At 47.6% G+C, this 70,910-nt stretch overlaps 1 protein-coding gene across 2 annotated transcripts; it reads left to right on the forward strand.

Moving 5' to 3' along the window:
* The first annotated feature begins 26,436 nt into the window (after positions 1 to 26,436).
* On the forward strand, positions 26,437 to 44,774 carry LOC135508555 (ribose-5-phosphate isomerase-like). 2 transcript variants are annotated; one of them, XM_064928824.1, is made up of 9 exons: positions 26,451 to 26,792; positions 36,954 to 37,014; positions 37,123 to 37,178; positions 37,284 to 37,343; positions 37,512 to 37,576; positions 37,921 to 37,989; positions 40,442 to 40,583; positions 42,441 to 42,540; positions 42,844 to 44,774. In XM_064928824.1, the coding sequence occupies exons 1-9, from the start codon at positions 26,589 to 26,591 to the stop codon at positions 42,939 to 42,941; spliced, it is 855 nt and encodes a 284-aa protein (XP_064784896.1). In that variant the 5' UTR covers positions 26,451 to 26,588; the 3' UTR covers positions 42,942 to 44,774. The 2 variants fall into 2 exon arrangements, with proteins under 2 accessions (XP_064784897.1, XP_064784896.1); XM_064928825.1 differs by lacking the exons at positions 40,442 to 40,583; positions 42,441 to 42,540; positions 42,844 to 44,774 and adding an exon at positions 39,707 to 40,433 and having other exon boundaries at positions 26,437 to 26,792.
* Positions 44,775 to 70,910: the final 26,136 nt, after the last annotated feature.

The raw sequence follows: 70,910 nt of genomic DNA on the forward strand, positions 1-70,910 counted from the left end.
CCAAAAGGCGCTGGAGGACGCGTCGCACGTGCTGAACATGAATCGAGAGAGACGGTGAAAAAATCAGGATATCGTCCATGTAAACGAAAACAAAAATGTTCAGCATGTCTCTCAGGACGTCGTTAACTAGTGCCTGAAAGACCGCTGGAGCGTTAACGAGGCCGAAAGGAAGAACCCGGTATTCAAAGTGCCCTAACGGAGTGTTAAACGCCGTCTTCCACTCGTCCCCCTCCCTGATGCGCACGAGATGGTAGGCGTTACGAAGGTCCAATTTGGTGAAAAACCTGGCTCCCTGCAGGATCTCGAAGGCTGAAGACATAAGAGGAAGCGGATAACGATTCTTAACTGTTATGTCATTCAGCCCTCGATAATCCACGCATGGGCGCAGGGACCCGTCCTTCTTCTGAACAAAAAAAAACCCCGCTCCGGCGGGAGAGGAGGAGGAGTCTATGGTACCGGCGTCGAGCGAAACCGACAAATAATCCTCGAGAGCCTTACGTTCGGGAGCCGATAGAGAGTATAATCTACCCCGGGGGAGTAGTTCCCGGAAGGAGATCAATACTACAGTCATACGACCGGTGTGGAGGGAGAGAAGTGGCCTTGGAACGACTGAACACCGTGCGCAGATCGTGATACTCCTCCGGCACCCCTGTCAAATCGCCAGGCTCCTCCTGTGAAGAAGAGACAGAGGAAACAGGAGGGATAGCAGACATTAAACAGGTTACATGACAAGAAACATTCCAGGATAGGATAGTATTACTAGACCAATTAATAGAAGGGTTATGGCGCACTAGCCAGGGATGACCCAAAACAACAGGTGTAAAAGGTGAACGAAAAATTAAAAAAGAAATGGTTTCGCTATGATTACCAGAGACAGTGAGGGTTAAAGGCAGCGTCTCACGCTGAATCTTGGGGAGAGAACTACCATCTAAAGCGAACAAGGCCGTGGGCTCCCCTAACTGTCTGAGAGGAATGTCATGTTCCCGAGCCCAGGTCTCGTCCATAAAACAGCCCTCCGCCCCAGAGTCTATCAAGGCACTGCAGGAAGCAGATGAACCGGGCCAGCGGAGATGGACCGGAAAGGTAGTGCGTGATCCAGAAGGAGAGGCCTGAGTAGTTGCGCTCACCAGTAGCCCTCCTCTTACTGATGAGCTCTGGCTTTTACTGGACATGAGGTGACAAAATGACCAGCGGAGCCGCAGTAGAGACAGAGGCGATTGGTGATTCTCCGTTCCCTCTCCTTGGCCGAGATGCGGATACCCCCCAGCTGCATAGGCTCAGCATCCGAGCCGGCGGAGGAGGGTGGCAGTGATGCGGCAGGTGGCAGTGATGTGGAGAGGGAGCAACGGAGAACGCGAGCTCCTTTCCACGAGCTCGGCGACGAAAAGATCAAACCGTCGCTCTATGCGAATAGCGAGAGCTATTAAGGAGTCCAGACTGGAAGGAACCTCCCGGGAGAGGATCTCATCCTTAACCTCGACGAGGAGACCCTCCAGAAAACGAGCGAGCAAAGCCGGCTCGTTCCAGTCACTAGAGGCAGCGAGAGTGCGAAACTCAATAGAATAATCCGTTATGGATCGATTCCCCTGACATAGGGAAGACAGGGCCCTGGAAGCCTCCTCGCCAAAAACAGAACGGTCAAAAACCCGTATCATCTCCTCCTTAAAGTCCTGATACTGGTTAATACACTCAGCCCTCGCCTCCCAGACTGCCGTGCCCCACTCACGCGCCCGTCCGGTAAGGAGAGAAATGACGTAGGCGATGCGGGCTGCGCTCCTGGAGTAAGTGTTGGGCTGGAGAGAGAACACCACATCACACTGAGTGAGGAATGAGCGGCACTCAGTGGGCTCCCCAGAGTAACACGGCGGGTTGTTGATCCTGGGCTCCGGAGACTCGGAAACCCTGGAAGTGGGCGGTGGATCGAGGTGGAGTTGGTGAACCTGTCTTGTGAGGTCGGAGACTTGGACGGCCAGGGTCTCAACGGCATGTTGAGCAGCAGACAATTCCTCCTCGTGTCTGCCTAGCATCGCTCCCTGGATCTCGACGGCGGAGTGAAAAGGGTCCGGAGCCGCTGGGTCCATTCTTGGTCTGATTCTTCTGTTATGAACTTGAGTGAAGACCCAAAAGCGGTTTTAACAGAAAACAGAGTTCTTTAATGAAAAACAGGAATGGCATAAATCCTCTTCCAACGTTGTCAGCGGAACAAAAAGAACGTTAGTATAGTGCAGGATGCACCTGCCAGGCAGACTCCGACAGGACAGGACAAGGTGGAAGCAAACGAGACGACAGCTTGCTTCTGGCATCAAAAACACAAACAAGAATCAGACACTGAAAGTAGCAGGAACAGAGAGAGAAATAGAGACCTAATCAGAGGGGGAAGAGAGAACAGGTGGGGAAAGGGTGAATGAGCTAGTTAGGGGAGATGTAGAACAGCTGAAGAATGAGAGACAGAGAAGGTAACCTAAAAAGACCAGCAGAGAGAGACAGAGTGAAGAGAAAGGACAGGAACAGACATAACAAGACATGACAAGCCAACAGCGAGTTGCAGTAATCCAGACGGGAGATGACAAGTGCCTGGATTAGGACCTGCGCCGCTTCCTGTGTGAGGCAGGGTCGTACTCTGCGGATGTTGTAGAGCATGAACCTACAGGAACGGGCCACCGCCATGATGTTGGTTGAGAACGACAGGGTGTTGTCCAGGATCACGCCAAGGTTCTTAGCGCTCTGGGAGGAGGACACAATGGAGTTGTCAACCGTGATGGCGAGATCATGGAACGGGCAGTCCTTCCCCGGGAGGAAGAGCAGCTCCGACCAATCAACCTTCACATGTCCTCTATTGTATGTTTATTGTTATTGTTCAATGTATGGTTATTTTGACCCTTGGTTATTGTTGTTACTGTTGTCCTGTTGACAATTTGGATTCTTATTATCTGAATATTGTAAATATCCAAAGTAAGCTTTGGCAATATGTACATTGTTACATCATGTCAATAAATCAAATAGACTTGAATTTAATTGAATTGAGAGAGTGAGAGAGAGAGAGAGAGAGAGAGAGAGAGAAACATTTCAAGCAGACAACTTAAGAAAATTAACAACAATGACAAATGGTTTGATGAAGAATGCAAAAACCTAAGAAAGAAATTGAGAAACCTATCCAACCAGAAACCCAGAAACCCTGAGTCTACACCTTCACTATGGTGAATCATTAAAACAACATAGAAATACACTACAGAAAAAGAAGGAACAGCACGTCAGAAACCAGCTCAATGTAACTGAAGAATCCATAAAATCTAACCACTTCTGGGAAAATTGGAAAACACTAAACAAACAACAACACGAAGCGTTATCTATCCAAAATGGAGATGTATGGGTAAACCACTGGTCCAATCTTTTTGGCTCTATAACAAAGAACAATCCGCAAAAACATATACATGATCAAATACAAATCATATAATCAACTATTAAAGACTACCAGAACCCACAGCATTCTCCAATTACCTTGAATAAACTACAGGACAAAATACAAACCCTCCAACCCAAAAAGGCCTGTGATGTTGATGCTATACTCAATGAAAAAATATACAGACCACAAATTCCAATTGGATATACATAAACTCCTTAACATCATCATTACCTGCAGACTTGTGCATTTCCTCAGCGAAAATGTATAGCGAAATGTACTGAACAAATGTCAAATTGGCTTTTTATAATGAATTATGCATCTTGTTTATTTATTTATTGTCCTATCATGGTGGAAGAATGTTTTAAAATAAATTATACATTTAATTATTTATTGTCCTATCATGGGGAACTACATTTTTTAAATAAATTACTGTATATATCTAATTTATTTATTTATGATCCTATATTGACAGAACTGTCCACAACCCTAAACCCTAGACACCCACCTGAATGACCCAGATACTAAGGTGAAGTCCCTGTTTTATGGGTCTGTTGTAAGCGGTCTGTATGCAGCCATAATGATGACCAAGAGCAGCACTGCCCCCTCAAGATTCTGAGCCTGCTTGGAAGGGTTGGTCCTGCAAAGCCATAGCCCCCTAAAGGGAGAGCATACTATACAAGGACATTCTCAAAGCTGCTAATGAGAACCTTGATGACCTTGTACCTAGCCGGTGAGGATTCCAGTGGGGTGCCCCAACCCAGGCAGTGGCAGTGCTGGCAACACTAGCTGCAGTAACCCATGGAGAGGGGGTCACACTCGGACATTCAGAGAGGTGGTATATTATTGTGGCCCTGGTGGCACAAAATCAAATGTCTGACTGCATGGAGATGATTGGGAATATGGTCAATAAAGGGGGACCGTGTTGTGGGTGTTTCAGGGAAATATGTACATTTGACCATTTGACACACACATTCACACTAACATACACACACACATTCACACTAACATGCACACACACATTCACACTAACATACACACACACATTCACACTAACATACACACACACATTCACACTAACATGCACACACACATTCACACTAACATACACACACACACATTCACACTAACATACGCACACACATTCACACTAACATACACACACACATTCACACTAACATACACACACACATTCACACTAACATACACACATTCACACTAACATACACACACACATTCACACTAACATACGCACACACATTCACACTAACATACACACATTCACACTAGCATACACACATTCACACTAACATACTCACACATTCACACTAACATACACACACACATTCACACTAACATACACACACACATTCACACTAACATACACACACATTCACACTAACATACACACACACATTCACACTAACATACACACACACATTCACACTAACATACGCACACACATTCACACTAACATGCACACATTCACACTAACATACGCACACACATTCACACTAACATACACACATTCACACTAACATACACACACACATTCACACTAACATACTCACACATTCACACTAACATACACACACACATTCACACCAACATACACACATTCACACTAACATACACACATTCACACTAACATACACACACACATTCACACTAACATACACACACACATTCACACTAACATACGCACACACATTCACACGAACATACACACACACACATTCACACTAACATACACACACACATTCACACTAACATACTCACACATTCACACTAACATACACACACACATTCACACCAACATACACACATTCACACTAACATACACACACACATTCACACCAGCATACTCACACATTCACACTAACATACACACACACACATTCACACTAACATACACACACACATTCACACTAACATACACACACACATTCACACTAACATACACACACACATTCACACTAACATACACACACACATTCACACCAGCATACTCACACACATTCACACTAACATACACACACATTCACACCAAAATACTCACACATTCACACCAACATACACACATTCACACTAACATACACACACACATTCACACCAGCATACTCACACATTCACACTAACATACCCACACATTCACACTAACATACACACACACATTCACACTAACATACACACACACATTCACACTAACATGCACACACACATTCACACTAACATACACACACACATTCACACTAACATACACACACACATTCACACTAACATACACACACACATTCACACTAACATACACACACATTCACACTACCATACACACACATTCACACTAACATACGCACACACATTCACACTAACATACACACACATTCACACTAACATAAATCAAAATCAAATCAAATGAATTTATATAGCCCTTCGTACAACATTTACATTACATTTACATTTAAATCATTTAGCAGACGACAAACAGCTGAAATCTCAAAGTGCTGCTAAAACCCAAACAGCAAGCAATGCAGGTGTAGAAGCACGGTGGTTTGGAAAAACTCGCTAGAAAGGCCAAAACCTAGGAAGAAACCTAGAGAGGAACCAGGCTATGTGGGGTGGCCAGTCCTCTTCTGGCTGTGCCGGGTAGAGATTATAACAGAACATGGCCAAGATGTTCAAATGTTCATAAATGACCAGCATGGTCGAATAATAATAAGGCAGAACAGTTGAAACTGGAGCAGCAGCACGGCCAGGTGGACTGGGGACAGCAAGGAGTCATCATGTCAGGTAGTCCTGGGTCATGGTCCTCCGAGAGAGAGAAGGAGAGAATTAGAGAACGCACACTTAGATTCACACAGGACACCGAATTGGACAGGAGAAGTACTCCAGATATAACAAACTGACCCCAGCCCCCGACACATAAACTACTGCAGCATAAATACTGGAGGCTGAGACAGGAGGGGTCAGGAGACACTGTGTCAGGAGATACACACACACATTCACACTAACATACTCACACATTCACACTAACATACTCACACATTCACACTAACATACTCACACATTCACACTAACATACTCACACACATTCACACTAACATACTCACACACATTCACACTAACATACTCACACATTCACACTAACATACTCACACATTCACACTAACATACTCACACATTCACACTAACATACTCACACACATTCACACTAACATACTCACACACATTCACACTAACATACTCACACACATTCACACTAACATACACACACACATTCACACTAACATACTCACACACATTCACACTAACATACACACACATTCACACTAACATACTCACACACATTCACACCAACATACTCACACACATTCACACTAACATACACACACATTCACACTAACATACTCACACACATTCACACTAATATACACACACACATTCACACTAACATACTCACACACATTCACACTAACATACACACACATTCACACTAACATACTCACACATTCACACTAACATACTCACACACATTCACACTAACATACACACACACATTCACACTTACATACGCACACACATTCACACTAACATACTCACACACATTCACACTAACATACACACACACATTCACACTAACATACTCACACACATTCACACCAACATACGCACACACATTCACACTAACATACACACACACATTCACACTAACATACACACACACATTCACACTAACATACACACACACACATTCACACCAACATACTCACACATTCACACTAACATACACACACACACATTCACACTAACATACACACACACATTCACACTAACATACACACACATTCACACTAACATACACACACATTCACACTAACATACACACACTTTCACACTAACATTAGCAGACACATTCACACTAACATACACACACATTCACACTAACATACTCACACAATGTCTTGCTACCCAGCCGACAAAGATTAGGGACCGTGAGAATCATTCCCTGTCCTTTCCCAAATCTCTCAGTGGCCCCTAGCCAAGGTCGGCACCGAATTCTGGCGCTCCTCTGTTTTTAAGACACTATGAAGACATAAACATTAACTATATTGTTTTACCCTAATTCTGACTAGAACTACACATCTATTGATTATAATTTTATACATTATAATCAATTCCATATGGTTTCAGGGTGGAATATTGTAATCATTCAATAAACATATAAATCCCATTAACAATCCACCCTTAATGACTAAATAATACACACTGATACATCAATTGCATACAAGAATAATCCAGACCAATACATTGCTTATCATATCCTGCCATATGTTACACAATTTATTGCACGCCTAACGGTTTTTCCCCTCTCTGGGTCGGGAGACCTCCTTCCCTGTTATCAGATTCACAGTGGTCATAAGTTGTCTGCCACAGTTCCTTGTGTGCTATGATTCAAACCCATTTCCATATGTTATACAGTGACAGGGTGAAATACTGTTAATTATTGCCTAAACATTAATTACAAAAAATTACACATCTATTTTTATTAATATTGTCAATGTCACTCAAAATCAACCTCACAAAACCAATATATGTATTTTCATTCCTTATCCATCAATGACTGTTATGGGTCTACTTCAGGTATCCTAACACTTCCTGTTAGGGTTTTTATTACAATCTTCATAAAAAACAGTCTTAAAGATCAAACATGGCTCCTTGTAGTTAAAAGAAACGGAGCCATCTCCTAGGCCTGGAGGCCGGTATTCGTCATCCCACTGGCCGGAGCTTGGAATCGGTCCGTACCTCACCATCTGCTGCGTTATTGACCTCTCCAGAGTCCTGGTAATCAAACCTCTCTCACAGGGGACCGAACAACATCCACACAGAACCAAAACACTCATACAGGTGAAAGTTGCCCACAACACAGTGATTATGACATTTTTCCATTTCCCAAACATACTATCAAACCAATTTGTTAGAGCATTATCCACCCTAGAGTTCTCTGCTAATTAGTGAGCTAATGTGGTTAAACAAGCCAGGGCCTTGGTCAACCAATCAGTCTGGAGCTGTGTTATCGGGGATGAAAGTACAACATTCTGCCCCGAATATCACACACACACACACCACCTGTTTCAGCCAGTAACATATCCAAGGCTATTCTATTCTGCCGTACCAGCAAACTAGTTGCAGCTGTTTGTTCTGCTAAACCTTTTATCGCTTCTCTCGTATAGTTGATGAAACGCTGTTGGTTAAAGTAGATATAATTGATCCAATCGACAATTTAATTGAGAGTTGACCACCAGAAGATGCTTGATTCCCCTCCAGCCCATATCTGATTCCTGTCTTTGAACTCATCAGGCACCCCCTTGGAACTCCAATGCTATCAATGTTCGGTTGTAACATTCTCTGTCCTATTACATGTTCTTACTTCCCCTACGTCCCATCCGTGTGTGATGTATCGAGCCATACATTAATCATTTCCTCCATTAACTGTGAAAGGGGGAAGCCTGGATGTAATGGGCACATGGGGATACAGATAATGCAGATCAATGCAACTGTCATTGTCTGGCTTCCCTGCCTTCATGAACAGCTTTTCCATACAGGCTATTCCCCTGGATGCACCAATTCCAACCAATGGAAAGGGAATGGTTGTCAACTGAGGTTTTGCTGTGGCGCAGGCATATCATTCTCCTTTCGCTACTGATCTGGCTGTATACTGAATCCATTCTAACCACAGGTTAGAATCCCCATAACCCGTTTCCACCTCAATCACTTCCTTTAGATCTTTCATCTGAACTATTCACACTGGCCCTTGGCTCTGGACGACTCCACGGTCAGTATCTGTTTCGTCAGGGCCTCTGCTTGTATTCTGGCTGGCTGTAGAACTATCACCGGCTCTAACCTCTTCTACCCGGAATGGTACTATGGTGTCAACTGAAACCTGGTCAAAACCAACATACCATAACCCGAGATCCTCTTTCTTTACATGTTTTATGGTCATTCGTACCTTTATGCAATACTTCTCTCGCTCCGGATTACAGTCAAAAACCCTCACCTTCACTACATCTTCTTCCTTACTGGGTATGTGGATTTATATAGCCCTCTCTCTGTGTGTGAGCTATGACCTGTTTCCATGAACCACACGGGGACCTACTCAGATATCTTCCATAATGGCTCATAGTTCTAGACTGCCAAGGGGTCAGAGACCCCATTTTGGCCTACATAGAACTCAACTGAAACATCCTTACAGATCCCCACTCTCACTTCCTGTTTACCCAGATCAAGTGATGTGTTATGCTTGGTTAATACAAAATCCTCACCGTCTACATAATGGGTCAAGGTACCACCTTCTGCATTATCGGATGGGTCCTGGTGTTTTAGGAATATGGCTCCCACAATAAGACATCTCAGACCAATCGGCAATCCTGTAAAGCCCACCCTTTCCTGGAGAACATATCATCAGCTAGAGGCCAGCCAACACTTTCACTTCTATGAACGCACACAGGGAGGACAGGGCGGGGTCAGGGAATCATGTATTTCTATGATCCATGTATGTGCTCTTTTTCTCGTTATCCAATTACTATAGTTGCTCTCCTGCATAATCTATACGTGTGTCTCTTTAATCTCTTACTCAATTGCTATCTTCATTTACTATTGTGTGTGCTTTTAAAATTCTGATTAAATTACTCCTATGTGTCTAATATTGATGTGTTTGTCACTACTCCCTATGTGTGGGCTCACATGAGTATTTTGCTATCTATGTGTGCTTTTCCTTTCTTGAAACTTTATCTATAGAGGTGAACACTAGGTCTCACCGTTTACAACCTATAAGCTATTTTCCAGGGGTCGTAAATCCCTAGTCTGCAGCCTATTCTTCTGTTGTTCCTTGTTCTTTTGACATTAATATCTCGTATCTTACTCTGCCGCTATGTTAGGTTTCACGTGGGCGAGGATATTGGAAACTTAATCAAAGCCTTTAATCAAAGCCTACTAGATGATACATTGTTTAGAACTAGGACAGAATAATTTATAACTGACGACAGCAGATCCAGGTACATGTCACGCCCTGGTCAAAGTATATTGTGTTTGTCTTCATTTATTTGGTCAGGCCAGGGTGTGACATGGGGTTTTTGTATGTGGTGTGTTTGTATTGGGATTGTAGCTTAGTGGGGTGTGCTAGTTAAGTCTATGGCTGTCTGAAGTGGTTCTCAATCAGAGGCAGGTCGTTGTCTCTGATTGGGAACCATATTTAGGCAGCCATATTCTTTGAGTGTTTCGTGGGTGATTGTTCCTGTCTCAGTGTTTGTTGTCACCAGATAGGCTGTTTAGGTTTTCACGTTACGTTTGTTGTTTTGTATTGTTCGTGTTTATTCGTTCATTAAACATGTATGAAAATTACCACGCCGCATTTTGGTCCGATCCTTGCTACACTTCTTCGTCAGAGGAGGAGTTAGAAGAAAACCGTAACAGTACAGCAGATCCCCTTATTGTATGGGACACTTTAAATATGCCTTTGGAGGCCATGCAATTCAGTGCTCATCTATTAAACAAAAGCAATTTAGATCAAAAGAGTCCATATTAACAAAGGAAATTGAAGGACTAACAGTACAGTTAGATAGCAATAACAAAGGTACCATAGAGGCACAGAATAAGTTAGAGGAAAAAAAAAGAAATGGAGGAACTTATTCAAGAAAGATCCAGTGAAATATATTATAAAAATAAAGTGAACTGGATGGAATATGGGAAAAAATGCACCAAATAATTGTTCAATCTTCAATATCGAAATGCTGCCAAAAAAATGTATTGAATGTTGTTACAAATGATGGAGTCACGCATGATTCACAAATTGATATTATGAAAGAGGAAGTAAAGTACTTTAAGAATATGTTTTTGTTTCAGGCTCCTCCATCTCCTCTAACTGAAACTAATTGTATGGATTATTTTCCAAATAATATTGTAAAATTAACATCTGTACAGAAAGACTCATGTGAAGGCTAAATTACAGAAAGACTCATGTGAAGGCCAAATTACAGAAAGACTCATGTGAAGGCCAAATTACAGAAAGACACGTGAAGGCCAAATTACAGAAAGACTCATGAGAAGGCCAAATTACAGAAAGACTCATGTGAAGGCCAAATTACAGAAAGACTCATGTGAAGGCCAAATTACAGAAAGACTCATGTGAAGGCCAAATTACAGAAAGACTCATGTGAAGGCAAAATTACAGAAAGACTCATGTGAAGGCCAAATTACGGAAAGACTCATGTGAAGGCAAAATTGCAGAAAGACACATGTGAAGGCCAAATTACATAAAGACTCATGTGAAGGCTAAATTACAGAAAGACTCATGTGAACGCTAAATTACAGAAAGACTCATGTGAAGGCTAAATTACATAAAGACTCATGTGAAGGCTAAATTACAGAAAGACTCATGTGAACGCTAAATTACAGAAAGACTCATGTGAAGGCTAAATTACAGAAAGACTCATGTGAACGCTAAATTACAGAAAGACTCATGTGAAGGCTAAATTACAGAAAGACTCATGTGAAGGCTAAATTACAGAAAGACTCATGTGAAGGTTAAATTACAGAAAGACTCATGTGAAGTCTAAATTACAGAAAGACTCATGTGAAGGTTAAATTACAGAAAGACTCATGTGAAGGTTAAATTACAGAAAGACTCATGTGAAGGTTAAATTACAGAAAGACTCATGTGAAGGCCAAATTACAGAAAGACTCATGTGAAGGCTAAATTACAGAAAGACTCGTGTGAAGTCTAAGTTACAGAAAGACTCATGTGAAGGCCAAATTACAGAGGAGAAACGTCTTGATGCAATTAAAGCCTTTAAGGATGGGAACACTCCAGGGCTGGATGGCATACCAGTGGAAGTTTACAAACTTTTTTGATATACTCAGAGGACCATTATTAGCATGTTTTAACCACTCCTATATAAACTGTAGATTATCAGATACTCAACAAGGTCTGATATAATTATTACTGAAACAGGACCCAAGTGTTATATATAAAGATCCAGTCCATTTAAAAAATTGTAGACCTCTTACACTTCAGTGTAAAAGTAAAGTAAAAAGTATTGTCAGATATTATTCATCCTCATCAGACAGGTCTTTTACATGGACGATACATTGGAGATAATATACGACAAGTACTGGAAACAATAGAACACTATGAAATATCAGGGACACCAGGCCTGGTTTTCATAGCTGATTTAGAAAAGGCTTTTGATAAAGTACGACTGGAGTTTATATATAAATCCCTGGAATATTTCAATTTTGGGGAATCTCTTATAAAATGGGTTAAAGTTATGTACAATAACCCTAGGTGTAAAATAATAAATAATGGCTACATCTCAGAAAGGTTGAAACTATCTAGAGGTGTAGAACATGGTTATCCACTATCGGCATATCTATTTATTATTGCCATCGAAATGTTAGCTGTTAAGATTAGATCAAAGAATAATATTAAGGGGTTAGAAATCCGTGGCTTACAAACAAAGGTGTCATTGTACGCTGATTATTCATGTTTTCTTTTAAAACCACAATTAGAATATCTCCACGGCCTCATAGAGGATCTAGATACTTTTGCTATCCTCTCTGGATTGAAAACAAATTATGAAAAGTGCACTATATTAAGTATTGGAACACTAAAGAAATACACATTTTACATTACCATGTAGTTTACCAATTAAATGGTCTGACGGTAACACAGCCCTGGGAGGGAAGTAACACAGCCCTGAGACGGAAGTAACACAGCCCTGGGAAGGGAGTAACACAGCCCTGGGAAGGGAGTAACACAGCCCTGAGAGGGAAGTAACACAGCCCTGAGAGGGAAGTAACACAGCCCTGGGAGGGAAGTAACACAGCCCTGGGAGGGAAGTAACACAGCCCTGAGACGGAAGTAACACAGCCCTGGGAAGGGAGTAACACAGCCCTGGGAAGGGAGTAACACAGCCCTGGGAAGGAAGTAACACAGCCCTGGGAGGGAAGTAACACAGCCCTGGGAGGGAGTAACACAGCTCTGGGAAGGAAGTAACACAGCCCTGGGAGGGAGTAACACAGCCCTGGGAAGGGAGTAACACAGCCCTGGGAAGGAAGTCACACAGCCCTGGGAGGGAAGTAACACAGCCCTGGGAGGGGAGTAACACAGCCCTGGGAGGGAAGTAACAAAGCCCTGGGAGGGGAGTAACACAGCCCTGGGAGGGAAGTAACACAGCCCTGGGAAGGGAGTAACACAGCCCTGGGAAGGGAGTAACACAGCCCTGGGAAGGAAGTCACACAGCCCTGGGAGGGAAGTAACACAGCCCTGGGAGGGGAGTAACACAGCCCTGGGAGGGAAGTAACACAGCCCTGGGAGGGGAGTAACACAGCCCTGGGAGGGAAGTAACACAGCCCTGGGAGGGAAGTAACACAGCCCTGGGAAGGACGTAACACAGCCCTGGGAGGGAGTAACACAGCCCTGGGAAGGGAGTAACACAGCCCTGGGAGGGAAGTAACACAGCCCTGGGGAAGGGAGTAACACAGCCCTGGGGAAGGGAGTAACACAGCCCTGGGGGGGAAGTAACACAGCCCTGGGAGGGAAGTAACACAGCCCTGGGAGGGAGTAACACAGCTCTGGGAGGGAAGTAACACAGCCCTGGGAGGGAAGTAACACAGCCCTGGGAGGGAAGTAACACAGCCCTGGGAGGGAGTAACACAGCCCTGGGAGGGAAGTAACACAGCCCTGGGAGGGAAGTAACACAGCCCTGGGAGGGAAGTAACACAGCCCTGAGACGGAAGTAACACAGCCCTGGGAAGGGAGTAACACAGCCCTGGGAGGGAAGTAACACAGCCCTGGGGAAGGGAGTAACACAGCCCTGGGGAAGGGAGTAACACAGCCCTGGGGGGAAGTAACACAGCCCTAGGAGGGAAGTAACACAGCCCTGGGAGGGAGTAACACAGCCCTGGGAAGGAAGTAACACAGCCCTGGGAGGGAGTAACACAGCCCTGGAAAGGAAGTAACACAGCCCTGGGGAAGGAAGTAACACAGCCCTGGGAGGGAGTAACACAGCCCTGGGAAGGAAGTCACACAGCCCTGGGAGGGAAGTAACACAGCCCTGGGAGGGGAGTAACACAGCCCTGGGAGGGAAGTAACACAGCCCTGGGAGGGGAGTAACACAGCCCTGGGAGGGAAGTAACACAGCCCTGGGAAGGGAGTAACACAGCCCTGGGAAGGGAGTAACACAGCCCTGGGAGGGAAGTCACACAGCCCTGGGAGGGAAGTAACACAGCCCTGGGAGGGGAGTAACACAGCCCTGGGAGGGAAGTAACACAGCCCTGGGAGGGGAGTAACACAGCCCTGGGAGGGAAGTAACACAGCCCTGGGAGGGAGTAACACAGCTCTGGGAGGGAAGTAACACAGCCCTGGGAGGGAAGTAACACAGCCCTGGGAGGGAAGTAACACAGCCCTGGGAGGGAGTAACACAGCCCTGGGAGGGAAGTAACACAGCCCTGGGAGGGAAGTAACACAGCCCTGGGAGGGAAGTAACACAGCCCTGAGACGGAAGTAACACAGCCCTGGGAAGGGAGTAACACAGCCCTGGGAGGGAAGTAACACAGCCCTGGGGAAGGGAGTAACACAGCCCTGGGGAAGGGAGTAACACAGCCCTGGGGGGGAAGTAACACAGCCCTAGGAGGGAAGTAACACAGCCCTGGGAGGGAGTAACACAGCCCTGGGAAGGAAGTAACACAGCCCTGGGAGGGAGTAACACAGCCCTGGAAAGGAAGTAACACAGCCCTGGGGAAGGGAGTAACACAGCCTTGGGAAGGGAGTAACACAGCCCTGGGAAGGGAGTAACACAGCCCTGGGAATGAAGTAACACAGCCCTGGGAAGTTAGTAACACAGCCCTGGGGAAGGGTGTAACACAGCCCTGGGGAAGGGAGTAACACTGCCCTGGGAAGTGAGTAACACAGCCCTGGGGGGAAGTAACACAGCCCTAGGAGGGAAGTAACACAGCCCTGGGAGGGAAGTAACACAGCCCTGGGAGGGGAGTAACACAGCCCTGGGAGGGAAGTAACACAGCCCTGGGAAGGAAGTAACACAGCCCTGGGAAGGGAGTAACACAGCCCTGGGAAGGGAGTAACACAGCCCTGGGAGGGAAGTAACACAGCCCTGGGAAGGAAGTAACACAGCCTTGGGACGGAGTAACACAGCCTTGGGACGGAGTAACACAGCCTTGGGAAGGAAGTAACACAGCCCTGGGAGGGAAGTAACACAGCCCTGGGAGGGAAGTAACACAGCCCTGCGAAGGGAGTAACACAGCCCTGGGAGGGAAGTAACACAGCCCTGGGAGTGAAGGAACACAGCCCTGGGAGGGAAGTAGCACAGCCCTTGGAGGGAAGTTCAGACGACACAACAGTGGTAGGCTTGATTACCAATATTTACATTTACATTTAAGTCATTTGGCAGACGCTCTTATCCAGAGCGACTTACAAATTGGTGAATTCACCTTATGACATCAACAACGACGAGACGGCCTACAGGGAGGAGGTGAGGGCCCTCGGAGTGTGGTGTCAGGAAAATAACCTCACACTCAACGTCAACAAAACTAAGGAGATGATTGTGGACTTCAGGAAACAGCAGAGGGAACACCCCCCTATTCACATCGATGGAACAGTAGTGGAGAGAGTAGCAAGTTTTAAGTTCCTCGGCATACACATCACAGACAAACTGAATTGGTCCACCCACACAGACAGCATCGTGAAGAAGGCCCAGCAGCGCCTCTTCAACCTCAGGAGGCTGAAGAAATTCGGCTTGTCACCAAAAGCACTCACAAACTTCTACAGATGCACAATCGAGAGCATCCTGGCGGGCTGTATCACCGCCTGGTACGGCAACTGCTCCGCCCTCAACCGTAAGGCTCTCCAGAGGGTAGTGAGGTCTGCACAACGCATCACCGGGGGCAAACTACCTGCCCTCCAGGACACCTACACCACCCGATGTTACAGGAAGGCCATAAAGATCATCAAGGACATCAACCACCCGAGCCACTGCCTGTTCACCCCGCTATCATCCAGAAGGCGAGGTCAGTACAGGTGCATCAAAGCTGGGACCGAGAGACTGAAAAACAGCTTCTATCTCAAGGCCATGAGACTGTTAAACAGCCACCACTAACATTGAATGGCTGCTGCCAACACACTGACACTGACTCAACTCCAGCCACTTTAATAATGGGAATTGATGGGAAATGATGTAAATATATCACTAGCCACTTTAAACAATGCTACCTTATATAATGTTACTTACCCTACATTATTCATCTCATATGCATACGTATATACTGTACTCTATATCATCGACTGTATCCTTATGTAATACATGTATCACTAGCCACTTTAACTATGCCACTTTGTTTACATACTCATCTCATATGTATATACTGTACTCGATACCATCTACTGTATCTTGCCTATGCTGCTCTGTACCATCACTCATTCATATATCCTTATGTACATATTCTTTATCCCCTTACACTGTGTATAAGACAGTAGTTTAGGAATTGTTAGTTAGATTACTTGTTGGTTATTACTGCATTGTCGGATCTAGAAGCACAAGCAATTCGCTACACTCGCATTAACATCTGCTAACCATGTGTATGTGACAAATAAAATTTGATTTGATTTGATTTGATTTAACACAGCCCTGGGAAGGGAGTAACACAGCCCTGGGAGGGAAGTAACACAGCCCTGGGAAGGGAGTAACACAGCCCTGGGAGGGAAGTAACACAGCCCTGGGAGGGAAGTAACACAGCCCTGGGAAGGAAGTAACACAGCCCTGGGAGGTAAGTAACACAGCCCTGGGAAGGGAGTAACACAGCCCTGGGAAGGAAGTAACACAGCCCTGGGAGGTAAGTAACACAGCCCTGGGAAGGGAGTAACACAGCCCTGGGAGGGGAGTAACACAGCCTTGGGACGGAGTAACACAGCCTTGGGACGGAGTAACACAGCCCTGGGAGGGAAGTAACACAGCCCTGGGAAGGGAGTAACACAGCCTTGGGACGGAGTAACACAGCCCTGGGAGGGAAGTAACAGCTGGCGAGAAGTTTACAATATCGGTCTTATCTCCATGTTTCTGGTTTGTAACGCTCATTACTTTCAACAAATGTCAGACATCATTTCATGTTTGTGTCGATGTGAATAGTTAATGCTATAGGTTTGAAATGTATGAAAATGAACCATGCCTCAACATCACAATGCTGCGTAACCACTGCATTTTGCCTTACAATCATAATGTGACTACAGTGGATGACATAATAGCTGTATTGACCATCATTTTCCATCTCTCTTTAATGAGAATGTTGTGGGATATCTTTCAAACCATTTTTAATGACTATTCATGCTTAGCCAACCAGGTGCTCCAGCTGTCCTTTTTATTTATATATTCCACCTTTATTTAACCAGGTAGGCTAGTTGAGAACAAGTTCTCATTTAAAACTGCGACCTGGCCAAGATAAAGCAAAGCAGTGCAACACATACAACAGAGTTACACATGGAGTAAACAAACATACATTCAATAATACAGTAGAAAATATATATACAGCATGTGCAAATGAGGTAGGATAAGAGAGGTAAGGCAATAAATAGGCCATGGTGGCAAAGTAATTACAATATAGCAATTAAACACTGGAATAGTAGATGTGCAGAAGATGAATGTGCAAGTAGAGATACTGGGGTACAAAGGAGCAAGATAAATAAATAAATACAGTATGGGATTAGCTAGTTGGATGGGCTGTTTACAGATGGGCTATGTACAGATGCAGTGATCTGTGAGCTGCTCTGACAGCTGGTGCTTAAAGTTAGTGAGGGAGATATGAGTCTCCAGCTTCAGTGATTTTTTGCAGTTCGTTCCAGTCATTGGCAGCAGAGAATTGGAAGGAAAGGCGGCCAAAGGAGGAATTGGCTTTGGGGGTGACCAGTGAGATATACCTGCTGGAGTGCGTGCTACGGGTGGGTGCTGCTATGGTGACCAGTGAGCTGAGATAAGGCAACGAGAGCGTACAGGTCGCAGTGGTGGGTAGTATATGGGGCTGTGGTGACAAAACGCATGGCACTGTGATAGACTCCATCCAGTTTGCTGAGTAGAGTGTTGGAGGCTATTTTGTAAAGGAGCTCGCTGAAGTCCAGGATCGGCAGGATAGTCAGTTTTAAAAGGGTATGTTTGGCAGCATGAGTGAAGGATGCTTTGTTGCGAAATAGGAGCCGATTCTAGATTTAATTTTGGATTGGAGATGCTTAATGTGAGTCTGGAAGGAGAGTTTACAGTCTAACCAGACACAGAGGTATTTGTAGTCTACATATTCTAAGTTAGAACCGTCCCAAGTAGTGATGCTGGACAGGCGGGCAGTTGCAGGCAGCGATCGGTTGAAGAGCATGCATTTAGTTTTACTTGCATTGAAGAATCAATCAAAGAAAGCATCTGGAGGTTAGTTAACACAGTGTCCAAAGAAAACAGAATGGTGTCGTCTGCGTAGAGGTGGATCAGAGAATCACCAGCAGCAAGAGCAACATCATTGATGTATACAGAGAAGAGAGTCGACCCGAGAATTGAACCCTGTGGCACCCCCATAGAGACTGCCAGAGGACCGGACAACATGCCCTCCGATTTGACACACTGAACTCTGTCTAAGTAGTTGGTGAACCAGGCGAGGCAGTCATTTGAGAAACCAAGGCTGTTGAGTAATGCACAGTGATGTCTCTTATCGATGGCGGTTATGATATCATTTAGGACCTTGAGCGTGGCTGAGGTGCACCCATGACCAGCTCTGAATCCAGATTGCATAGCGGAGAAAGTCCGGTAAGATTCGAAATGGTCGGTAATCTGTTTGTTAACTTGACTTTCGAAGATCTTAGAAAGGCAGGGTAGGATAGATATAGGTCTGTAGCAGTTTGGGTCTAGAGTGTCTCCCCCTTTGAAGAGGGTGAGGTTCGTGGCTGCTTTTCAATCTTTGGGAATCTCAGACGATGCAAAAGAGAGGTTGAACAGGCTAGTAATAGGGGTTGCAACAATTTCTGCAGATAATTTTAAAAAGAGAGGGTCCAGATTGTCTAGACGGCTGATTTGTAGGGGTCCAGATCTGGCAGCTCTTTCAGCTATCTGAATTTGGGTGAAGGAGAAATGGGGGAGGCTTGGGCGAGTTGCTGTGGGGGGTGCAGGGCAGTCGACCGGGGTAGGGGTAGCCAAGTGGAAAGTATGGCCAGCCGTAGAAAAATGCTTATTGAAATACTAAATTTTAGTGGATTTATCGGTGGTGACAATGTTTCCTAGTTTCAGTGCAGTGGGCAGCTGAGAGGAGGTGCTCTTATTCTCCCTGGACTTTACCGTGTCCCAGAACTTTTTGGAGTTTGTGCTGCAGGGATGCAAATTTCTGTTTGAAAAAGCTAGCCTTAGCTTTCCTAACTGCCTGTGTATATTGGTTCCTAACTTCCCTGAAAAGTTGCATATCATGGGGGCTATTCGATGCTAATGTAGTACGCCACAGGATGTTTTTGTGCTGGTCAAGGGCAGTCCGGTCTGGAGTGAACCAAGGGCTATATCTGTTCCTGGTTCTATATTTTTTGAATTATTTAAGATGGTGAGGAAGGCACTTTTAAAGAATAACTAGGCATCCTCTACTGTCGGGATGAGGTCAATGTCATTCCAGGATACCCCGGCCAGGTTGTTTAGAAAGGCCTGCTCGCAGAAGTGTTTTTGGGAGCGTTTGACAGTGATGAGGGGTGGTTATTTGACAGCAGACCCATTACGGATGCAGGCAATGAGGCAGAGATCGCTGAGATCTTGGTTGAAAACAGCAGAGGTGTATTTGGAGGGCGAGTTAGTTAGGATGACATCTACCAGGGTGCCCATGTTTACGGATTTGGGGTTGTACCTGGTAGGTTCATTGATAATTTGTGTGAGATTGAGGACTTCAAGCTTAGATTGTAGGATGGTTGGGGTGTTAAGCATGTCCCAGTTTAGGTCACCTAGCAACACGAGCTCAGAAGATAGATGAGGGGCAATCAATTCACATATGGTGTTGAGGGCACAGCTGGGGGCAGAGGGTGGTCTATAGCAAGCGGCAATGGTGAGAGACTTGTTTCTGGAAAGGTGGATTTTTAGAAGTAGAAGCTCGAATTGTTTGTTTGGGCACAGACCTGGATAGTAAGACAGAACTCTGCAGGCTATCTCTGCAGTAGATTGCAACTCCGCCCCCTTTGGCAGTTCTATCTTGTCGGAAAATGTCATATTTAGGGATGGAAATTTCAGGGCTTTTGGTGGTTTTCAGGATTCAGACACGTCTAGAACATCCGGGTTGGCAGAGTGTGCTAAAGCAGTGAATAAAACAAACGTAGGGAGGAGGTTTCGAAGGTTAACATGCATGAAACCAAGGCTTTTACGGTTACAGAAGTCAACAAATGAGAGCGCCTGGGGAATAGGAGCTAGGCACTGCAGGGCCTGGATTAATCTCTACATCACCAGAGGAATAGAGGAGGAGTAGGATAAGGGTACAGCTAAAAGCTATGAGAATTGGTCGTCTAGAACGTCCGGAACAGAGAGTAAAAGGAGTTAAAAAACAACAACTAGGTAATGAGTGATGATGAAAGAGATATTGTCTCTAGAAACATTTAAATCAGCTGATGTCACCGCATGTTGCGGGAGGTAGAACTAAAGTGTTGGTTTAGAGACCAGTCTGTGATGGTGCTGAGGTCAGGCAGTCAGGGGGAGACCAGTCTGTGATGGTGCTGAGTGCAGGCAGTCAGGGGGAGACCAGTCTGTGATGGTGCTGAGGGCAGTCAGGGGGAGACCAGTCTGTGATGGTGCTGAGGGCAGTCAGGGGGAGACCAGTCTGTTATGGTGCTGAGGGCAGGCAGTCAGGGGGAGACCAGTCTGTGATGGTGCTGAGGGCAGTCAGGGGGAGACCAGTCTGTGATGGTGCTGAGGGCAGGCAGACAGGGGGAGACCAGTCTGTGATGGTGCTGAGGTCAGTCAGGGGGAGACCAGTCTGTGATGGTGCTGAGGTCAGGCAGTCAGGGGGAGACCAGTCTGTGATGGTGCTGAGGGCATGCAGGGGGAGACCAGTCTGTGATGGTGCTGAGGGCAGGCAGTCAGGGGGAGACCAGTCTGTGATGGTGCTGAGGTCAGGCAGTCAGGGGGAGACCAGTCTGTGATGGTGCTGAGGGCAGTCAGGGGGAGACCAGTCTGTGATGGTGCTGAGGGCAGTCAGTCAGGGGGAGACCAGTCTGTGATGGTGCTGAGGGCAGTCAGTCAGGGGGAGACCAGTCTGTGATGGTGCTGAGGGCAGGCAGTCAGGGGGAGACCAGTCTGTGATGGTGCTGAGGTCAGGCAGTCAGGGGGAGACCAGTCTGTGATGGTGCTGAGGGCAGGCAGTCAGGGGGAGACCAGTCTGTGATGGTGCTGAGGGCAGGCAGTCAGAGGGAGACCAGTCTGTGATGGTGCTGAGGTCAGGCAGTCAGGGGGAGACCAGTCTGTGATGGTGCTGAGGGCAGTCAGTCAGGGGGAGACCAGTCTGTGATGGTGCTGAGGGCAGGCAGTCAGGGGGAGACCAGTCTGTGATGGTGCTGAGGTCAGACAGACAGGGGGAGACCAGTCTGTGATGGTGCTGAGGTCAGGCAGTCAGGGGGAGACCAGTCTGTGATGGTGCTGAGGGCAGTCAGTCAGGGGGAGACCAGTCTGTGATGGTGCTGAGGGCAGACAGGGGGAGACCAGTCTGTGATGGTGCTGAGGGCAGTCAGGGGGAGACCAGTCTGTGATGGTGCTGAGGTCAGGCAGTCAGGGGGAGACCAGTCTGTGATGGTGCTGAGGTCAGGCAGTCAGGGGGAGACCAGTCTGTGATGGTGCTGAGGGCAGTCAGTCAGGGGGAGACCAGTCTGTGATGGTGCTGAGGGCAGTCAGGGGGAGACCAGTCTGTGATGGTGCTGAGGGCAGACAGGGGGAGACCAGTCTGTGATGGTGCTGAGGTCAGGCAGTCAGGGGGAGACCAGTCTGTGATGGTGCTGAGGGCAGTCAGGGGGAGACCAGTCTGTGATGGTGCTGAGGTCAGGCAGTCAGGGGGAGACCAGTCTGTGATGGTGCTGAGGGCAGTCAGGGGGAGACCAGTCTGTGATGGTGCTGAGGGCAGTCAGTCAGGGGGAGACCAGTCTGTGATGGTGCTGAGGGCAGTCAGTCAGGGGGAGACCAGTCTGTGATGGTGCTGAGGGCAGTCAGTCAGGGGGAGACCAGTCTGTGATGGTGCTGAGGGCAGACAGGGGGAGACCAGTCTGTGATGGTGCTGAGGGCAGTCAGGGGGAGACCAGTCTGTGATGGTGCTGAGGTCAGGCAGTCAGGGGGAGACCAGTCTGTGATGGTGCTGAGGGCAGTCAGTCAGGGGGAGACCAGTCTGTGATGGTGCTGAGGGCAGTCAGGGGGAGACCAGTCTGTGATGGTGCTGAGGGCAGTCAGGGGAGACCAGTCTGTGATGGTGCTGAGGGCAGTCAGGGGGAGACCAGTCTGTGATGGTGCTGAGGTCAGGCAGTCAGGGGGAGACCAGTCTGTGATGGTGCTGAGGGCAGACAGGGGGAGACCAGTCTGTGATGGTGCTGAGGGCAGTCAGGGGAGACCAGTCTGTGATGGTGCTGAGGTCAGGCAGTCAGGGGGAGACCAGTCTGTGATGGTGCTGAGGGCAGGCAGTCAGGGGGAGACCAGTCTGTGATGGTGCTGAGGGCAGTCAGGGGGAGACCAGTCTGTGATGGTGCTGAGGTCAGGCAGTCAGGGGGAGACCAGTCTGTGATGGTGCTGAGGGCAGACAGGGGGGACCAGTCTGTGATGGTGCTGAGGGCAGTCAGGGGGAGACCAGTCTGTGATGGTGCTGAGGTCAGGCAGTCAGGGGGAGACCAGTCTGTGATGGTGCTGAGGGCAGTCAGGGGGAGACCAGTCTGTGATGGTGCTGAGGGCAGTCAGGGGGAGACCAGTCTGTGATGGTGCTGAGGTCAGGCAGTCAGGGGGAGACCAGTCTGTGATGGTGCTGAGGGCAGACAGGGGGAGACCAGTCTGTGATGGTGCTGAGGGCAGTCAGGGGGAGACCAGTCTGTGATGGTGCTGAGGTCAGGCAGTCAGGGGGAGACCAGTCTGTGATGGTGCTGAGGTCAGGCAGTCAGGGGGAGACCAGTCTGTGATGGTGCTGAGGGCAGTCAGGGGGAGACCAGTCTGTGATGGTGCTGAGGTCAGGCAGTCAGGGGGAGACCAGTCTGTGATGGTGCTGAGGGCAGACAGGGGGGGACCAGTCTGTGATGGTGCTGAGGGCAGTCAGGGGGAGACCAGTCTGTGATGGTGCTGAGGGCAGTCAGTCAGGGGGAGACCAGTCTGTGATGGTGCTGAGGGCAGTCAGTCAGGGGGAGACCAGTCTGTGATGGCGCTGAGGGCAGTCAGTCAGGGGGAGACCAGTCTGTGATGGTGCTGAGGTCAGGCAGTCAGGGGGAGTCCAGTCTGTGATGAGAAAAGAGGTCTGTATTGAAAACATGAGATTTTTTTTGTCCAGCAGTCGCAAATATACATATATATTTTTTCAAGGCACACAAGACACCTGTCTGATATGCACCTGTCTCTGTAGACTGATCCATTGAGGAGGCCATGGGGAGGCCGCGGGGAGGCCACTGGGAGGCCACGGGGAGGGGGAGGCCCCGGGGAGGCAGCTGGGAGGCCCGGGGGAAGGCCACGGGAGGCCATGAGGGAGGCCACGGGGAGGGTGAGGCCACGGGGAAGGGGAGGCCATGGGATAGATTAAAGTCCCCTCCTGGGGGCCATCTATCTACTTTCCGAATGCACTGTATCACCAGTAGTAGCCTACATTAATTCCCATAATTTCTAATCTGCAATGTTTGTTTGGTTACGGTAATTTCTGTTAATGGTTTCAATATATTATTATTACAGTTATTCTCATTGTCGGATTGAACACGTTTTGCAGAACTCACAACATACACTTATGAGAAACACGTTTTGGTTTATTTCATTCCATTTATGAGTTTTGTCAATTTATTGATAGTCTTTTGTTTGAAATGCTCCAGTCAATATTGGGTAAGGTCACTCACCTGATTACGCATATAGAAGTAGGACTAGTCTACTTGGCCTACTCACAAATTTAGGCCTATAAATGTGCCTATTTGGGGATGTCTGATAGTATTTCTGATTGTCTTAACTCACCACCACTAATGAACTGTGGAGCTTCTCAAAGTAATTTTTCTTCACCTCAAACAGCAACAAAGCTTCTCAAAGTAATTTTTTCTTCACCTCAAACAGCAACAAAGTCTGCTTTTATTTAGAATCCATTGAGAATGACAATTGTTCCTCAAAGTATTTGAACAATATTTCCAGCTCTCTCCCTTTCAATAACCACTCGGCACAGAGGGAATATGACATGCTCTGATCCAGTGGAAACGTCATAAAATACCTGATTACTTCTTATCCCAAACAGCACAAACAGCCCACATCTGTGTCTGTCCCGAGGTCACTGGAGAGGGAAGAATATTTGATACAATGTTTCAAGTTTGCAAGTTTAAGGTGACCCAGTTGATAGTTGATACAATGTTTCCAGTTGGTTGCAGACAGGCCATGCATAACCAATGTGATGATTTATAGTATATTTATTTCAGGATATTGTCTACCTGCAGGCTGCAATGTTTTTATGTGTTGGCTTTATGTAGGCTATTTTTACATAGTTGGCAATGGCAATAAAAGTTACATTTAGATTTGTATCATTTTAATTTAGATTTAGATAGAATGTAGATTAACCACAGAAATGATTTTGAGATACAATTACTATTATAAATTAAATTAAACTGTTCCAGTAAAATGTGCATATGAAAATCATAACTGGAATGCAAATTGGTAGAAATGGTAAGATAACTTGGCACTCCAAATGGAAAAGGTTGCCGACCACTGGTGTAGCACTATACCGGCAACTTCAGGAGCCTAAGGGCAGAATAGGCAAAGTCCAGCAGCCGCAAGAGGAAGGTCGGGAGCAGGGTTTTCTTTCTTCTGGTTAGGCTATCGTGATCTCTGGCTCCCTTGAGTCATTTGTGTGTCTTGATTATTCAATCAAACACCATGCTTAAGGCATCAGACAAGTTCATTACATATAGCCTAGTTTATTTTATTCAAACACATAGGGTGTGTCTATGTATGAAAAAAAAATCACAATTAAAAATGTCAATCAATGTAGAAAAGACTACTCTTGGACGAACAAGTTTTTTTTTAGTCGGGGACAGCCTTAGTAGAAATTAGCTTAGTTGCACCCCTGTGGATAGATGTCGAAAAGGGGTGACAGAAGATGAATTAAAACTACAATAATGTAAAGAATGGAGCTAATGCGTCCTGTGACAATTTCACAAATATTACTAGATTTTAATGAAATGTATGTTTGAAGTGCTCTAAGAATTAGCCTACTTTCGATGAGAACATTACTGTTTTCAACGGCCACCTTGTCGGAGAGAGATTTTACACGGCTATCAAAACGTCACGCCAGCATAAGCCCACACAAAATATCGTCCTTATTTCACATAGAAAAATAAACTATAGATCTATCATTCTACTCGAAAGCAAGTCTAAGAAGCGGTGGATCTGATATATGTGTGCTATATCTATGCTTCTTACTTTTTTGTTTGAGCAACTTGTACTTTCTGTTTTGTACACCAACTTTAAACAGCTGAAACAACAATATTTTGAGTAATGGAAAATATATTTCACAGCGGTTTAGATGGTATAATGATTATCTACGCTATACCTGCTTATTTTGACCCATAAACTGAAATTAGACAAACTATTAGAGTTTTAGCACCCGGGAAATGGTGATTTCTGCATAGTGCAACTTTAACCTATAACAACAAAACGCCTAAATCAAGGGACATTTATCATTTATCAAATGACTGGAAAACGTACAGACTGTCCCTTTAATTGATGAACAGTTTTAAACCGTTCGGGGATGTTGGGATGTTGAACGCAGCACTAATCGAGGAAGGTACATGTACACAGATATACACAGCAACAGTTCAGTGGGTTTAACGCGTTGGTCGAGCGGCATAAGGACTCAGCAACAACAACATAGTAGGTTTATTTTGCAGCACATCGTGCATTTGTCAGTCCTTGGAGGAGGTTGTGTGTCGTCGATGGGCAGGGCTATGCTCCTCCAGAGGTGTCTCGGTCCCACCCTGCTGTCAGCTGGCCACCGTTCAGCAGGAGGGAGGAAACAGACGCCGTTCACCCCGGAGCTGAAACACGTGTCTCTCTTTAGGAGTCCCAGCAGCAGACACGGCATGGCGGAAGAAGCGAAGAAACTAGCAGGCTATGCTGCGGTGGATAATCATGTTCAGGTAACACAACTGATATTGTGTTGACTAATATAGCTAACAATGGGGACAGTTCATGTATTTTGTTTAGCAGATAGCTAGGTCAGCTACCGTGCTCAGTTCGGTGTGTTAATGTGGGGGCCATGCTGATGCTAAACACCTAGTTGACTGACGAGTGCATCATGTAATGTACTAGTGAAACGTTAGGTAGTAGTTAGACAGTAAACATACCGTGTCCAGGTAGCTAGTTGACTGACTAGTACATCATGTAATGTACTAGTGAAACGTTAGGAAGTAAACATACCGTGTCCAGGTAGCTAGTTGACTGACTAGTACATCATTTAATGTACAAGTGAAACGTTAGGTACATTTACATTTAAGTCATTTAGCAGACGCTCTTATCCAGAGCGACTTACAAATTGGTGAATTCATCTTCTGACATCCAGTGGAACAGCCACTTTAGCCACTCTAGGTAGTAGTTAGGTAGTAAACATACCGTGTCCAGGTAGCTAGTTGACTGACTAGTACATCATGTAATGTACTAGTGAAACGTTAGGAAGTAGTTAGGAAGTAAACATACCGTGTCCAGGTAGCTAGTTGACTGACTAGTACATCATGTAATGTACTAGTGAAACGTTAGGTACATTTACATTTAAGTCATTTAGCAGACGCTCTTATCCAGAGCGACTTACAAATTGGTGAATTCATCTTCTGACTAGTACATCATGTAATGTACTAGTGAAACGTTAGGAAGTAGTTAGGAAGTAAACATACCGTGTCCAGGTAGCTAGTTGACTGACTAGTACATCATGTAATGTACTAGTGAAACGTTAGGTACATTTACATTTAAGTCATTTAGCAGACGCTCTTATCCAGAGCGACTTACAAATTGGTGAATTCATCTTCTGACATCCAGTGGAACAGCCACTTTAGCCACTCTAGGTAGTAGTTAGGTAGTAAACATACCGTGTCCAGGTAGCTAGTTGACTGACTAGTACATCATGTAATGTACTAGTGAAACGTTAGGAAGTAGTTAGACAGTAAACATACCCTGTCCAGGTAGCTAGTTGACTGACTAGTACATCATGTAATGTACTAGTGAAACGTTAGGAAGTAGTTAGGTAGTTAACATACCGTGTCCAGGTACCTAGTTGACTCACTAGTGCATCATGTAATGTACTAGTGAAACGTTAGGCAGTAGTTGGGCAGTAAACATACCTGGACTTCGACACGGTATGTAGCTAGTTGGCGCAGATATGTTTTGTGCCAGCCAGGTAGACTGTAGTGGCGGCCAGGTAGACTGTAGTGGCGGCCAGGTAGACTGTAGTGGCGGCCAGGTAGACTGTAGTGGCGGCCAGGTAGACTGTAGTGGCGGCCAGGTAGACTGTAGTGGCGGACAGGTTGACTGTAGTGGCAGCCAGTTAAGTGAACATGACCACAACAAAGCTGCACAACCATCTAGTTAATGTGCTACCGAGTGGCGCAGCAGTCTAATGTACTGCACCTCGTGATAGAGGCGTCACAACAGACCCTGGTTCAATCCCGAGCTGTATCACAACAGGCTGTGATCGGGAGCCCCATAGGGCAGGGCACAATTGAAATATCAAAACAAACTCTGAACCAACTATATTAATTTGGGGACAGATCAAAAAGCATTAAACATTTATATTCGCTACTTTGCTGTTGCTAGCTCATTTGTCCTGGGATATAAACATTGGGTTGGTATTTTACCTGAAATGCACAAGGTCCTCTACTCAGACAGTTCATCAACAGATAAAAGGGTAAACCTAGTTAGTGTCTAGTAATCTCTCCTCCTACAGGCTTCTTCTTCTTTGGACTTTATATGGCAGTTGGCAACCAACTTTAAGGTGCATTACCACCACCAACTGGAGTGTGGACCTCAGTTCATGTTGCAATCACCCACGTATGTTTTTGTTCCTAAAAACCAATGTGGAGAGGCGAGACTTGCAGGGCATCAAGTGTTACAAATAGAACCAAGTTCTATTTTAGCACCTGGCTACACAGATGCTCGTTGACGCAATGATGGAATAACGCGTACGTGTACAATTATTTTGCAAGGCTCGTGTACATGTTATTCAATCATTGTACCCACACTGCTCAGGAGCATTTGCACCAGGCTGACCAGACCTCTGGTGCCCACGTGTTGATTTTGTGACACTGGACGTGCTGCATGTCCCACCTCTCCCATCTCCTCGTTGGGTTTTAGGAACATATACCCAAGTGGGCGATTGCAACACCACATTCCAGTCCAGTTGGACTGTGACCCCTTTGGTCACTTTATTTGTCTTGTGATTAGTTACAATGACATTACACTTATTACTGTAAACATGAGAATAAGTTGCTCGAGTCAGTAGAGAAACGTATACTTCATTATCTAAATTTACCAATTTGTTATTATTGATAGGAGGCGACTTTAACATCACTATAGATAATTCATCTGATAGATGGCCCTCAGGAGGGGACTTTAACATTACTATAGATAATTCATCTGATAGATGGCCCCCAGGAGGGGACTTTAACATCACTATAGATAATTCAACTGATAGATGGCCCTCAGGAGGGGACTTTAACATTACTATAGATAATTCATCTGATAGATGGCCCCCAGGAGGGGACTTTAACATCACTATAGATAATTCAACTGATAGATGGCCCTCAGGAGGGGACTTTAACATCACTATAGATAATTCATCTGATAGATGGCCCCCAGGAGGGGACTTTAACATCACTATAGATAATTCAACTGATAGATGGCCCTCAGGAGGGGACTTTAACATTACTATAGATAATTCATCTGATAGATGGCCCCCAGGAGGGGACTTTAACATCACTATAGATAATTCATCTGATAGATGGCCCTCAGGAGGGGACTTTAACATCACTATAGATAATTCATCTGATAGATGGCCCTCAGGAGGGGACTTTAACATCACTATAGATAATTCAACTGATAGATGGCCCCCAGGTTATTATTGATAGGAGGGGACTTTAACATCACTATAGATAATTCATCTGATAGATGGCCCTCAGGAGGGGACTTTAACATGACTATAGATACTTCAACTGATAGATGGCCCCCAGGAGGGGACTTTAACATCACTATAGATAATTCAACTGATAGATGGCCCTCAGGAGGGGACTTTAACATTACTATAGATAATTCATCTGATAGATTGCCCCCAGGAGGGGACTTTAACATCACTATAGATAATTCAACTGATAGATGGCCCCCAGGAGGGGACTTTAACATCACTATAGATAATTCATCTGATAGATGGCCCTCAGGAGGGGACTTTAACATGACTATAGATACTTCAACTGATAGATGGCCCCCAGGAGGGGACTTTAACATCACTATAGATAATTCAACTGATAGATGGCCCTCAGGAGGGGACTTTAACATTACTATAGATAATTCATCTGATAGATGGCCCCCAGGAGGGGACTTTAACATCACTATAGATAATTCATCTGATAGATGGCCCCCAGGAGGGGACTTTAACATCACTATAGATAATTCAACTGATAGATGGCCCCCAGGTAGGCCAACCAATCAGGATTTGGGTTTAATACTTTTTATGGAAAAGTTTGATCTTACTGATATATGGAGACAGAGGTTTCCTGCTGACAGATCATTCACTTGGAGTAACAAAACAGGTTCCAGACAGTCCAGAATACGTTTTTGGCTTATATTGAAATGTATTGATAGTGTGTTGTACTCCCCTCAGACCATAGGGCCATTTACATTAATGTCAAAATATTTACCCCTGATACTAACCTTGGTAGGGCATCCTACTGGAAGCTAAATAGCTCCTTATTAAATAATGAAATTTGAGGTTAAAGATCTGCTCTCACACTTTTGGAAATGGCTTGTGAAGAAAAATCATATTGCAAGAACTGTGAGCTCTTTCAAAGTTGAGGTGGTCAAATACCTTTTGTGGTTTTAATCTGGCTAAGAGCAGAGGAAACTTCCCTTTCTCAGAGGTCACCAGCTGGCCTCTCGGGGAGGAGAAGATGGAACTGATTTGAGTTAATAAATAAACTGGATTTTATATATATAAAATATGAAATCAACTGGATATACATAAATACACATACAGTTCAAGTAGGAAGTTTACATACACTAAGTTGACTGTGCCTTTAAACAACTTGGAAAATTCCAGAAAATGTCATGGCTTCAGAAGCTTCCGATAGGCTAATTGACGTCAATTGGAGGTGCACCCGTGGATGTATTTCAAGGCCTACCTTCAAACTCAGTGCCTCTTTGCTTGACATCATTGGAAAATCCAAATAAATCAGACAAGACCTCAGGAAAAAAAGACCTCCAAGTCTGGTTCATCCTTGGGAGCAATTTCCAAATGTCTGAAGGTACCATGTTCATCTGTACAAACAATAGTACGCACGTATAAACACCATGGGACCATGCAGCCGTCATACCGCTCAGAAAGGAGACGCGTTCTGTCTCCTAGAGATGAACGTACTTTGGTGCGAAAAGTGCAAATCAATCCCAGAACAACAGCAAAGGACCTTGTGAAGATGGTGGAGGAAACGGGTACAAAAGTATCTATATCCACAGTAAAACGAGTCCTATATCGACATAACCTGAAAGGCCGTTCAGCAAGGAAGAAGCCACTACTCCAAAACCGCCATAAAAAAGCCAGACTACGATTTGCACATGGGGACAAAGATTGTACTTTTTGGAGAAATGTCCTCTGGTCTGATGAAACAAAAATAGAACTGTTTGGCCATAATGACCATTGTTATGTTTGGAGAAGAAAGGGGGCGGCTTGCAAGCCGAAGAACACCATTCCAACCGTGAAGCATGGGGGAGGCAGCATCATGTTGTAGGGTGCTTTGCTGCAGGAGGGACTGGTGCACTTCACAAAACAGATGGCATCATGCGGGAGCAAAATTGTAGATATATTGAAGCAACATCTCAAGACATCAGTCGGGAAGTAAAAGCTTGGTCACAAATGGGTCTTCCAAATGGACAATGACCCCAAGCATACTTCCAAAGTTGTGGCAAAATAGCTTAAGGACATCAAAGTCAAGGTATTGGAGTGGCCATCACAAAGCCCTGACCTCAATCTGAAAAAGCGTGTGCGAGCAAGAAGGCCTACAAACCTGACTCAGTTACACCAGCTCTGTCAGGAGGAATGGGTCAGAATTCACCCAACTTATTGTGGAAGGCTACCCAAAACGTTTGACCCAAGTTAAACAATTTCAAGGCAATGATACACTCAATTTGTATTTTGTATGTAAACTTCTGGCCCACTGGGAATGTGATGAATGAAATAAAAGCTGAAATAAATAATTATCGCTACTATTATTCTGACATTTCACATTCTTAAAATAGTGATCCTAACTGACCTAAAACAGGGAATTTTTACTAGGATTAACTGTCAGGAATTGTGAAACTGAGTTTATACACCTTAGCCAAATACATTTAAACTTCCGACTTCAACTATACACTACCGTTCAAAAGTTTGCGGTCACTTAAGTATATTTCTGTTTTTGAAAGAAAAGCACTTTTGTCCATTTTAAAATAACATCAAATTGATCAGAAATACAGTGTAGACATTGTTAATGTTGTAAATGAAAATTGTTGCTGGAAACTGATTTTAAATTTTTTAAATAATTAATGGAATTTTATGGAAGTCTTCATAGGCAGTGAGTCGCATTATACTATGGAATATCTACATAGGTCCATTATCAGCAAGTTGTGTTAGCTAATCCAAGTTTATAATTTTAAAAGGCTAATTGATCGTAGGAAAACCCTTTTGCAATTATGTTAGTACAGCTGAACTGTTCTGATTTACAGAAGCAATAAAACTGTCCGCCTTTAGACTAGTTGAGTATCTGGAGTATCAGCATTTGTGGGTTCGATTACAGGCTCAAAATGGCCAGAAACAAAGGACTTTCTTCTGAAACTCGTCAGTCTATTCTTGTTCTGTGAAATGAAGGCTATTCCATGCGAGAAACTGAAGATCTCGTACAATGCTGTGTACTACACAGACCTCGCAAACTGGCTCTAGCCAGAATTGAAAGTGTGGGAGGCCCCGGTGCACAACTGAGCAAGAGGACAAGTACATTAGTGTCTAGTTTGAGAACCGACGCCTCACAAGTCCTCAACTGGCAGCTTCATTAAATAGTTCGCACAAAACACCTGTCTCAACGTCAACAGTGAAGAGGCGACTCTGGGATGCTGACCTTCAAGGCAGAGATCCTCTGTCCAGTGTCTGTACTTTTGCCCATCTTAATCTTTTCTTTTTATTGGCCAGTCTTTGGGGCGGCAGGGTAGCCTAGTGGTTAGAGCGTTGGACTAGTAACCGAAAGGTTGCAAGTTCAAACCCCCGAGCTGACAAGGTACAAATCTGTCGTTCTGCCCCTGAACAGGCAGTTAACCCAATGTTCCTAGGCCGTCATTGAAAATAAGAATTTGTTCTTGCCTAGTAAAATAAAAAAAATAAAAAAAAATTAGGCTTCTTGTTTGCAACTCTGCCTAGGAGGCCAGCATCCCTGAATCGCCTCTCCACTGTTAACATTGAGACAGGTGTTTTGTGGGTACTATTTAATGTAGCTGCCAGTTGAGGACTTGATACGCCTGTTTCTCAAACTAGACACTCTTATCAGTGATATAGAATCTAAACCATGTGATGCATCATAGTTGAAGACTCAATCATCTCTATCAAACATCTAAAGAACAATAAATCCCCAGGTATTGATGGAACTAGTCAGACCTGACAACAGGATAGCTTCATATGATTATGGGGCGATTTTTGTAAAGCATTTGACGCAGACCTGTCGGTTCCTCTGACACTCCCTTGAGAAATTTGGGATTTGTTTTCTGTGAGGCTATTAAGACACTACAAAGGGTAACAGCACTATCAAACTGAAACATGGCACCTCACCTAGATTTGTGATAGGACAACCTTGCCTAATTCCACTCTCTATCTCACTATCTATTTTTATTAATCACCCAACTTCTTACAAATTCTTTAAAGAATAGTCCTGTACAAGGTATTTCCATGGCTGGTATAAAAATAATAATAAGCCAGCTGGCTGATTTCGACACTTCCTGAAAGACACAAGTCAGATTTTTACCCCAACGGTTTCACGCCCTCTTGAAAAGAACTTTGAAGAGAGAGTTCAACTTTCCCTTACGGTACTTGTCGACTATCGGTCTCGTGCCGTTATTTAGCCTTAGATGGAGTTTACCACCCGCTTTGGGCTGCATTGAATTACTTCCGGCGCCGACAGAGATGGCCGCCTCGCTTCGCGTTCCTAGGAAACTATGCAGTTTTTTACGTGTTATTTCTTACATTAGTACCCCAGGTCATCTTAGGTTTCATTGCATACAGTCGAGAAGAACTACTGAATATAAGAGCAGCATCAACTCACCATCAGTACGACCAAGAATATGACTTTCGCGAAGCGGATCCTGTGTTCTGCCTTTCAACCAGGACAACGGAATGGATACCAGCCGGCGACCCAAAACAACGACTTCGTACAAGAGGGAAACGAAGCGGTCTTCTGGTCAGACTCCGGAGACGAGCACATCGTGCACCACTCCCTAGTATACTTCTCGCCAATGTCCTGTCTCTTGACAACAAGGTTGACTTAAATCCGAGCAAGGCTAGCATTCCAGAGGGACATCAGAGACTGTAACGTTCTTTGCTTCACGGAAACATGGCTCAATGGAGAGACACTATCGGAGTCGGTGCAGCCAGCTGGTTTCTCCACGCATCGCGCCGACAGAAACAAACATATTTCTGGTAAGAAGAGGGGCGGGGGCGTATGCCTTACGGCTAACGAGACGTGGTGTGATCACAGAAACATACAGGAACTCAAATCCTTCTGTTCACCTGCTTTAGAATTCCTCACAATCAAATGTCGACCGCATTATCTACCAAGGGAATTCTCTTCGATTATAATCACAGCCGTATATATTCCCCCCCCAAGCAGACACATCGATGGCTCTGAACGAACTTTATTTGATTCTTTGCAAACTGGAATCGATACATCCTGAGGCTGCATTCATTGTAGCTGGGGATTTTAACAAGGCTAATCTGAAAACAAGACTCCCTAAATTGTATCAGCATATCGATTGCGCAACCAGGGCTGGCAAAACCTTGGATCATTGCTATTCTAACTTCCCCGACGCATATAAGGCCCTGCCCCGCCCTCCTTTCAGAAAAGCTGACCACGACTCATTTTGTTGATCCCTGCCTACAGACAGAAACTAAAACCAACATGATTCCACACTCAGACTGCTTCCATCACGTGGACTGGGATATGTTTCGTATTGCGTCAGACAACAACATTAACGAATACGCTGATTCGGTGTGCGAAGAACGTGCGTTGACGATGTCGTTCCCATAGCAACGATTAAAACATTCCCTAACCAGAAACCGTGGATTGATGGCAGCATTCGCGTGAAACTGAAAGCGCGAACCACTGCTTTTAATCAGACAAGGTGACCGGAAACATGACCGAAATAGTTATTTCATAGTGCCATGGTCATGGGAAATGGTGGTATTATCATATTGCCAGAAGATACTGACCGTACCGTTATGCTCGTTTACACTGAGCTGCACCGGGTTTGGCGCAAGATATGGGTTGAAAAACGTACCTCAATGCAGGGATGGGATGTGCCACTGTACACCGAGTTTGACCTCCTATCCACACTGCTCCATCGAAGACGGAAATAATGGTAGTTGTCCTGTGAAACTGCCCTTTTCATCCTCATGCTAGCTAACAGTAGCCACAGCAGCCATTTTGGAATGGCACGTTGCCTTGAACAACAAAGGAGCTGAATGGCTGTCCCTGCCATTCCAAAATGGCTGAGATGGCTACTGCTAGCTAGCATGAGGACGAAAAGGGCAGTTTTCTATGGTATTATCGCAGTCCGCAAACAGCGTTAGAGGTGCATGCTGCCACCTACTGGCTGAGGGGAAAACTGATCAGCTTTAACGCTAAACAATACTAGACTAGGGAAATGTGAACAAATGTACTATTAGTATTCAAAAGTTACATTTTTAAAATATTCTTTCAGCCAGATTGAAATGTCTATTCAGACCTTTACACAGGCGCAGAAACCTGGGAGGGGGGAACCTCTTCAGTTCTCTTTAACATTTCGGCTGTAAAGTACTCAAGCTATTTTCACTGCCTCCACATAGGAGACCTGCTGGATGACCCTGATCCTAGCTACTGCGACCTCTTCATCCATACAGGGCACTCCGGGAATGTGATTCCCATCACAATTACAGCAACATGTCTCATCTGACTTGTCAGCTAATACATATTTATTCCTTTGTCAACGTGTCAACTTTTACAATGTAACACTGCAGCGGCTTGTGTACATACTCTATTACCTCATATCTCACACACCCAAGTTGTGTATGTCAGGAGAACCACTTCATCAAACCACACTAAACCGACAGGCATACTTCCTTTCTATCATTTGTGCCAAGCGATGTGCGTCCACTGCCCCTGCCCTCCCTAAACCACAGAGCCTCTGAGACGCCAGAGATGACGCCTTTTTGACCGGTGCCCTACTCTGAAAGTCTTAGCCTTCGTTGAGATCTTGTTTTACTGTTAATAAACTGTCACTAAATCAGAATATGGCTCTTTGTCACTCGAACCATTTGTCTTTCACCATCTTCGAGACTGCGAACAGATCACCCAATAAACATCGTAGCTGGTGAATCCCACTCCAACCATAAACTGCTGTTCATTTCCAACTTTAGCCCTTTTCATTCTACTGTTCTTCACTGTCATCCATTCATTTTCACCAACTTTACTCCCGCCAACAGAGTGGCTCAATGCTTCCAAACTCTCCTTGTCCCCCGACGGCCATTAAGCTGGAGCCTCTCCTCCCTCTGCTACATCTTTCGGGGCAGTTTTTGTGCGACACCGCGGGTTTTACAATCTTCTCGCTGTACCGGTCAGGATAAAGATAACATTTGGAGTACAGTTCCATATCCCTGCATCGAGGTACGTTTACCAACCCATATCTCTCTCCGGTTCCACAGTGTCTTAATGTAACCATGATGGCGTTCTGACCCCAGTGCAGCTCAGTGTAAACAAGCGTAACAGTGGGTCGGTATCTTCTGGCTATATGATCATGTGAACTGGCTGTTACTTGTCTTTCCTTCATCACAGAACAACCAGGTGGTTGGAGTGGGCAGTGGATCCACCATTGTGTATGCTGTAGACAGACTAGGTGAGGAGACCATAATACTAGCCTACCGGTTGATTGTAGAACAAGAGAGTGTTGTACTTTATTAATCCACAAAGGGCTGATTGTGATCACCTCTCTGACCTGTTCTAGCGGAGAGAGTTCGCCAGGAGAAACTCAACATAGTGTGTGTCCCCACCTCCTTCCAGGTGAGTGTGAGGTACGATGGCTGTGTGTCATGTATTCTACAGGGATCTCAAGAGAGCCGACTGTAATCTGGCAGATGGCCCTCAACGTTTGCTCTTGTCCTCCAGGCTCGTCAGTTGATTCTGCAGCATGGTCTAACCCTGTCTGATCTGGATAGACACCCAGAGGTACTGTTGGTTAGCAACTTTTTTTAAACGATGTGTTACATGTCCTCAAGTTTGACACATTCTTTAGGAAACGTGTGGAGTTAGTGTGTTAAATCAGAAGTTTGTCCTGTAGACTGTTACTGTCAGCAGTACTGTGTTCTACCTCTCTGACCTCTAACCCCCTTCCAGCTGGACGTGGCCATCGATGGGGCAGACGAGGTGGATGCTGCTCTCACACTCATCAAAGGAGGAGGGTAAGACACTATATTCACCGGATCACAGTTCTAGGCTGTCCTGTTGCTCTCCCCGGCCAACAGTCCTGTTGCTCTCCCCGGCCAACAGTCCTGTTGCTCTCCCCGGCCAACTGTCCTGTTGCTCTCCCCGGCCAACTGTCCTGTTGCTCTCCCCGGCCAACTGTCCTGTTGCTCTCCCCGGCCAACTGTCCTGTTGCTCTCAATGCCAGGCTCCATACATCACCATCTCACCAGTTATCTTTGTCTCCCCTCTCCCTCACTCCCCTCCTCTCCCTCACTCCCCTCCTCTCCCTCACTCCCCTCCTCTCCCTCACTCCCCTCCTCTCCCTCACTCACTCTCCTAGAGGCTGTCTGACTCAGGAGAAGATTGTAGCCGGCTGTGCCAAACACTTCATCGTCATCGCTGACTTCAGGTGGGTGTGTTCTCCTGTAATTGCATAGTGCCTAGACTTGTTGAGGTCTTTGATTGGCTAAAGTATAATAGAGGTTAAATATATAAATAAACCCTGGAGGACTCCACTGCAGGCCTGGGAACCCTCCAGGCCAGGTCCTTCATCCCCGTCAGAGGCCCGCTTGGGCCAGTGAAAATAATATTGTCGTAATGCTATTTTTAATCTAGGCCAGGGCCTTCAGAAAGTATTCACACCCCTTGACTTACTCCACATTTTGTTGTTACAGCCTGATTTTCAAATGAATTAATGTTTTCTCACCGATCTACACACAATACCCCTTAATGACAAGGGGATTTTAGCAAATGTATTGAATGAAATGCAGAAGTATTCACACCCTTGAGGCAATGCTTTGTTGAGGCATCTTTAAGTGTTGTCAAATTGGGTATTGATCATTGCTAGACAACCATTTTCAGGTCTTGCCATAGATCTAAGTAGATTCACTGTCTTATTGGTCAGCAACTCCAGAGTAGATTTGGCCTTGTGTTTTAGGTTATTGTCCTGCTGAAAGTTGAATTAATCTCCCAGTGTCTGGTGGAAACCTGGTTCAGTCTGCTTTTCTTCTAGGATTTTGCCTGTGCTGAGCTCCATTTCCTTTTAATAAAAAAAACTCCCTAGTCCTTAACGATGACAAGCATACCCATAACATGATGCAGTCACCACTGTGTTGTATTGGTTTTTCCCCAAACAACCCTTTGTATTCAGGACAAAAAGTTAATTTCTTTGCCACATTTTTTGCAGTGTGACTTTAGTGCATTGTTGCAAACAGGATGCATGTTTTGGGAGATTATTCTGTAAGGGCTTCCTTCTTTTCACTCTGTCATTTAGGTTCGTATTGTGGAGTAACTACACTGTTGCTCCATCCTCAGTTGTCTCCCATCACAGCCATTAAACTCTGTAACTGTTTTAAAGTCACCATTGGCCTCATGGTGAAATCCCTGAGCGACTTCCTTCCTCTCCGACAATTGCGTTAGGAAGGACGTCTGTATCTTTGTAGTGACTGGGTGTATTGATACACCATCCAGAGCGTAATTAATATTTATGCTCAAAGGGATATCCAATGTCTGCTCTTTAATTTTTACCCATCTACCAACAGATGCCTCCCTGGTCTTTGTGGTTGAAACTGTTTGAAATTCACTGCTAGACTGAGGAACCTTAGGTAATTGTATGTATGGGGTAGTTAAACACTATTACGGCACACAGTGAGTCCATGTAACTTATTATGCGGTATTTCCATGTGCCATAAAGGGTTGACTACTGATTGACTCTAGATATTTCAGCTTTTCATCTTTATTCATTATTCAACAATTCCAACATTTGAACATCTTGGCCATGTTCTGTTATAATCTCCAACTGGCACAGCCAGAAGAGGACTGGCCATCCCTCATAGCCTGGTTCCTCTCTAGGTTTCTTCCTAAGTTTTGGCCTTTTCTAGGGAGTTTTTCCTAGCCACCGTGCTTCTACACCTGCATTGCTTGCTGTTTGGGGTTTTAGGCTGGGTTTCTGTACAGCACTTTGAGATATCAGCTGATGTACGAAGGGCTATATACATAAATTTGATTTGATTCCATTATTTCTTAAATATTTTATTTGTATTTTTTATTCAACACTAGACATGTTAGATGCTTCCCCAGATATATGCCTCATCACCGTTCTGTTTTATGACACGCTTCACACACAGCCTACACATGATCTGTCGGACCGAGACAGCTGGTTGTTGAGCGGGTCGGACCTAGACAGCTGATTGTTGACCGGGTCGGACCTAGACAGCTGGTTGTTGACCGGGTCGGACCTAGACAGCTGGTTGTTGAGCGGATCAGCTCACCGAAGACCAACAGCACCAGGAAAGATGTTCCAAGTTATAATATCTATAGTGACGTCACAGTATTCACACCCCCTTTGACTTATTACACTTTTTGTTATTACAGCCTCAATTCAAAATATATATTTTCTCACCCATCTACACACAATAGTGACCGTGAAAACGTTGCAAACCTCTTAAATGAAATATCTAATTTACATAAGTATTCACACCCCTCAGTCAATACTTTGTAGGATCATCTTTGGCAGTGATTAAAGCTGTGAGTTGTCCTGGACAGACTTCATTAGTGTGTTTGTGTCAGACTGACTAGCTGCCCCGCGGGCGGGGGGAGATTTTCTATAGATTATTACAACAAGTAAAATGTAGGTCCTTAAATTACAATGAAGTGCTTGAAAAAGCCCTTGAATTTGACTTGACAATGTCTGTATGAGCCCTGTGTAAGCCTCTTGCTCAGCCAACGAAGTACAGAGAATCACCTGCTGTTCAAATTATGCCTCATCCACATTTCTGTCAGATCTTTACCTCTGTGTTCCACTGGAAAATGTGCCTGAATGTTGAGCCCTGAATAACTGGGTGTGTGTCCCCCCCCCCCAGGAAGGACTCCTCGGTCCTGGGCCAGCAGTGGAAGAAGGGTGTTCCTATTGAGGTGATCCCTATGGCCTACGTCCCCGTCTCCAGGACGATAGCCAAGCGCTTTGGAGGGGAGGCAGTACTCCGCATGGCTGTCAGTAAAGCTGTGAGTCGCCATATATACAAGTCTTCCTGTTGTAAAGCTGTGAGTCACTATATATACAAGTCTTCCTGTTGTAAAGCTGTGAGTCACCATATATACAAGTCTTCCTGTTGTAAAGCTGTGAGTCATCATATATACAAGTCTTCCTGTTGTAAAGCTGTGAAGAACTAACGCGATACATTGTCTTCGGAAAGTATTGAGATCCCTTTTTCCAAATTTTGTTAATTTACAGCCGTATTCTAAAATGGATTGAATATTTTTTTCTGATCAATTTACACACAATACCCCATAATGACGAAGCGAAAACAGGTTTTTAGAATTGTTAGCAGAAACAGATACCTTATTTACATAAGTATTCATACCCTTTGCTATGAGACTAAATAGAGCTCAGGTGCATCCTGTTTCTATTGATCATCCTTGAGATGTTTCTACAATTGTATTGGAGTCCACCTGTGGTAAATTCTATGGATTGGACATGATTTGGAAAGACACACACCTGTCTATATAAGGTCCCACAGTTGACAGTGAATGTCAGAGCAAAAACCAAGTAATGAGGTTGAAAGAACTGTTCGTAGAGCTCCGAGACAGGATTGTGTCGAGGCACAGATCTGGGCAAGGGTAGCAAAAAATGTCTGCAGCATTGAAGGTCCCCAAGAACACACAGCAATCGGGGGAGAAGGGCCTTGGTCAGGGAGGTGATCAAGAACCTGATGGTCACTCTGATAGAGCTCAAAGGTTCTTCTGTGGAGATGGTTGTCCTTCTGGAAGCTTCTCCCATCTGCAATTCTCCACCAATCAGGCATTTTGTGGTAGAGTGGCCAGACGGAAGCAACTCCTCAGTAAAAGGCACTTAAAGGACCCTCAGACCATGAGAAACAAGATTCTCTGGTCTGATGAAAGCAAGATTGAACTCTTTGGACTGAATGCCAAGGGTCACGTCTGGAGGAAACCTGGCATCCTCCCTACGGCGAAGCATGGTGGTGGTAGCATCATGCTGTGGGGATGTTTTTAATCGGCAGGGACTGGGAGACTAGTCAGCGAGTACAGCGAGATCCTTGATGAAAACCTGCTCCAGAGGACTCAGGACCTCAGACTGGGGTGAAGGTTCACCTTCCAACAGGACAATGACCCTAAGCACACAGCCAATACACAGCAGGAGTGGCTTCGGGACAAGGCTCAATGTCCTTGAGTGGCCCAGCCAGAACTGCTACTTGGAACATGATAGAACATCTCTGAAGAGACCTGACAATAGCTGTGCAGCGACGCTCCCCATCCAACCTGACAGAGCTTGAGAGGATCTGCAGAGAAGAATGGTAGAAACTCACCAAATACAGGTGTAGCAAGCTTGTAGCATCATACCCAAGAAGACTTGAGGCTGGAATCACTGCCAAAGGTGCTTTACCATAGTACTGAGTCAAGGGTCTGAATACTTATGTTAATGTTATATTTCAGCTTTTTATTTGTAATAAATTTACAAAAATCTAACCTGATTTTGCTTTGTCATTATGGGATATTGTGTGTAGATTGAGGGGGAAAAAACTTGAATCATTTTTAGAATAACGCTGTAATATAACAATGTGGCGCAAGTCAAGGGGTCTGAATACTTTCCGAATGCACTGTGGTTTATTCAGGTAATTTGTTGTGTATTATAGTGAATATAAAATTGTAAATTAACAGTTGAATAAATCACAAGAAGAGAAGCGTATTAATGGAGTGGAAAGTCATTAACAGGCTTTCAGTGTAGAGCACATAAAGCATGACATTTACGACAGGAAGAGTTTTGATTGGACCTCTTCAGAGAGGAAAGCATTCTCATTGGTCATTTATATGTGAGTGAGATCCAGTATTTTGATTGTTCAGGGTCCGGTGGTAACGGACAACAGTAACTTCATTCTGGACTGGAAGTTTGAACACACTCACAACTGGAAGGAGGTCAATATCGCTATCAAGATGATTCCAGGTACACACACACACACACACACACACACACTGAAATGGCTGCTGCTGTTCCTGCTCCGACAGTGACTTGTTCTGGATGAATGTTTGTCTGTTTCTCTCCTTCCTATCTCGCCCCTCTCTCTCTCCCCCCGACCTCACCATGCCTCTCTCTCTCCCCCCGACCTCACCTTGTCTCTCTCTCTCTCTCTCTCACCTTGTCTGTCTCTCCCTCACCTTGTCTGTCTCCCTCCCCCCGACCTCACATTCTCTCTCTCTCTCTCTCTCTCTCTTTCTTTCTCTTTCTCTCTTTCTCTTCCCCCCCTAGGTGTGGTAGAGACAGGTCTGTTTGTGGGGATGGCAGAGCGGGTGTACTTTGGGATGGAGGATGGTAATGTTGGGGTCAGAGACCCTCCAGTCAACTGACCTGAGCCCCCCTCCACCTGGAACCAACCAGCACCCCCCCCTCCACCTGGAACCAACCAGCACCCCCCCCTCCACCTGGAACCAACCAGCACCCCCCCCTCCACCTGGAACCAACCAGCACCCCCCCTCCACCTGGAACCAACCAGCACCCCCCCACCTCCACCTGGATCCAACCAGCCTCAACCACAGTGCCCTATTTTATTATGCATGCATCCCAAATGGCCACCTATTCTCTATATAGTGCACTACTTTAGATCAGAGCCCTATGGGTCCTGGTCAAAGTGCCCTATTAGAGCCCTATGGGTCCTGGTCAAAGTGCCCTATTAGAGCCCTATTGGTCCTGGTCACAGTGCCCTATTTAGAGCCCTATGGGTCCTGGTCACAGTGCCCTATTAGAGCCCTCTGGGTCCTGGTCACAGTGCCCTATTAGAGCCCTCTGGGTCCTGGTCACAGTGCCCTATTAGAGCCCTCTGGGTCCTGGTCACAGTGCCCTATTAGAGCCCTCTGGGTCCTGGTCACAGTGCCCTATTAGAGCCCTCTGGGTCCTGGTCACAGTGCCCTATTAGAGCCCTCTGGGTCCTGGTCACAGTGCCCTATTAGAACCCTATGGGTCCTGGTCACAGTGCCCTATTAGAGCCCTATGGGTTCTGGTCACATAGCCCTATTAGAGCCCTATGGGTCCTGGTCACAGAGCCCTATTAGAGCCCTATGGGTCCTGGTCACAGTGCCCTATTAGAGCCCTATGGGTCCTGGTCACAGTGCCCTATTAGAGCCCTATGGGTCCTGGTCACAGTGCCCTATTAGAGCCCTATGGGTCCTGGTCACAGTGCCCTATTAGAGCCCTGTCGGTCTAGTTATAAACTTGTAGCCTGTATTTACTCACTGTGGCTGTAGCAAAACCTGCATGGACTCCCTGAGTGGTTTCTATTCTCTTCAGATAAACAGAGAACCCTGGTGCAGTTGGAGCACACTGAAACCAATGGGCCCTCGTCAAATGTAGTGCATTAAAATAGGGAATAGGGTGGCATTTTGACCACTAGCCTGAACATCTGTCTCTGTTTGTACTGAGAACTGTCTCATCATGTTGTTGATCATTTGCCTGGTCCCAGGTCTGCCTCTGGTTGCCTGGTCCCAGGTCTGCCTCTGGTTGCCTGGTCCCAGGTCTGCCAAGCTAGCAATGCGTGTTGAAGTCGGCAGGATGGCCCACACACTGTTTCTCAGGACATGTCTCTGTCTAGTTGTCTCACATCGTTTCCTTTCGTTGCTCAAGCCAGCCTTGTGCCATTCTTCTTACCTAATACCAGAGTTGCAGGGCCTGGATTTACAAAACATTTCTTAAGGTTTTCAAAATCCAGGCCCTGGTGTACTCAATGCTCCCTGAGTCTCCGCCTGCTTCCAAACAGCAGTACAGGGGAAGATGTGTTCAAAGGGGGGGGGGTCGTGTCGTCAACTTAACACTTGAACATGGTTATAATGCACCAAATGTAACTATTAAATGGTCGTGCATGTCCTGATCTGTAGCCTACTGGCTGTCCTGACTGTCTGTGTGTGGCTCCAATAACATCACTTCTTCTATTGTAGATCCTTTATGGGTCAATTAGCAGGATGTTGCAGTTTAGCACCAGCTACACCTCTCTCTACCTACCATAGCTACACCTCTCTCTACCTACCATAGCTACACCTCTCTCTACCTACCATAGCTACACCTCTCTCTACCTACCATAGCTACACCTTTCAATGACTATATGAATGTGATGAATTGGCTGTCTTCAAGCTGTAAGTACTGGGTTGTATTAAAGATGAAACCAACATTACGGTTTCTTTTATCTAGAATATCATGGAGATTATTTCACATTTTGTTTACCACAGGTTTTTGGCAGAAAATATTTTGACCATTCTCAGGAATCAAGGATAACGTTTCATTCTAAACTGAACAGCATAATAACCGTTTGGTAGCAGCAACAACCTCTTCCCTCAACGTGATCAAGATAAAGGAGATGATTGTGGACTACAGAAAAAGGAGGACCGAGCACGCCCCCATTCACATCGACGGGGCTGTAGTGGAGCAGGTTGAGAGCTTCAAGTTTATTGGTGTCCACATCAACAACAAACTTGAATGGTCCAAACACACAAAGACAGTCGTGAAGAGGGCACGACAAAGCCTTTTCCCCCTCAGAAAAAGAGGGAAAAGAGATTTGGCATAGGTCCTGAGATCCTCAAAAGGTTCTACAGCTGCAACATCGAGAGCATCCTGACTGGTTGTATCACTGCCTGGTACGGCAACTGCTCGGCCTCTGACCGCAAGGCACTACAAATGGTAGTGCGTAAGGCCCAGTACATCACTGGGGAAAAGCTGCCTGCCATCCAGGATCTCTACAGCAGGTGGTGTCAGAGGAATGCCCTGAAATTTGTCAGAGACTCCAGTCACCCCAGTCATAGACTGTTCTCTCTGCTACCGCACAAATCAGAGCAGGTGGTCAGTCCTGTTATGGTTAGAATCAGAGCAGGTGGTCAGTCCTGTTAGGGTTAGAATCAGAGCAGGTGGTCAGTCCTGTTAGAATCAAAGCAGGGGTTCAGTCCTGTTAGAATCAGAGCAGGTGGTCAGTCCTGTTAGAATCAGAGCAGGTGGTCAGTCCTGTTAGAATCAGAGCAGGTGGTCAGTCCTGTTAGAATCAGAGCAGGTGGTCAGTCCTGTCAGAATCAGAGCAGGTGGTCAGTCCTGTCAGAATCAGGGCAGTTGGTCAGTCCTGTTAGGGTTAGAATTAGAGCAGGTGGTCAGTCCTGTTAGGGTTAGAATTGGTGCGGGTGGTCAGTCCGGTTAGGGTTAGAATTAGAGCGGGTGGTCAGTCCTGTTAGAATCAGAGCAGGGGTTCAGTCCTGTTAGAATCAGAGCAGGGGTTCAGTCCTGTTAGAATCAGAGCAGGTGGTCAGTCCTGTTAGAATCAGAGCAGGTGGTCAGTCCTGTTGGGGTTAGAATCAGAGCAGGTGGTCAGTCCTGTTAGAATCAGAGCAGGTGGTCAGTCCTGTTGGGGTTAGAATCAGAGCAGGTGGTCAGTCCTGTTAGAATCAGAGCAGGTGGTCAGTCCTGTTGGGGTTAGAATCAGAGCAGGTGGTCAGTCCTGTCAGAATCAGGGCAGTTGGTCAGTCCTGTGAGAATCAGAGCAGGTGGTCAGTCCTGTTAGGGTTAGAATTGGAGCAGGGGGTCAGTCCTGTTAGGGTTAGAATTGGAGCAGGGGGTCAGTCCTACTAGAATCAAAGCAGGGGGTCATTCCTGTTAGGGTTAGAATTGGTGCGGGTGGTCAGTCCGTTTAGGGTTAGAATCAGTGCGGGTGGTCAGTCCGGTTAGGGTTAGAATTAGAGCAGGGGGTCAGTCCAGTTAGAATCAGAGCAGGTGGTCAGTCCTGTTAGAATTAGAGCAGGGGTTCAGTCCTGTTAGAATCAGAGCAGGGGGTCAGTCCTGTTAGAATCAGAGCAGGGGGTCAGTCCTGTTAGAATCAGTGCAGGTGGTCAGTCCCGTTAGGGTTAGAAACAGTGCAGGTGGTCAGTCCTGTTAGAATCAGAGCAGGTGGTCAGTCCTGTTGGGGTTAGAATCAGAGCAGGGGGTCAGTCCCGTTAGGGTTAGAATCAGTGCAGGTGGTCAGTCCTGTTAGGGTTAGAATCAGAGCAGGGGGTCAGTCCCGTTAGGGTTAGAATCAGTGCAGGTGGTCAGTCCTGTTAGGGTTAGAATCAGTGCAGGTGGTCAGTCCTGTTGGGGTTAGAATCAGAGCAGGGGGTCAGTCCCGTTAGGGTTAGAATCAGTGCAGGTGGTCAGTCCCGTTAGGGTTAGAAACAGTGCAGGTGGTCAGTCCTGTTAGGGTTAGAAACAGTGCAGGTGGTCAGTCCTGTTAGGGTTAGAATAGGTGCAGGTGGTCAGTCCTGTTAGGGTTAGAATCAGAGCAGGTGGTCAGTCCCGTTAGGGTTAGAATTAGAGCAGGGGGTCAGTCCTACTAGAATCAAAGCAGGTGGTCAGTCCTGTTAGAATCAGAGCAGGGGGTCAGTCCTGTTAGAATCAGAGCAGGGGGTCAGTCCTGTTGGGGTTAGAATCAGAGCAGGTGGTCAGTCCTGTTAGAATCAGAGCAGGTGGTCAGTCCTGTTAGAATCAGTGCAGGTGGTCAGTCCTGTTAGGGTTAGAATCAGAGCAGGGGGTCAGTCCCGTTAGGGTTAGAATCAGTGCAGGTGGTCAGTCCTGTTAGGGTTAGAATCAGTGCAGGTGGTCAGTCCTGTTGGGGTTAGAATCAGAGCAGGGGGTCAGTCCCGTTAGGGTTAGAATCAGTGCAGGTGGTCAGTCCCGTTAGGGTTAGAAACAGTGCAGGTGGTCAGTCCTGTTAGAATCAGAGCAGGTGGTCAGTCCTGTTGGGGTTAGAATCAGAGCAGGGGGTCAGTCCCGTTAGGGTTAGAAACAGTGCAGGTGGTCAGTCCTGTTAGGGTTAGAATAGGTGCAGGTGGTCAGTCCTGTTAGGGTTAGAATCAGTGCAGGTGGTCAGTCCTGTTAGGGTTAGAATAGGTGCAGGTGGTCAGTCCTGTTAGGGTTAGAATCAGTGCAGGTGGTCAGTCCTGTTAGAATCAGAGCAGGTGGTCAGTCCTGTTAGGGTTAGAATCAGAGCAGGTGGTCAGTCCTGTTAGGGTTAGAATCAGTGCAGGTGGTCAGTCCCGTTAGGGTTAGAATCAGAGCAGGTGGTCAGTCCTGTTAGGGTTAGAATCAGAGCAGGTGGTCAGTCCCGTTAGGGTTAGAATTAGAGCAGGGGGTCAGTCCTACTAGAATCAAAGCAGGTGGTCAGTCCTGTTAGAATCAGAGCAGGGGGTCAGTCCTGTTAGAATCAGAGCAGGGGGTCAGTCCTGTTAGGGTTAGAATCAGTGCGGGTGGTCAGTCCGGTTAGGGTTAGAATTAGAGCAGGGGGTCAGTCCTACTAGAATCAAAGCAGGGGGTCAGTCCTGTTAGAATCAGAGCAGGGGGTCAGTCCTGTTAGAATCAGAGCAGGTGGTCAGTCCTGTTAGAATCAGTGCGGGTGGTCAGTCCTTTGTTAGAATCAGAGCAGGTGGTCAGTCCTGTTAGGGTTAGAATCAGTGCGGGTGGTCAGTCCTGTTAGGGTTAGAATAGAGCAGGTGGTCAGTCCTGTTAGGGTTAGAATAGGTGCAGGTGGTCAGTCCCGTTAGGGTTAGAATAGGTGCGGGTGGTCAGTCCTGTTAGGGTTAGAATAGGTGCAGGTGGTCAGTCCTGTTAGGGTTAGAATCAGAGCAGGGGGTCTTTCCTGTTAGAATCAGAGCAGGTGGTCAGTCCTGTTAGAATCAGAGCAGGGGGTCAGTCCTGTTAGAATCAGAGCAGGGGGTCAGTCCTGTTAGAATCAGAGCAGGGGGTCAGTCCTGTTAGGGTTAGAATCAGAGCATGTGGTCAGTCCTGTTAGAATCAGAGCATGTGGTCAGTCCTGTTAGAATCAGAGCAGGGGGTCAGTCCTGTTAGGGTTAGAATCAGAGCATGTGGTCAGTCCTGTTAGAATCAGAGCATGTGGTCAGTCCTGTTAGAATCAGAGCAGGTGGTCAGTCCTGTTGGGGTTAGAATCAGAGCAGGTGGTCAGGTGGAATCAGTCAGTCCTGTTGGGGTTAGAATCAGAGCAGGGGGTCAGTCCTGTCAGAATCAGGGCAGTTGGTCAGTCCTGTTGGGGTTAGAATCAGAGCAGGTGGTCAGTCCTGTTAGGGTTAGAATTAGAGCAGGTGGTCAGTCCTGTTAGGGTTAGAATTAGAGCGGGTGGTCAGTCCTGTTAGAATCAGAGCAGGTGGTCAGTCCTGTTAGAATCAGAGCAGGGGTCAGTCCTGTTAGAATCAGAGCAGGGGGTCAGTCCTGTTGGGGTTAGAATCAGAGCAGGTGGTCAGTCCTGTTAGAATCAGAGCAGGTGGTCAGTCCTGTTAGAATCAGAGCAGGTGGTCAGTCCTGTTAGGGGTAGAATCAGAGCAGGTGGTCAGTCCTGTTAGAATCAGAGCAGGTGGTCAGTCCTGTTAGAATCAGGGCAGGGGTCAGTCCTGTTAGGGTTAGAATCAGAGCAGGGGTCAGTCCTGTTAGGTCAGTCCTGTGAGAATCAGAGCAGGTGGTCAGTCCTGTTAGAATCAGAGCAGGGGTCAGTCCTGTTAGGGTTAGAATTGGAGCAGGGGGTCAGTCCTACTAGAATCAAAGCAGGGGGTCATTCCTGTTAGGGTTAGAATTGGTGCGGGTGGTCAGTCCGTTTAGGGTTAGAATCAGTGCGGGTGGTCAGTCCGGTTAGGGTTAGAATTAGAGCAGGGGGTCAGTCCAGTTAGAATCAGAGCAGGTGGTCAGTCCTGTTAGAATTAGAGCAGGGGTTCAGTCCTGTTAGAATCAGAGCAGGGGGTCAGTCCTGTTAGAATCAGAGCAGGGGGTCAGTCCTGTTAGAATCAGTGCAGGTGGTCAGTCCTGTTTAGAATCAGAGCAGGTGGTCAGTCCTGTTAGAATCAGTGCGGGTGGTCAGTCCGGTTTGGGTTAGAATCAGTGCGGGTGGTCAGTCCCGTTAGGGTTAGAATAGGTGCAGGTGGTCAGTCCCGTTAGGGTTAGAATAGGTGCAGGTGGTCAGTCCTGTTAGGGTTAGAATCAGAGCAGGTGGTCAGTCCTGTTAGGGTTAGAATCAGAGCAGGGGGTCAGTCCTGTTAGAATCAGAGCAGGTGGTCAGTCCTGTTAGGGTGTGAATCAGTGCGGGTGGTCAGTCCTGTCAGTCCGGTTTGGGTTAGAATCAGAGCAGGTGGTCAGTCCAGTTAGGGTTAGAATCAGAGCAGGTGGTCAGTCCTGTTAGGGTTAGAATCAGAGCAGGGGTCAGTCCCCGTTAGGGTTAGAATAGGTGCAGGTGGTCAGTCCTGGGGTTAGAATCAGTCAGTCTGTTAGGGTTAGAATCAGAGCAGGGGGTCAGTCCTGTTAGAATCAGAGCAGGGGGTCAGTCCTGTTAGAATCAGAGCAGGGGGTCAGTCCTGTTAGAATCAGAGCAGGGGGTCAGTCCTGTTAGAATCAGAGCAGGGGGTCAGTCCTGTTAGGGTTAGAATCAGAGCATGTGGTCAGTCCTGTTAGAATCAGAGCATGTGGTCAGTCCTGTTAGAATCAGAGCAGGGGGTCAGTCCTGTTAGCGTTAGAATCAGAGCAGGGGGTCAGTCCAGTTAGAATAGGAGCAGGGGGTCAGTCCTGTTAGCGTTAGAATCAGTGCAGGTGGTCAGTCCTGTTAGGGTTAGAATTAGAGCAGGTGGTCAGTCCTGTTAGGGTTAGAATTGGTGCGGGTGGTCAGTCCGGTTAGGGTTAGAATTAGAGCGGGTGGTCAGTCCTGTTAGAATCAGAGCAGGTGGTCAGTCCTGTTAGAATCAGAGCAGGGGGTCAGTCCTGTTAGAATCAGTGCAGGTGGTCAGTCCTGTTAGAATCAGTCAGTCCTGTTAGGGTTAGAATCAGAGCAGGTGGTCAGTCCTGTTAGGGTTAGAATCAGAGCAGGGGGTCAGTCCTGTTAGAATCAGAGCAGGTGGTCAGTCCTGTCAGAATCAGGGCAGGGGTCAGTCCTGTTAGGGTTAGAATCAGAGCAGGGGTCAGTCCTGTTAGGGTTAGAATCAGAGCAGGTGGTCAGTCCTGTTAGAATCAGAGCAGGGGTCAGTCCTGTTAGGGTTAGAATCAGAGCAGGTGGTCAGTCCTTAGTTAGAATTAGAGCGGGGGTCAGTCCTGTTAGAATCAGAGCAGGGGTTCAGTCCTGTTAGAATCAGAGCAGGGGTCAGTCCTGTTAGAATCAGAGCAGGTGGTCAGTCCTGTTAGGGTGTGAATCAGTGCAGGGGTCAGTCCGGTTAGGGTTAGAATCAGAGCGGGTGGTCAGTCCTGTTAGGGTTAGAATCAGAGCAGGTGGTCAGTCCTGTTAGAATCAGAGCAGGTGGTCAGTCCCGTTAGGGTTAGAATCAGAGCAGGTGGTCAGTCCTGTTAGGGTTAGAATCAGTGCAGGTGGTCAGTCCTGTTAGAATCAGAGCAGGTGGTCAGTCCTGTTAGAATCAGAGCAGGGGGTCAGTCCTGTTAGGGTTAGAATCAGTGCAGGTGGTCAGTCCTGTTAGGGTTAGAATCAGAGCAGGTGGTCAGTCCTGTTAGGGTTAGAATCAGTGCAGGTGGTCAGTCCTGAGGGTTAGAATCAGGTGCAGGTGGTCAGTCCTGTTAGAATCAGAGCAGGTGGTCAGTCCTGTTAGAATCAGAGCAGGTGGTCAGTCCTGTTAGGGTTAGAATAGGTGCAGGTGGTCAGTCCTGTTAGGGTTAGAATCAGTGCAGGTGGTCAGTCCTGTTAGGGTTAGAATCAGAGCAGGTGGTCAGTCCTGTTAGGGTTAGAATCAGAGCAGGGGGTCAGTCCTGTTAGGGTTAGAATCAGAGCAGGTGGTCAGTCCTGTTAGAATCAGAGCAGGGGGTCAGTCCTGTTAGAATCAGAGCAGGGGGTCAGTCCTGTTAGGGTTAGAATCAGAGCAGGTGGTCAGTCCTGTTAGGGTTAGAATCAGAGCAGGGGGTCAGTCCTGTTAGAATCAGAGCAGGGGGTCAGTCCTGTTAGAATCAGAGCAGGGGTCAGTCCTGTTAGAATCAGAGCGGGTGGTCAGTCCTGTTAGGGTGTGAATCAGTGCGGGTGGTCAGTCCGGTTTGGGTTAGAATCAGTGCGGGTGGTCAGTCCTGTTAGGGTTAGAATCAGTGCAGGTGGTCAGTCCTGTTAGGGTTAGAATCAGAGCAGGGGGTCAGTCCTGTTAGGGTTAGAATCAGAGCAGGTGGTCAGTCCTGTTAGGGTTAGAATCAGTGCAGGTGGTCAGTCCCGTTAGGGTTAATCAGAGCAGGTGGTCAGTCCTGTTAGGGTTAGAATCAGAGCAGGGGTCAGTCCTGTTAGGGTTAATCAGAGCAGGGGGTCAGTCCAGTTAGAATAGGAGCAGGGGGTCAGTCCTGTGAGAATCAGAGCAGGGGGTCAGTCCTGTTAGGGTTAGAATCAGTGCAGGTGGTCAGTCCTGTTAGAATCAGAGCAGGTGGGCACTCCTGTTAGAATCAAAGCAGGGGGTCAGTCCTGTTAGAGAATCAGAGCAGGGGTCAGTCCTGTTAGAATCAGAGCATGTTCAGAAATCAGAGCAGGTGGTCAGTCCTGTTAGAATCAGAGCAGGTGGTCAGTCCTGTTAGAATCAGAGCAGGGGTCAGTCCTGTTGGGGTTAGAATCAGAGCAGGGGGTCAGTCCTGTCAGAATCAGGGCAGTTGGTCAGTCCTGTTGGGGTTAGAATCAGAGCAGGTGGTCAGTCCTGTTAGGGTTAGAATTAGAGCAGGTGGTCAGTCCTGTTAGGGTTAGAATCAGAGCAGGTGGTCAGTCCTGTTAGAATCAGAGCAGGTGGTCAGTCCTGTTAGAATCAGAGCAGGGGGTCAGTCCTGTTAGAATCAGAGCAGGGGGTCAGTCCTGTTGGGGTTAGAATCAGAGCAGGTGGTCAGTCCTGTTAGAATCAGAGCAGGTGGTCAGTCCTGTTAGAATCAGAGCAGGTGGTCAGTCCTGTTAGAATCAGAGCAGGTGGTCAGTCCTGTTAGAATCAGAGCAGGTGGTCAGTCCTGTTGGGGTTAGAATCAGAGCAGGTGGTCAGTCCTGTCAGAATCAGGGCAGTTGGTCAGTCCTGTTGGGGTTAGAATCAGAGCAGGGGGTCAGTCCTGTTAGAATCAGGGCAGTTGGTCAGTCCTGTGAGAATCAGAGCAGGTGGTCAGTCCTGTTAGGGTTAGAATCAGAGCAGGTGGTCAGTCCTGTTAGGGTTAGAATCAGAGCAGGGGGTCAGTCCTGTTAGAATCAAAGCAGGGGGTCAGTCCTGTTAGGGTTAGAATCAGAGCAGGTGGTCAGTCCTGTTAGGGTTAGAATCAGAGCAGGTGGTCAGTCCTGTTAGAATCAGAGCAGGGGGTCAGTCCTGTTAGAATCAGAGCAGGGAGTCAGTCCTGTTAGAATCAGAGCAGGGGGTCATTTCTGTTAGAATCAGAGCAGGGGGTCAGTCCTGTTAGAATCAGAGCAGGGGGTCAGTCCTGTTAGAATCAGAGCAGGTGGTCAGTCCTGTTAGGGTTAGAATCAGTGCAGGTGGTCAGTCCTGTTAGGGTGTGAATCAGTGCGGGTGGTCAGTCCGGTTTGGGTTAGAATCAGTGCGGGTGGTCAGTCCCGTTAGGGTTAGAATAGGTGCAGGTGGTCAGTCCTGTTAGGGTTAGAATCAGTGCAGGTGGTCAGTCCTGTTAGAATCAGAGCAGGTGGTCAGTCCTGTTAGGGTTAGAATCAGAGCAGGTGGTCAGTCCTGTTAGGGAATCAGAGCAGGGGGTCAGTCCTGTTAGAATCAGAGCAGGGGGTCAGTCCTGTTAGAATCAGAGCAGGTGGTCAGTCCTGTTAGGGTTAGAATCAGAGCAGGGGTCAGTCAGTCTGTTAGAATCAGGGTTCAGTCCTGTTAGAATCAGAGCAGGGGGTCAGTCCTGTTAGGGTTAGAATCAGAGCAGGGGGTCAGTCCTGTTAGGGTTAGAATCAGAGCAGGGGGTCAGTCCTGTTAGAATCAGAGCAGGGGGTCAGTCCTGTTAGAATCAGAGCAGGGGTCAGTCCTGTTAGAATCAGAGCAGGGGTCAGTCCTGTTAGAATCAGAGCAGGGGGTCAGTCCTGTTAGCGTTAGAATCAGAGCAGGGGTCAGTCCTGTTAGAATCAGAGCATGTGGTCAGTTGTTAGAATCAGAGCAGGGGTCAGTCCTGTTAGAATCAGAGCAGGGGGTCAGTCCTGTTAGAATCAGAGCAGGGGGTCAGTCCTGTTAGAATCAGAGCAGGGGTCAGTCCTGTTAGGGTTAGAATCAGAGCAGGTGGTCAGTCCTGTTAGGGTTAGAATCAGTCCTGTTAGGGTTAGAATCAGAGCGGGTGGTCAGTCCTGTTAGAATCAGAGCAGGGGTTCAGTCCTGTTAGAATCAGAGCAGGGGTTCAGTCCTGTTAGAATCAGAGCAGGTGGTCAGTCCTGTTAGAATCAGAGCAGGTGGTCAGTCCTGTTGGGGTTAGAATCAGAGCAGGTGGTCAGTCCTGTTAGGGTTAGAATCAGAGCAGGGGGTCAGTCCTGTTAGAATCAGAGCAGGTGGTCAGTCCTGTCAGAATCAGGGCAGTTGGTCAGTCCTGTCAGAATCAGGGCAGTTGGTCAGTCCTGTTAGGGTTAGAATCAGAGCAGGGGGTCAGTCCTGTTAGGGTTAGAATCAGAGCAGGTGGTCAGTCCTGTCAGAATCAGGGCAGTTGGTCAGTCCTGTTAGAATCAGAGCAGGGGGTCAGTCCTGTTAGGGTTAGAATCAGAGCAGGGGTCAGTCCTGTTAGAATCAGAGCAGGGGTCAGTCCTGTTAGAATCAGAGCAGGGGTCAGTCCTGTTAGAATCAGAGCAGGGGGTCAGTCCTGTTAGAATCAGAGCAGGGGTCAGTCCTGTTAGAATCAGAGCAGGGGTCAGTCCTGTTAGAATCAGAGCAGGGGTCAGTCAGAATCAGAGCAGGTGGTCAGTCCTGTTAGAATCAGGAGCAGGGGTCAGTCCTGTTAGAATCAGAGCAGGGGTCAGTCCTGTTAGAATCAGAGCAGGGGTTCCTGTTAGAATCAGAGCAGGGGGTCAGTCCTGTTAGAATCAGAGCAGGGGTCAGTCCAGAATCAGAGCAGGGGTCAGTCCTGTTAGAATCAGAGCAGGGGGTCAGTCCTGTTAGAATCAGAGCAGGGGTCAGTCCTGTTAGAATCAGAGCAGGTGGTCAGTCCTGTTAGAATCAGAGCAGGGGTCAGTCCTGTTAGAATCAGAGCAGGGGTCAGTCCTGTTAGAATCAGAGCAGGGGTCAGTCCTGTTAGAATCAGAGCAGGGGTCAGTCCTGTTAGAATCAGAGCAGGGGTCAGTCCTGTTAGGGTTAGAATCAGAGCAGGGGGTCAGTCCTGTTAGAATCAGAGCAGGTGGTCAGTCCTTAGGGTTAGAATTAGAGCAGGGGGTCAGTCCTGTTAGGGTTAGAATCAGAGCAGGTGGTCAGTCCTGTTAGGGTTAGAATCAGAGCAGGGGGTCAGTCCTGTTAGAATCAGAGCAGGTGGTCAGTCCTGTTAGGGTTAGAATCAGAGCAGGTGGTCAGTCCTGTTAGGGTTAGAAACAGTGCAGGGGTTAGAATCAGAGCAGGGGTCAGTCCTGTTAGGTTAGAATCAGAGCAGGGGTCAGTCCTGTTAGGGTTAGAATCAGAGCAGGTGGTCAGTCCTGTTAGGGTTAGAATCAGAGCAGGTGGTCAGTCCTGTTAGGGTTAGAATCAGAGCAGGTGGTCCTGTTAGGGTTAGAATCAGAGCAGTCCTGTTAGGGTTAGAATCAGAGCAGGGGGTCAGTCCTTTTAGGGTTAGAATCAGAGCAGGGGGTCAGTCCTGTTAGGGTTAGAATCAGAGCAGGGGGTCAGTCCTGTTAGGGTTAGAATCAGAGCAGGTGGTCAGTCCTGTTAGAATCAAAGCAGGGGTCACTCCTGTTAGAATCAGAGCAGGGGGTCAGTCCTGTTAGGGTTAGAATCAGAGCAGGGGGTCAGTCCTGTTAGAATCAGAGCAGGTGGTCAGTCCTGTTAGAATCAGAGCAGGGGTCAGTCCTGTTAGAATCAGAGCAGGGGGTCAGTCCTGTTAGAATCAGAGCAGGGGGTCAGTCCTGTTAGAATCAAAGCAGGGGTTAGTCCTGTTAGAATCAGAGCAGGGGTCAGTCCTGTTAGAATCAGAGCAGGGGTCAGTCCTGTTAGAATCAGAGCAGGGGGTCAGTCCTGTTTGGGTTAGAATCAGAGCAGGGGGTCAGTCCTGTTAGGGTTAGAATCAGAGCAGGGGGTCAGTCCTGTTAGGGTTAGAATCAGAGCAGGGGGTCAGTCCTGTTAGGGTTAGAATCAGAGCAGGTGGTCAGTCCTGTTAGGGTTAGAATCAGAGCAGGGGTCAGTCCTGTTAGGGTTAGAATCAGAGCAGGGGTCAGTCCTGTTAGGGTTAGAATCAGAGCAGGGGTCAGTCCTGTTAGAATCAGAGCAGGGGTCAGTCCTGTTAGAATCAGAGCAGGGGTCAGTCCTGTTAGAATCAGAGCAGGGGTCAGTCCTGTTAGAATCAGAGCAGGGGGTCAGTCCTGTTAGAATCAGAGCAGGGGTCAGTCCTGTTAGAATCAGAGCATGTGGTCAGTCCTGTTAGAATCAGAGCAGGGGGTCAGTCCTGTTAGGGTTAGAATCAGTCCTGTTAGAATCAGAGGTGGTCAGTCCTGTTAGAATCAGAGCAGGTGGTCAGTCCTGTTGGGGTTAAATCAGAGCAGGTGGTCAGTCCTGTTAGAATCAGAGCAGGGGTCAGTCCTGTTAGGGTTAGAATCAGAGCAGGGGTCAGTCCTGTTAGAATCAGAGCAGGGGTCAGTCCTGTTGGGGTTAGAATCAGAGCAGGTGGTCAGTCCTGTTAGGGTTAGAATCAGAGCAGGTGGTCAGTCCTGTTAGGGTTAGAATTAGAGCAGGGGTCAGTCCTGTTAGAATCAGAGCAGGGGTTCAGTCCTGTTAGAATTTCAGTCCTGTTAGAATCAGAGCAGGGGGTCAGTCCTGTTAGAATCAGAGCAGGGGGTTAGAATCAGAGCAGGGGTCAGTCCTGTTAGAGAATCAGAGCAGGTGGTCAGTCCTGTTAGAATCAGAGCAGGTGGTCAGTCCTGTTAGAATCAGAGCAGGTGGTCAGTCCTGTTAGAATCAGAGCAGGTGGTCAGTCCTGTTAGGGTTAGAATCAGAGCAGGTGGTCAGTCCTGTTAGAATCAGGGCAGGTTGGTCAGTCCTGTTGGGTTAGAATCAGAGCAGGGGTCAGTCCTGTTAGGGTTCAGAATCAGAGCAGGTGGTCAGTCCTGTTAGGGTTAGAATCAGAGCAGGGGGTCAGTCCTGTTAGGGTTAGAATCAGAGCAGGGGTCAGTCCTGTTAGAATCAAAGCAGGGGTCAGTCCTGTTAGGGTTAGAATCAGTGCAGGTGGTCAGTCCGTTTAGGGTTAGAATCAGAGCAGGTGGTCAGTCCTGTTAGAATCAGAGCAGGGGTCAGTCCAGTTAGAATCAGAGCAGGGGTCAGTCCTGTTAGAATCAGAGCAGGGGGTCAGTCCTGTTAGAATCAGAAGGGGGTCAGTCCTGTTAGAATCAGTGCAGGGGTCAGTCCCGTGTTAGAATCAGAGCAGGGGTCAGTCCTGTTAGAATCAGAGCAGGGGTCAGTCCTGTTAGGGTTAGAATCAGAGCAGGTGGTCAGTCCTGTTAGGGTTAGAATCAGAGCAGGTGGTCAGTCCTGTTAGGGTTAGAATCAGAGCAGGGGGTCAGTCCTGTTAGAATCAGAGCAGGGGGTCAGTCCTGTTAGAATCAGAGCAGGTGGTCAGTCCTGTTAGGGTTAGAATCAGAGCAGGGGTCAGTCCTGTTAGAATCAGAGCAGGGGTCAGTCCTGTTAGAATCAGAGCAGGTCAGTCCTTTTGAATCAGAGCAGGGGGTCAGTCCAGTTAGAATCAGGCAGGGGTCAGTCCTGTTAGGGTTAGAATCAGAGCAGGTGGTCAGTCCTGTTAGAATCAGGCAGTTCAGTCCTGTTAGGGTTAGAATCAGAGCAGGTGGTCAGTCCTGTTAGGGTTAGAATCAGAGCAGGGGTCAGTCCTGTTCAGAGCAGGGGGTCAGAAATCAGAGCAGGGGTCAGTCCTGTTAGAATCAGAGCAGGGGTCAGTCCTGTTAGAATCAGAGCAGGGGGTCAGTCCTGTTAGAATCAGAGCAGGGGGTCAGTCCTGTTAGGGTTAGAATCAGAATCAGCAGGTGGTCAGTCCTGTTAGAATCAGAGCAGGGGTCAGTCCTGTTAGGAGCAGGGGTCAGTCCAGTTAGAATAGAGCAGGGGTCAGTCCTGTTAGGGTTAGAATCAGTGCAGGGGTCAGTCCTGTTAGGGTTAGAATCAGAGCAGGGGTCAGTCCTGTTAGGGTTAGAATCAGTCCGGTTAGGGTTAGAATTAGAGGGGGTCAGTCCTGTTAGAATCAGAGCAGGGGTCAGTCCTGTTAGAATCAGAGCAGGGGTCAGTCCTGTTAGAATCAGTTAGAAATCAGAGCAGGTGGTCAGTCCTGTTAGGGTTAGAATCAGAGCAGGTGGTCAGTCCTGTTAGGGTTAGAATCAGAGCAGGGGGTCAGTCCTGTTAGAATCAGAGCAGGGGTTCCTGTCAGAATCAGAGCAGGGGTCAGTCCTGTTAGGGTTAGAATCAGAGCAGGTGGTCAGTCCTGTCAGAATCAGGGCAGTTGGTCAGTCCTGTTAGGGTTAGAATCAGAGCAGGGTGGTCAGTCCTGGGTTAGAATCAGAGCAGGTTCAGTCCTGTTAGAATCAGAGCAGGGGGTCAGTCCTGTTAGAATCAGAGCAGGGGTCAGTCCTGTTAGAATCAGAGCAGGGGTCAGTCCTGTTAGAATCAGAGCAGGGGGTCAGTCCTGTTAGAATCAAAGCAGGGGGTCAGTCCTGTTAGAATCAGAGCAGGTGGTCAGTCCTGTTAGAATCAGAGCAGGGGTCAGTCCTGTTAGAATCAGAGCAGGGGTCAGTCCTGTTAGAATCAGAGCAGGGGTCAGTCCTGTTAGAATCAGAGCAGGGGGTCAGTCCTGTTAGAATCAGAGCAGGGGTCAGTCCAGTTAGAATCAGAGCAGGGGGTCAGTCCAGTTAGAATCGGAGCAGGGGTCAGTCCTGTTAGAATCAGAGCAGGGGTCAGTCCCGTTAGGGTTAGAATCAGAGCAGGTGGTCAGTCCTGTTAGGGTTAGAATCAGTGCAGGGGTCAGTCCTGTTAGGGTTAGAATCAGGTGCAGAATTAAAGGGTCAGTCCTGTTAGAATCAGAGCAGGTGGTCAGTCCTGTTAGAATCAGAGCAGGGGTCAGTCCTGTTAGAATCAGAGCAGGGGTCAGTCCTGTTAGGGTTAGAATCAGAGCAGGGGTCAGTCCTGTTAGGGTTAGAATCAGAGCAGGGGTCAGTCCTGTTAGAATCAAAGCAGGGGTCATTACTGTTAGGGTTAGAATTGAGCGGGTGGTCAGTCCTTTAGTTAGAATCAGAGCAGGGGTCAGTCCTGTTAGGGTTAATCAGAGCAGGGGGTCAGTCCAGTTAGAATCAGAGCAGGTGGTCAGTCCTGTTAGAATTAGAGCAGGGGTCAGTCCTGTTAGAATCAGAGCAGGGGGTCAGTCCTGTTAGAATCAGAGCAGGGGTCAGTCCTGTTAGAATCAGTGCAGGTGGTCAGTCCTGTTAGAATCAGAGCAGGGGGTCAGTCCTGTTAGGGTTAGAATCAGTGCAGGTGGTCAGTCCTGTTAGGGTTAGAATCAGTGCAGGTGGTCAGTCCTGTTAGGGTTAGAATCAGAGCAGGGGGTCAGTCCTGTTAGGGTTAGAATCAGAGCAGGGGGTCAGTCCTGTTAGGGTTAGAATCAGAGCAGGGGGTCAGTCCTGTTAGAATCAAAGCAGGGGGTCAGTCCTGTTAGAATCAGAGCAGGGGGTCAGTCCTGTTAGAATCAGAGCAGGGGGTCAGTCCTGTTAGGGTTAGAATCAGTGCAGGTGGTCAGTCCTGTTAGGGTTAGAATTAGAGCAGGGGGTCAGTCCTGTTAGAATCAAAGCAGGGGTCAGTCCTGTTAGAATCAGAGCAGGGGGTCAGTCCTGTTAGAATCAGAGCAGGTGGTCAGTCCTGTTAGAATCAGAGCGGGTGGTCAGTCCCGTTAGGGTTAGAATCAGTGCAGGTGGTCAGTCCTGTTAGGGTTAGAATCAGAGCAGGTCAGTCCTGTTAGGTTAGAATAGGTGCAGGTCAGTCCTGTTAGGGTTAGAATCAGAGCAGGTGGTCAGTCCTGTTAGGGTTAAATCAGAGCAGGTGGTCAGTCCTGTTAGAAATCAGAGCAGGTGGTCAGTCCTGTTAGGGTTAGAATCAGAGCAGGGGGTCAGTCCTGTTAGAATCAGAGCAGGTGGTCAGTCCTGTTAGAATCAGAGCAGGGGGTCAGTCCTGTTAGAATCAGAGCAGGGGGTCAGTCCTGTTAGAATCAGAGCAGGGGGTCAGTCCTGTTAGGGTTAGAATCAGAGCAGGTGGTCAGTCCTGTTAGAATCAGAGCAGGGGGTCAGTCCTGTTAGAATCAGAGCAGGGGTCAGTCCTGTTAGGGTTAGAATCAGAGCAGGTGGTCAGTCCTGTTAGGGTTAGAATCAGAGCAGGTGGTCAGTCCTGTTAGGGTTAGAATCAGAGCAGGTGGTCAGTCCTGTTAGGGTTAGAATCAGAGCAGGTGGTCAGTCCTGTTAGAATCAGAGCAGGGGGTCAGTCCAGTTAGAATAGGAGCAGGGGTTCAGTCCTGTTAGAATCAGAGCAGGTTCAGTCCTGTTAGAATCAGAGCAGGGGTCAGTCCTGTTAGAATCAGAGCAGGTGGTCAGTCCTGTTAGAATCAGAGCAGGGGTCAGTCCTGTTGTTAGAATCAGAGCAGGGGGTCAGTCCTGTTAGAATCAGAGCAGGGGTCAGTCCTGTTAGAATCAGGCAGGTGGTCAGTCCTGTTAGGGTTAGAATCAGAGCAGGTGGTCAGTCCTGTTAGAATCAGAGCAGGGGTTCAGTCCTGTTAGAATCAGAGCAGGGGTTCAGTCCTGTTAGAATCAGAGCAGGGGGTCAGTCCTGTTAGAATCAGAGCAGGGGGTCAGTCCTGTTAGAATCAGAGCAGGGGGTCAGTCCTGTTAGAATCAGAGCAGGGGGTCAGTCCAGTTAGAATCAGAGCAGGGGGTCAGTCCTGTTAGAATCAGAGCAGGTGGTCAGTCCAGTTAGAATCGGAGCAGGTGGTCAGTCCTGTTAGAATCAGAGCAGGGGTCAGTCCTGTTAGAATCAGAGCAGGGGTCAGTCCTGTTAGAATCAGAGCAGGGGGTCAGTCCTGTTAGAATCAGAGCAGGGGGTCAGTCCAGTTAGAATCAGAGCAGGGGGTCAGTCCTGTTAGAATCAGAGCAGGGGGTCAGTCCTGTTAGAATCAGAGCAGGGGGTCAGTCCCGTTAGGGTTAGAATCAGTGCAGGTGGTCAGTCCTGTTAGGGTTAGAATCAGTGCAGGTGGTCAGTCCTGTTAGGGTTAGAATCAGAGCAGGTGGTCAGTCCTGTTAGAATTAAAGCAGGTGGTCAGTCCTGTTAGGGTTGGAATCAGAGCAGGTGGTCAGTCCTGTTAGAATCAGGGCAGGTGGTCAGTCCTGTGAGAATCAGAGCAGGTGGTCAGTCCTGTTAGGGTTAGAATCAGAGCAGGGGGTCAGTCCTGTTAGGGTTAGAATTGAGCAGGGGGTCAGTCCTTAGTTAGAATCAAAGCAGGGGGTCAGTCCTGTTAGAATCAGAGCAGGTGGTCAGTCCGTTTAGGGTTAGAATCAGTGCAGGTGGTCAGTCCTGTTAGAATTAGAGCAGGGGGTCAGTCCAGTTAGAATCAGAGCAGGTGGTCAGTCCTGTTAGAATTAGAGCAGGGGTTCAGTCCTGTTAGAATCAGAGCAGGGGGTCAGTCCTGTTAGAATCAGAGCAGGGGGTCAGTCCTGTTAGAATCAGTGCAGGTGGTCAGTCCTGTTAGGGTTAGAATCAGAGCAGGTGGTCAGTCCTGTTAGGGTTAGAATCAGTGCAGGTGGTCAGTCCTGTTAGGGTTAGAATCAGAGCAGGGGGTCAGTCCTGTTAGGGTTAGAATCAGAGCAGGTGGTCAGTCCTGTTAGGGTTAGAATCAGAGCAGGGGGTCAGTCCTGTTAGAATCAGAGCAGGGGGTCAGTCCTGTTAGAATCAGAGCAGGGGTCAGTCCTGTTAGGGTTAGAATCAGTGCAGGTGGTCAGTCCGGTTAGGGTTAGAATCAGAGCAGGGGTCAGTCCTGTTAGAATCAAAGCAGGGGTCAGTCCTGTTAGAATCAGAGCAGGTGGTCAGTCCTGTTAGAATCAGAGCAAGTGGTCAGTCCTGTTAGGGTGTGAATCAGTGCGGGTGGTCAGTCCGGTTTGGGTTAGAATCAGAGCAGGTGGTCAGTCCTGTGAGAATCAGAGCAGGTGGTCAGTCCTGTTAGGGTTAGAATAGGTGCGGGTGGTCAGTCCTGTTAGGGTTAGAATAGGTGCGGGTGGTCAGTCCCGTTAGGGTTAGAATAGGTGCGGGTGGTCAGTCCTGTTAGGGTTAGAATAGGTGCGGGTGGTCAGTCCTGTTAGGGTTAGAATCAGAGCAGGGGGTCTTTCCTGTTAGAATCAGAGCAGGTGGTCAGTCCTGTTAGAATCAGAGCAGGGGGTCAGTCCTGTTAGAATCAGAGCAGGGGGTCAGTCCTGTTAGAATCAGAGCAGGGGGTCAGTCCTGTTAGGGTTAGAATCAGAGCAGGGGTCAGTCCTGTTAGAATCAGAGCATGTGGTCAGTCCTGTTAGAATCAGAGCAGGGGTCAGTCCTGTTAGGGTTAGAATCAGAGCAGGGGTCAGTCCTGTTAGAATCAGAGCAGGGGGTCAGTCCTGTTAGCGTTAGAATCAGTGCAGGTGGTCAGTCCTGTTAGAATCAGAGCAGGTTAGAAATCAGAGCAGGGGTCAGTCCTGTTAGAATCAGTGCGGGTGGTCAGTCCCGTTAGGGTTAGAATAGGTGCAGGTGGTCAGTCCTGTTAGGGTTAGAATCAGAGCAGGTGGTCAGTCCTGTTAGAATCAGAGCAGGGGGTCAGTCCTGTTAGAATCAGAGCAGGGGGTCAGTCCTGTTAGAATCAGAGCAGGGGGTCAGTCCAGTTAGAATAGGAGCAGGGGGTCAGTCCTGTTAGAATCAGAGCAGGTGGTCAGTCCTGTTAGAATCAGAGCAGGTGGTCAGTCCTGTTAGAATCAAAGCAGGGGGTCAGTCCTGTTAGAATCAGTGCGGGTGGTCAGTCCTTTAGGGTTAGAATCAGTGCAGGTTCAGTCCTGTTAGAATCAGAGCAGGTGGTCAGTCCTGTTAGAATCAGAGCAGGGGTCAGTCCTGTGAGAATCAGAGCAGGTGGTCAGTCCTGTTAGGGTTAGAATAGGTGCAGGTGGTCAGTCCTGTTAGGGTTGGAATCAGAGCAGGGGGTCAGTCCTGTTAGAATCAGGGCAGTTGGTCAGTCCTGTGAGAATCAGAGCAGGTGGTCAGTCCTGTTAGGGTTAGAATCGGAGCAGGGGGTCAGTCCTGTTAGGGTTAGAATCAGAGCAGGGGGTCAGTCCTGTTAGAATCAAAGCAGGGGTCAGTCCTGTTAGGGTTAGAATTGAAGTCCGTTTAGGGTTAGAATCAGTGCAGGTGGTCAGTCCTGTTAGGGTTAGAATCAGAGCAGGGGGTCAGTCCTGTTAGAATCAGAGCAGGTGGTCAGTCCTGTTAGAATCAGAGCAGGGGGTCAGTCCTGTTAGAATCAGAGCAGGGGTCAGTCCTGTTAGAATCAGTGCAGGTGGTCAGTCCTGTTAGGGTTAGAATCAGAGCAGGTGGTCAGTCCTGTTAGGGTTAGAATCAGAGCAGGTGGTCAGTCCTGTTAGGGTTAGAATCAGAGCAGGGGGTCAGTCCTGTTAGGGTTAGAATCAGAGCAGGGGGTCAGTCCTGTTAGGGTTAGAATCAGAGCAGGGGTCAGTCCTGTTAGAATCAGAGCAGGGGGTCAGTCCTGTTAGAATCAGAGCAGGGGGTCAGTCCTGTTAGAATCAGAGCAGGTGGTCAGTCCTGTTAGGGTTAGAATCAGAGCAGGTGGTCAGTCCTGTTAGGGTTAGAATCAGAGCAGGTGGTCAGTCCTGTTAGAATCAGAGCAGGGGGTCAGTCCTGTTAGGGTTAGAATAGGTGCAGGTGGTCAGTCCTGTTAGGGTTAGAATCAGAGCAGGTGGTCAGTCCTGTTAGGGTTAGAATCAGAGCAGGTGGTCAGTCCTGTTAGGGTTAGAATCAGAGCAGGTGGTCAGTCCTGTTAGGGTTAGAATCAGAGCAGGGGGTCAGTCCTGTTAGGGTTAGAATCAGAGCAGGTGGTCAGTCCTGTTAGAATCAGAGCAGGTGGTCAGTCCTGTTAGGGTTAGAATCAGAGCAGGGGGTCAGTCCTGTTAGAATCAAAGCAGGTGGTCAGTCCTGTTAGAATCAGAGCAGGGGGTCAGTCCTGTTAGAATCAGAGCAGGGGGTCAGTCCTGTTAGAATCAGAGCAGGTGGTCAGTCCCGTTAGGGTTAGAATTAGAGCAGGGGGTCAGTCCTACTAGAATCAAAGCAGGGGGTCAGTCCTGTTAGAATCAGAGCAGGGGGTCAGTCCTGTTAGAATCAGAGCGGGTGGTCAGTCCTGTTAGGGTGTGAATCAGTGCGGGTGGTCAGTCCGGTTTGGGTTAGAATCAGTGCGGGTGGTCAGTCCCGTTAGGGTTAGAATAGGTGCGGGTGGTCAGTCCTGTTAGGGTTAGAATAGGTGCAGGTGGTCAGTCCCGTTAGGGTTAGAATCAGAGCAGGTGGTCAGTCCTGTTAGGGTTAGAATAGGTGCAGGTGGTCAGTCCTGTTAGGGTTAGAATCAGAGCAGGTGGTCAGTCCTGTTAGGGTTAGAATCAGAGCAGGGGGTCAGTCCTGTTAGAATCAGAGCAGGTGGTCAGTCCTGTTAGAATCAGAGCAGGGGGTCAGTCCTGTTAGAATCAGAGCAGGGGGTCAGTCCTGTTAGAATCAGAGCAGGGGGTCAGTCCTGTTAGAATCAGAGCAGGGGGTCAGTCCTGTTAGAGAATCAGAGCAGGGGGTCAGTCCTGTTAGAATCAGAGCAGGTGGTCAGTCCTGTTAGAATCAGAGCAGGGGGTCAGTCCTGTTAGCGTTAGAATCAGAGCAGGGGGTCAGTCCTGTTAGAATCAGAGCAGGGGGTCAGTCCTGTTAGAAATCAGTGCAGGTGGTCAGTCCTGTTAGAATCAGAGCAGGTTAGACTCCTGTTAGAATCAAAGCAGGGGTCAGTCCTGTTAGAATCAGAGCAGGGGGTCAGTCCTGTTAGAATCAGAGCAGGTGGTCAGTCCTGTTAGGGTTGGAATCAGAGCAGGGGTCAGTCCTGTTAGAATCAGAGCAGGGGTCAGTCCTGTTAGAATCAGAGCAGGGGTCAGTCCTGTTAGAATCAGAGCAGGTGGTCAGTCCTGTTAGGGTTAGAATCAGAGCAGGGGTCAGTCCTGTTAGGGTTAGAATCAGAGCAGGGGTCAGTCCTTAGGGTTAGAATCAGAGCAGGGGTCAGTCCAGTTAGGGTTAGAATCAGAGCAGGTGGTCAGTCCTGTTAGGGTTAGAATCAGAGCAGGGGGTCAGTCCTGTTAGGTGGTCAGTCCTGTTAGGGTTAGAATCAGAGCAGGGGTCAGTCCTGTTAGAATCAGAGCAGGTGGTCAGTCCTGTTAGGGTTAGAATTAGAGCAGGTGGTCAGTCCTGTTAGGGTTAGAAACAGAGCAGGTGGTCAGTCCTGTTAGAATCAGAGCAGGGGGTCAGTCCTGTTAGAATCAGAGCAGGGGGTCAGTCCTGTTAGAGAATCAGAGCAGGGGTCAGTCCTGTTAGGGTTAGAATCAGAGCAGGGGTCAGTCCTGTTAGGGTTAGAATCAGAGCAGGGGGTCAGTCCTGTTAGGTTAGAATCAGAGCAGGGGGTCAGTCCTGTTAGAATCAGAGCAGGGGTCAGTCCTGTTAGGGTTAATCAGAGCAGGGGGTCAGTCCTGTTAGGGTTTAGAATCAGAGCAGGGGTCAGTCCTGTTAGGGTTAGAATCAGAGCAGGGGTCAGTCCTGTTAGAATCAGAGCAGGGAGTCAGTCCTGTTAGAATCAGAGCAGGGGGTCAGTCCTGTTAGTATCAGAGCAGGGGGTCAGTCCTGTTAGGGTTAGAATCAGAGCAGGGGGTCAGTCCAGTTAGAATCAGAGCAGGGGGTCAGTCCTGTTAGAATCAAAGCAGGGGTCAGTCTTGTTAGAATCAGAATCAAAGCAGGGGGTCAGTCCTGTTAGAATCAGAGCAGGGGGTCAGTCCTGTTAGGGTTAGAATCAGAGCAGGTGGTCAGTCCTGTTAGGGTTAGAATCAGAGCAGGGGGTCAGTCCTGTTAGAATCAGAGCAGGGGGTCAGTCCTGTTAGAATCAGAGCAGGTGGTCAGTCCTGTTAGAATCAGAGCAGGGGGTCAGTCCTGTTAGAATCAGAGCAGGGGTCAGTCCAGTTAGAATCAGAGCAGGGGTCAGTCCTGTTAGAATCAGAGCAGGGGGTCAGTCCTGTTAGAATCCAGGGGGTCAGTCCTGTTAGAATCAGAGCAGGGGTCAGTCCTGTTAGAATCAGAGGTTAGAATCAAAGCAGGGGGTCAGTCCTGTTAGGGTTAGAATCAGAGCAGGGGGTCAGTCTTGTTAGGGTTAGAATCAGAGCAGGGGGTCAGTCCTGTTAGGGGGGGTTAGAATCAGAGCAGGGGTCAGTCCTGTTAGGGTTAGAATCAGAGCAGGGGTCAGTCCTGTTAGAGAATCAGAGCAGGGGTCAGTCCTGTTAGAATCAGAGCAGGGGTCAGTCCTGTTAGAATCAGAGCTCAGTCCTGTTAGAATCAGAGCAGGGGGTCAGTCCTGTTAGAATCAGAGCAGGGGTCAGTCCTGTTAGGGTTAGAATCAGAGCAGGGGTCAGTCCTGGGTTAGAATCAGAGCAGGGGGTCAGTCTTGTTAGGGTTAGAATCAGAGCAGGGGTCAGTCCTGTTAGGGTTAGAATCAGAGCAGGGGTCAGTCCTGTTAGAATCAGAGCAGGGGGTCAGTCCTGTTAGAATCAGAGCAGGGGTCAGTCCTGTTAGAATCAGAGCAGGGGTCAGTCCTGTTAGAATCAGAGCAGGGGTTAGAATCAGAGCAGGGGGTCAGTCCTGTTAGAATCAGAGCAGGGGTCAGTCCTGTTAGAATCAGAGCAGGGGGTCAGTCCTGTTAGGGTTAGAATCAGAGCAGGGGGTCAGTCCTGTTAGGGTTAGAATCAGAGCAGGGGGTCAGTCCTGTTAGGGTTAGAATCAGAGCAGGGGGTCAGTCCTGTTAGGGTTAGAATCAGAGCAGGGGGTCAGTCCTGTTAGGGTTAGAATCAGAGCAGGGGGTCAGTCCTGTTAGAATCAGAGCAGGGGGTCAGTCCTGTTAGAATCAGAGCAGGGGGTCAGTCCTGTTAGAATCAGAGCAGGGGGTCAGTCCTGTTAGAATCAGAGCAGGGGGTCAGTCCTGTTAGAATCAGAGCAGGGGGTCAGTCTTGTTCGGGTTAGAATCAGAGCAGGTGGTCAGTCCTGTTAGTATCAAAGCAGGGGGTCAGTCCTGTTAGTATCAAAGCAGGGGGTCAGTCCTGTTAGAATCAAAGCAGGGGTCAGTCCAGTTAGAATCAGGAGCAGGGGGTCAGTCCTGTTAGGGTTCCTGTGAGAATCAGAGCAGGGGGTCAGTCCTGTTAGGGTTAGAATCAGTGCAGGTGGTCAGTCTTGTTAGAATCAGAGCAGGTGGTCAGTCCTGTGAGAATCAGAGCAGGGGGTCAGTCCCGTTAGGGTTGGAATCAGAGCAGGTGGTCAGTCCTGTGAGAATCAGAGCAGGGGGTCAGTCCGGTTAGAATCAGAGCGGGTGGTCAGTCCTGTTAGAATCAGAGCAGGGGTCAGTCCTGTTAGGGTTGGAATCAGAGCAGGTGGTCAGTCCTTGTTAGGGTTAAATCAGGTGCAGGTGGTCAGTCCTGTTAGGGTTAGAATCAGAGCAGGGGGTCAGTCCTGTTAGGGTTAGAATCAGAGCAGGTGGTCAGTCCTGTTAGGGTTAGAATCAGAGCAGGTGGTCAGTCCTGTTAGAATCAGAGCAGGGGGTCAGTCCTGTTAGAATCAGAGCAGGTGGTCAGTCCTGTTAGGGTTAGAATCAGAGCAGGGGGTCAGTCCTGTTAGGGTTAGAATCAGAGCAGGGGTCAGTCCCGTTAGGGTTAGAATCAGAGCAGGTGGTCAGTCCTGTTAGGGTTAGAATCAGAGCAGGGGTCAGTCCTGTTAGAATCAGAGCAGGGGTCAGTCCTGTTAGAATCAAAGCAGGTGGTCAGTCCTGTTAGAATCAGAGCAGGGGTCAGTCCTGTGAGAATCAGAGCAGGTGGTCAGTCCTGTTAGAATTAAAGCAGGTGGTCAGTCCCGTTAGGGTTAGAATAGGTGCAGGTGGTCAGTCCTGTTAGAATTAGAGCAGGTGGTCAGTCCTGTTAGGGTTGGAATTAGAGCAGGTGGTCAGTCCTGTTAGGGTTAGAATCAGAGCAGGTGGTCAGTCCTGTTAGAATCAGAGCAGGGGGTCAGTCCTGTTAGAATCAGAGCAGGTGGTCAGTCCTGTTAGGGTTAGAATCAGAGCAGGGGTCAGTCCTGTTAGGTCAGTCCTGTTAGAATCAGAGCAGGGGTCAGTCCTGTTAGAATCAGAGCAGGGGGTCAGTCCTGTTAGAATCAGAGCAGGGGTCAGTCCTGTTAGAATCAGAGCAGGGGGTCAGTCCTGTTAGAATCAGAGCAGGGGTCAGTCCTGTTAGAATCAGAGCAGGGGTCAGTCCTGTTAGAAATCAGAGCAGGTGGTCAGTCCTGTTAGAATCAGAGCAGGGGTCAGTCCTGTTAGGGTTAGAATCAGAGCAGGGGTCAGTCCTGTTAGGGTTAGAATCAGAGCAGGGGGTCAGTCCTGTTAGGGTTAGAATCAGAGCAGGGGTCAGTCCTGTTAGGAGCAGGGGGTCAGTCCTGTTAGAATCAGAGCAGGGGTCAGTCCTGTTAGAATCAGGTCAGTCCTGTTAGAATCAGAGCAGGGGTCAGTCCTGTTAGGGTTAGAATCAGAGCAGGGGCCAGTCTTGTTAGGTCAGTCCTGTTAGAATCAGAGCAGGGGTCAGTCCTGTTAGAAATCAGAGCAGGGGGTCAGTCCTGTTAGGGTTAGAATCAGAGCAGGGGTCAGTCCTGTTAGAATCAGAGCAGGGGTTCCTGTTAGAATCAGAGCAGGGGTCAGTCTTGTTAGGGTTAGAATCAGAGCAGGGGTCAGTCCTGTTAGGGTTAGAATCAGAGCAGGGGTCAGTCCTGTTAGAATCAGAGCAGGGGTCAGTCCTGTTAGAATCAGAGCAGGGGGTCAGTCCTGTTAGAATCAGAGCAGGGGGTCAGTCCTGTTAGAAATCAGAGCAGGGGGTCAGTCCTTAGTTAGAATCAGAGCAGGGGTCAGTCCTGTTAGAATCAGAGCAGGGGTCAGTCTTGTTAGGGTTAGAATCAGAGCAGGGGTCAGTCCTGTTAGAATCAGAGCAGGGGTCAGTCCTGTTAGAATCAGAGCAGGGGGTCAGTCCTGTTAGAGAATCAGAGCAGGGGGTCAGTCCTGTTAGGGTTAGAATCAGAGCAGGGGGTCAGTCCTGTTAGAATCAGAGCAGGGGTCAGTCCTGTTAGAATCAGAGCAGGGGTCAGTCCTGTTAGAATCAGAGCAGGGGGTCAGTCCTGTTAGAATCAGAGCAGGGGTCAGTCCTGTTAGAATCAGAGCAGGGGGTCAGTCCTGTTAGAATCAGAGCAGGGGTCAGTCAGTTAGAATCAGAGCAGGGGGTCAGTCCAGTTAGAATCAGAGCAGGGGTCAGTCCTGTTAGAATCAGAGCAGGGGTCAGTCCTGTTAGAATCAGAGCAGGGGGTCAGTCCTGTTAGAATCAGAGCAGGGGTCAGTCCTGTTAGAATCAGAGCAGGGGTCAGTCCTGTTAGGGTTAGAATCAGAGCAGGTGGTCAGTCCTGTTAGAATCAGAGCAGGGGGTCAGTCCTGTTAGAATCAGAGCAGGGGTCAGTCCTGTTAGAATCAGAGCAGGGGGTCAGTCCTGTTAGGGTTAGAATCAGAGCAGGGGGTCAGTCCTGTTAGAATCAGAGCAGGGGGTCAGTCCTGTTAGAATCAGAGCAGGGGTCAGTCCTGTTAGAATCAGAGCAGGGGGTCAGTCCTGTTAGAATCAGAGCAGGGGTCAGTCCTGTTAGAATCAGAGCAGGGGGTCAGTCCTGTTAGAATCAGAGCAGGGGGTCAGTCCAGTTAGAATCAGAGCAGGGGGTCAGTCCAGTTAGAATCAGAGCAGGGGGTCAGTCTTGTTAGGGTTAGAATCAAAGCAGGGGGTCAGTCTTGTTAGGGTTAGAATCAAAGCAGGGGGTCAGTCTTGTTCGGGTTAGAATCAGAGCAGGGGGTCAGTCCTGTTAGGGTTAGAATCAGTGCAGGTGGTCAGTCCTGTTAGGGTTCGAATTAGAGCAGGGGGTCAGTCTTGTTAGGGTTAGAATCAGAGCAGGGGGTCAGTCCTGTTAGGGTTAGAATCAGAGCAGGGGGTCAGTCCTGTTAGAATCAGAGCAGGGGTCAGTCCTGTTAGAATCAGAGCAGGGGGTCAGTCCTGTTAGAATCAGAGCAGGGGGTCAGTCCTGTTAGAATCAAAGCAGGGGGTCAGTCTTGTTCGGGTTAGAATCAGAGCAGGGGGTCAGTCTTGTTAGAATCAGAGCAGGTGGTCAGTCCTGTTAGTATCAAAGCAGGGGGTCAGTCCTGTTAGTATCAAAGCAGGGGGTCAGTCCTGTTAGAATCAAAGCAGGGGGTCAGTCCTGTTAGGGTTAGAATCAGAGCAGGGGGTCAGTCCAGTTAGAATCAGAGCAGGGGGTCAGTCCTGTTAGAATCAGAGCAGGGGGTCAGTCTTGTTAGGGTTAGAATCAAAGCAGGGGGTCAGTCTTGTTCGGGTTAGAATCAGAGCAGGGGGTCAGTCCTGTTAGGGTTCGAATCAGAGCAGGGTGTCAGTCTTGTTAGGGTTAGAATCAGAGCAGGGGGTCAGTCCTGTTAGAATCAGAGCAGGTGGGTCAGTCCTGTTAGAATCAGAGCAGGTGGGTCAGTCCTGTTAGAATCAGAGCAGGTGGGCACTCCTGTTAGAATCAGAGCAGGGGGTCAGTCCTGTTAGAATCAGAGCAGGGGGTCAGTCCTGTTAGAATCAGAGCAGGGGGTCAGTCCTGTTAGAATCAGAGCAGGGGGTCAGTCCTGTTAGAATCAGAGCAGGGGGTCAGTCTTGTTAGGGTTAGAATCAGAGCAGGGGGTCAGTCCTGTTAGAATCAAAGCAGGGGGTCAGTCCTGTTAGAATCAGAGCAGGGGGTCAGTCCTGTTAG

This window comes from Oncorhynchus masou, chromosome 21 (assembly GCF_036934945.1).
Source record: "Oncorhynchus masou masou isolate Uvic2021 chromosome 21, UVic_Omas_1.1, whole genome shotgun sequence".
NCBI lineage: Eukaryota > Metazoa > Chordata > Actinopteri > Salmoniformes > Salmonidae > Oncorhynchus > Oncorhynchus masou.

Coding starts and splice junctions, on each gene's coding strand:
- LOC135508555 (XM_064928824.1), top strand. CDS start 26,589: ATGGGCAGGGCTATGCTCCTCCAGAGGTGTCTCGGTCCCACCCTGCTG. Junction 37,179..37,283: donor GTGTCCCCACCTCCTTCCAG/GTGAGTGTGAGG, acceptor CTTGTCCTCCAG/GCTCGTCAGTTGATTCTGCA. Junction 37,990..40,441: donor ATCGTCATCGCTGACTTCAG/GTGGGTGTGTTC, acceptor CCCCCCCCCCAG/GAAGGACTCCTCGGTCCTGG.